Genomic DNA, 70,001 nt, shown 5'->3' on the forward strand with positions numbered 1-70,001 from the left:
GGAGGCTGGAAATGTTGTTGTGAGTCCTTCTGAAAACTGAGGAAACGGCGTCCCGACAAAGACTCGTCTGTCGGCGGCTGACGTTGTTTCTGAGAGGAATGAGCAGGACTGATGCTGCGGGAACACCTGATGTTAGATAACAATCATGGCTTCCTCTCTCCTCTGTAGATTTAACCTTTGCAGCCTTTATTTATCCACTGAGACGGTTTTGCATGTTGTTGATTGAGAGGAGCCTCGAACATCTGCTCAGACAGCGTTCAGTGGAAAACTGCTGGAGGAAAAGGAAACGAGATACATCCAACAATCAGCTCGCCTCTCGACACGGAAACGTGAACAGTTCCTCGCAGCTTTGAAAGGAAGCGTTGTTCCTGTGACAAGAGTCAACTGCATCAGTCGCTCCGTCACACCACGCACTGGCGCTCACTGACGCCGTTCGTACAGGTCGACCTCTAGTGGTCGGAGTAATTATGACAGCAGCAAAGCAGGAAGCGAGGTGATGTCGTGACAGAGACGCAGACCAGATAGCACTGTCCACTTCCTGTCTCTCACCAGCAGGCGACAACCATGTGACCAATCATCGTTCACTTACATTAACCAGCTGGTTATTGTTGTAACTATGACAACGCAGCTCCATGAACATGAATCGTGCTATTTTTAACCACGACGTCTCACTCTCGACGTCTTTCCTGGGGACAGACAGTCTGAACATTGTGAAGTTCTGAGAGCTGCAGGGTCGAAACAGTCTATGAAGAGTCCTCACACAGGTACGGAGACACCTGTACCCACACATCACGTGACCAAAGCCGCAGTCTGAAGAGCTGCTGTGTTGATCAGGAATAACTTGATCAGACTTATTGATCAACCTGATCAATCAAGAAAAATACAATCGAACATACAATCGAGTTCAAGTTTCTCTCTGTCTTCATCGTCCCCGGACTCAGAGTCCTGGTCGGAGCTGCTGGAAATCACGTCCATGCAGTTTTCCCCGTCCTCAGACTGGTCTCTGTTGGTCTGAGAGGCTGTGTCAGTCCTGATCCCTGGGAGGCTGCAGAACCTGGTTCTGTTGTATGTAAACACCAGGGGTCCAGGCAGTCAGCTAATTGAGCCATTAGCTGTATAGCTAGCTGAGCTAACTAGCTAATAGCAGCTAGTCTTCCTCTATCTGATGAGAGTTGTAAAGGTCATAGATCACCGCCGGTGTCCTCCCCTCAGATTCCAGCTCAGGTTTCTGCAGCCTGGTTGTTTTTCCTGCATGTAGAATATCCTGGCTGGCTTTGAATGCAGCACCGTGGGGTGAAACCAGATCCATCAGCTGGACCCCGGCGCCGCTTTCAAGTGACACTGCTGTGTTTGAGGAGGAGGGGGCTGCCGTCGTAATTATTTATTCAACAGGAAAGACCACGCGCATCACCCACACTTCCTTGGGTGCGGGGGGGTCAGATGTGCTGCTCCGTCAGCCTTCAACAGGACAGTGTGGGGGGGCTGCTCTGTGTGTGTATGTGTGAATGGGAAGTGCTCCATTGAAGACTTCACATGTTTGCACACCTGGACGTTACCTGGTCTGTGGCTCCACCTGCTGGAGAACAGCGGCGTAGAAATATTCAGATCTAAGAAGTAAAGAAAAGGTCCAGCCATAAAAATGTGACTGAAGTAAAAGTATGTGAGTATGATCAGTAAAATGTACTTCAGGTATTGCAGTAAAAGTACTGAGTGAAGTAAAACGTCCCTGTGACTGTTCTCCTGTTCTGCTGTTCTCCTGTTCTGCTGTTCTACTGTTATCCTGTTCTACTGTTCTGCTGTTCTACTGTTCTCCTGTTCTATCTGTTCTACTGTTCTCCTGTTCTACTGTTCTGCTGTTCTCCTGTTCTGCTGTTCTATCTGTTCTCCTGTTCTCCTGTTCTCCTGCTCTACTGTTCTCCTGTTCTGCTGTTCTATCTGTTCGACTGTTCTCCTGTTCTGCTGTTCTACTGATCTACTGTTCTCCTTTTCCACTGTTCTCCTGTTCTACTGTTCTCCTGTTCTCCTGCTCTCCTGTTCTCCTGTTCTGCTGTTCTATCTGTTCGACTGATCTCCTGTTCTATCTGTTCTCCTGTTCTGCTGTTCTCCTGTTCTACTGTTCTCCTGTTCCACTGTTCTCCTGTTCTCCTGTTCTGCTGTTCTCCTGTTCTATCTGTTCTCCTGTTCTGCTGTTCTACTGTTCTCCTGTTCTACTGTTCTGCTGTTCTACTGTTTTCCTGTTCTCCTGTTCTATCTGTTCAACTGTTCTCCTGTTCTACTGTTCTGCTGTTCTCCTGTTCTGCTGTTCTATCTGTTCTTCTGTTCTCCTGCTCTACTGTTCTCCTGTTCTGCTGTTCTACTGATCTACTGTTCTCCTTTTCCACTGTTCTCCTGTTCTCCTGCTCTCCTGTTCTCCTGTTCTGCTGTTCTATCTGTTCGACTGATCTCCTGTTCTATCTGTTCTACTGTTCTACTGTTCTCCTGTTCCACTGTTCTCCTGTTCTCCTGTTCTGCTGTTCTCCTGTTCTCCTGTTCTATCTGTTCTCCTGTTCTCCTGTTCTGCTGTTCTACTGTTCTCCTGTTCTATCTGTTCTCCTGTTCTCCTGCTCTACTGTTCTCCTGTTCTGTTGTTCTTCTGTTCTCCTGTTCTACTGTTCTCCTGTTCTCCTGCTCTCCTGTTCTCCTGTTCTGCTGTTCTATCTGTTCGACTGATCTCCTGTTCTATCTGTTCTCCTGTTCTGCTGTTCTACTGTTCTCCTTTTCCACTGTTCTCCTGTTCTACTGTTCTCCTGTTCTCCTGCTCTCCTGTTCTCCTGTTCTCCTGTTCTGCTGTTCTATCTGTTCGACTGTTCTCCTGTTCTGCTGTTCTACTGATCTACTGTTCTCCTTTTCCACTGTTCTCCTGTTCTCCTGTTCTGCTGTTCTATCTGTTCTACTGTTCTCCTTTTCCACTGTTCTACTGTTCTCCTGTTCTCCTGTTCTATCTGATCTCCTGTTCTATCTGTTCTCCTGTTCTCCTGTTCTGCTGTTCTCCTGTTCTATTTGTTCTCCTGTTCTCCTGTTCTCTCTGACCTCATCAGATTACTGTGACTCAGTCGTTCATGTCAAAGCAGGATTTTACTGTTGGAGCTGGTTGAGCTTCATTTGAACTGATGATTCTTTTCATTCTGGATCAATCAGCTGATCATTTCCTCCATTAATCGATCGATCGATTGGTTTGAAATGTGGTGACGATGAGGCCAAAGTTCACTTGTGTTGGAGTAATGGAGTATCTTTACTTTCACTCAAGTACTGCAGTCGAAGAAGAAAGTCACTCCATCACTGGTGGACACTGGTCTCCATGACAACACTCTCCCGTTGATGTGAGAAACCGTTTCAGCCTCTAGATGGCGTCATTACATCAGGACCGACTCCCACCATCCTCAGTCTGTGTGACTGCAGCTGGAGGAAGTACTCACAGTATACAAATACTCAGTTACTTGAGTCGCAGTACATTAGTACCATCAGTCTTGAATTTTATTGCATGAGATCAGCAGGAGGATGACGAGGGTGTTTGATTCATCAGCTTTCATGTTCACACCTTCAGGTAACACTCAAGGGCTCCTTACTGCCTTTTATTCCAGAGCTGTCTTTTAGTTTTCATTAGCGTTTATTAAGACTTCAAGATTATTTTAGTAGATGACACCTTTGATGACAACACAACATGATTTGTTTTATTACGATTATCAGTGTTTTTATATTGTCTGTTTTATCTTTAAGGTGTGAATTTATTTATTTATTTATTTAGGTTGGATTTCAGCGTGAACAACCCACAGCTCAGGATCTGTGGTGGGAACCAAACTGAAGCGCAGGTGAAGCACCTGGAGGCCAGTTTTCACACACACACACACACACACACACACTGTTTGTGACATTATGAGCCATGTAAAATGTAGAAAGGCATATTTATTGATCTCAGCTGTTCAAAATTATTCTATTTAACTTTAGAATATTCTAATAACAAGAGAAGTTTTCACCTTCTGCATATAAAAGGTCCTTATAATAACAATAAAATAACAATAATAATAATAATAATTGTCATTATTATTGTTATTATTATTATTATTATTATTATTATCAGAGTGGGTTCTAAAGCATTTACAACATGTTTATGTCTTGATTAGAAGAGGACGAAGATGAAGAGGAGGCTGCTGGCGCACCAGATGCTGATCATGATGTGTGTGTGGGGGGGGTGCCTTTCATCCCCCAACCTCAGTCCTCTGCTGCCTCCCCAGGAGAGGGGGCACAGTCCTGGAAGCTGCCAACAACCTACCAATCAGCCTCAGAGCTGCCGGTCCTGCTGCTCCACCAGCTGAGCCAGCGCGATGCCCCCGGGCCCCCGAGGGCCCCTCCAGCACTGCAGCTGTCCAGCTGCAACAGCTGCCCCTGAACACATCACACACACACACACACACACACACACACACACAGCAGAACAATAAAGAGACTGAATAAACACACAGTCACATAGACATACATACGCAGGCGCCACATCGAGTGCTGTGTTGTAAAGCGCCGTCGCCGCCATATTGGATGAGGCAAAATATTATTAATATAAATATTTCAATATTTATCATCACAATAACAGTGTTTCCTACATCGGTAGCAGCAAATCTCATACAATCAATAGAAAAATACAGATGTTGGTTTGGTGCTTCCCTATGACCTAAACATATAGTAAACATTTATAATCATCATATTAAAAGTTACAAACGTTGTTTTTGATGCATATTTGTCTCCCAAATACATTAGCGAGTGTGAATGGGTCGATAAAACTTTGTTATTAACTTTAATCACTTTGTAGAAAGGCTCTTTATAAAGTTATATTAGTTTACAGGCAGATCTGAATCATCCAATATGGCGGACACGCTGACGTATCGCAGCAACGGGCCGACCCGCTTGGTGAGGCGTCTACGTTTATTTGTCACTGCACAGTCAGTTCAAGGTCGGTCATAGCACAATGCTGCTTCCTGATTGGCTGTTGAAATCACATGTGCAGCTCAGAAGCAGCTGATTCCCTGAGATTCCTTTTCGTGTGTTTCTCTTCTCCTTCAGTCTGTGGTCCAACCAGAGGCCGACCAGAGACCAACCACAGACCAACCAGAGACCAACCAGAGACCAACCACAGACCAAACGCAGACTAAACAGAGACCAAACGCAGACTAAACAGAGACCAAACAGAGACCAACCTGAGACCAGAGACCAAACAGAGACCAACCAGAGACCAACCGCAGACCAACCACAGACCAACCACAGACCAAATGCAGACTAAACAGAGACCAAACAGAGACCAACCTGAGACCAGAGACCAACCACAGACCAACCAGAGACCAACCACAGACCAAACGCAGACTAAACAGAGACCAAACAGAGACCAACCTGAGACCAGAGACCAACCAGAGACCAACCAGAGACCAACCGCAGACCAACCACAGACCAAACAGAGACCAACCAGAGACCAGAGACCAACCAGAGACCAACCAGAGACCAAACAGAGACCAGACGTCTGTAATGTCTGTAATGTTTTTACTTATTTCTGGTTGAACAGATGAATGAAATGACTTTGGATGTTTGTTGATCAGTGTGAAGTCCTGTTGTCTCATTTGACTGCGCGTTGTCTGCAGGCGAAGCAGCTGTGACATTTGTTCAGCTGTAGAAAAACCGTAAAGATCCGCCCTCAGACTTTGCATCTTATCGTCGCTCGTGATCAGCGTCCGCCTGCAGCTCGGCAGGTCGCGGCTTCGCTCTGATCCACCAACACGCAGCTGGAACATGCAAAACACGGCCTGCAGCCGCCGCTGGCTAGCATTCAAATCCACGAAGCCACAGAGGGATTTTACTGTTAGGACTCACACAGACATTTTCATAACAGAAGAGCGTCTGCATGTGCAGCACGACAGGCTTCTGGTGTTTGTCCAGCTGCTCTCACCTGAACATGCTGAGCAGCTTCATGAACGGTTCACTCAAAGTGACCGCTCACCGTCTGCGTTTCAGTCAACTTTAAATTATTCTCTTTTTAAATGACTTTATACTATATATATATATTATCTACATGCTTGCTCTCACAATCATCTGATGATGATCAATCTGATGATGGATAGCATTATGTTTGCCAAACACACCAGTTACTCTTCCTCCTCCTCTTCATCCTGAAGGCCTAAATTTGTCTTTTTGTTGCAGTTCTGTGTGAAATCAAGTTTCATTTTCCCTCATCAGACTGAACTGTGACACAAGAGCTAACGAGCTCTGCATGGAAGCACAAGAACAATGTTTCTGTATTTACATGTCTCCTGCATGGATCATCACCTGGTGAGGACTGGAACCTGTTAGCTTTAGCCTCTGTCTGTTAGCATGATATCGTGACCTGGGACCTGTTAGCTTTAGCCTCTGTCTGTTAGCATGATATCATGACCTGGGACCTGTTAGCTTTAGCATCTGTCTGTTAGCATAATATTGTGACCTGGGACCTGTTAGCTTTAGCCTCTGTCTGTTAGCATGATATCATGACCTGGGACCTGTTAGCTTTAGCCTCTGTCTGTTAGCATAATATTGTGACCTGGGACCTGTTAGCTTTAGCCTCTGTCTGTTAGCATAATATTGTGACCTGGGACCTGTTAGCTTTAGCCTCAGTCTGTCAGCATGATATTGTGACCTGTTAGCTTTAGCCTGAGTCTGTTAGCATTATATCATGACCTGGGACCTGTTAGCTTTAGCCTCAGTCTGTCAGCATTATATCATGACCTGGGACCTGTTAGCTTTAGCCTCTGTCTGTTAGCATGATATTGTGACCTGTTAGCTTTAGCCTGAGTCTGTTAGCATTATATCATGACCTGGGACCTGTTAGCTTTAGCCTCAGTCTGTCAGCATTATATCATGACCTGGGACCTGTTAGCTTTAGCGTCAGTCTGTGAGCATGATATCATGAACTGGGACCTGTTAGCTTTAGCCTCTGTTTGTTAGCATGATATTGTGACCTGGGACCTGTTAGCTTTAGCCTGAGTCTGTTAGCATTACATCATGACCTGGGACCTGTTAGCTTTAGCCTCAGTCTGTGAGCATTATATCATGACCTGGGACCTGTTAGCTTTAGCCTCTGTCTGTTTGCATGATATTGTGACCTGGGACCTGTTAGCTTAAGCCTCAGTCTGTTTGCATGATATCATGACCTGGGACCTGTTAGCTTTAGCCTCTGTCTGTTAGCATGATATCATGACCTGGGACCTGTTAGCTTTAGCCTCAGTCTGTTAGCATTATATCATGACCTGGGACCTGTTAGCTTTAGCCTCAGTCTGTGAGCATTATATCATGACCTGGGACCTGTTAGCTTTAGCCTCTGTCTGTTTGCATGATATTGTGACCTGGGACCTGTTAGCTTAAGCCTCAGTCTGTTTGCATGATATCATGACCTGGGACCTGTTAGCTTAAGCCTCAGTCTGTTTGCATGATATCATGACCTGGGACCTGTTAGCTTTAGCCTCTGTCTGTTAGCATGATATCATGACCTGGGACCTGTTAGCTTTAGCCTCAGTCTGTTAGCATTATATCATGACCTGGGACCTGTTAGCTTTAGCCTCAGTCTGTGAGCATTATATCATGACCTGGGACCTGTTAGCTTTAGCCTCTGTCTGTTTGCATGATATTGTGACCTGGGACCTGTTAGCTTAAGCCTCAGTCTGTTTGCATGATATCATGACCTGGGACCTGTTAGCTTTAGCCTCAGTCTGTCAGCATTATATCATGACCTGGGACCTGTTAGCTTTAGCCTCTGTCTGTTAGCATGATATTGTGACCTGTTAGCTTTAGCCTGAGTCTGTTAGCATTATATCATGACCTGGGACCTGTTAGCTTTAGCCTCAGTCTGTGAGCATTATATCATGACCTGGGACCTGTTAGCTTTAGCCTCTGTCTGTTTGCATGATATTGTGACCTGGGACCTGTTAGCTTAAGCCTCAGTCTGTTTGCATGATATCATGACCTGGGACCTGTTAGCTTTAGCCTCAGTCTGTTAGCATGATATCATGACCTGAGACCTGTTAGCTTTAGCCTCAGTCTGTTAGCATGATAGCCCATTGTCTAGTCATCACTTTTCTTTTTTCGTGAGAGTCAGATTGTTGATTACATCTTTTCCATCCGTTATTGACGCAGATGTTGCTGATGCTGCTGAACTCAGCTGAATGATCGATTGATTGATTGATTGATCTTTTGAACATTTTACAATGAGGAGAGAGTGCTGACCACTGAGCTGCTCTTCAGTATGATTTAATAATAACAATAATAAGGTTTATTTATATAGAACAAAGTCACAAAGTGCTTCATATGGTTGAAGCAGGATTTAAACGTTTCAGTCTCATTTCTCTAAATGAAGTTCTGAACAAACTAAATGTGACTCACCTGGTTTAATTTTATAAATACCTGGTTTAAATCAGACAGAAGGATTTTATAAATACAGAAAAATATGTCTGTGGTCACGACATCTGCACAGGTGAAAAACACGTCGCCGAAGTTTGAAGCTGGCATGTTGCCACAGACGCTGCTGCACTGATTACAGTATCACACAGATCTGTGTGAAACATACAATTAACTCATTTACAGACGACCGTCTGACTGATGAAGTCCTCATAAAACACTCAGGAACGTCGCGTCCCTGCAGCTGCTGTCTGTTTTCAGACCAGCCGATGGTGAAATCCTGCAAACCTGCGACGATGTCAGGTCACTGTGTGAGCAGCAGTTAGTTTATCTGCAAAAACACTCAGACTGTTTTCAACAGGTTTTAAAATCATAACGATAATCCACATGTTCCAGAAATGTTCTTCTTCTAATAAAGTGACAAAAAACCTCCAAATCCAGATTCAAATCATCTTTTTTGAGCTTCCAGAGCCGCATTCACAACCATCAGCAGCTTCTGTTCTGAATGACCACTCTCTCTCTCTCTCTCTCACACACACACACACACACACACACACACACGCACACACCGACTGATCTACCTGCAGGCCAGGAATCAGTGAACAACTGCTGCAGCACCTGAACCACCGGTGTGTCAGCTGTGCAGGCCTGGAGACACTGTCCATTCACAGCTGTTTCAGTTAGCATTCAATGCTAACTTGTAGCTTCTTTCTTCTCCATAACAAACAGGTGAAGTTTAAGTTTAAGTTACAGGACAAACTTCCTGTTTTCATGATCCGTCATGAGGTTTTTAAGGAAAACTGGTGTATTTTTCTTTTTGTTTTTTCACTTCCTGTGTTGATTGCTGAGTGGAGGTCAGAGGTCATCTTCCTCCTGCTTTCATCATCACTTGTTCTGGATGTAAATCAGCTCGTCTCAACGACCGGATTTAATTATTGATTTTCATATGAATGATGATGAAAGCCAGCTTCAGTCTGAAGATCAGACCTCCTGACCCTGGATCAGCAGACCCTCCACCGAGTGTGTCTGAGAGTCCTTCAGCCGCACTGAATCGACCTCTCGGCGTCCAATCAGACGTCACGCTGACACTTACCTCCACAGGTCTGATGTCACCCTGCGTCCTGATGTGAAACTAGAAATAATCAACTTGTTTAATACAGAACCGTTTCAACTAAAGTGTGTGTGAGAGAGAGAGAGGAGGATTAAAATGTGTAATCATGTGTGTTTTGTTTGTTTTTGTTTGTTTATCTGTGTTTTGTTTTTGCGGTGTTTTGTTGTTGTTTGTTTTTTGTGTTTTTTGTGTTTTGTTTTTATTTGTTTGTTTTGTGTGTTTGTGTGTTTTGTTTTTGAGGTGTTTTGTTGTTTTTTGTTTTGTTTGTTTGTTGTGTGTTTTGTTTTGTTTTTTGTGTTTTTTGTTTTGTTTTTGTTTGTTTTGTGTGTTTTGTTTTGTGTGTTTTGTTTTGTTTGTTTTGTTTTTGTTTGTTTTGTGTGTTTTGTTTTGTTTGTTTTGTGTGTTTTGTTTTTGTTTGTTTTGTGTGTTTTGTTTTTGTTTGTTTTTTGTGTTTTGTTTTTGTTTGTTATGTTTTTGTTTGTTTTTGTGTTTTGTTTTGTTTGTTTTGTGTGTTTTGTTTGTTTTGTTTGTTTTGTTTTTGTTTGTTTTGTGTGTTTTGTTTGTTTTGTTTGTTTTTGTTTGTTTTGTTTTTGTTTGTTTTTTGTGTTTTGTTTTTGTTTGTTTTTTGTGTTTTGTTTTTGTTTGTTATGTTTTTGTTTGTTTTGTGTGTTTTGTTGTTGTTTGTTTAGTTTTTGTTTGTTTTGGGGCTGTTTTTTGTACTTGTCCTCATCAGTTGTCGCTGTGAGTCAGCCTCAGGAGGAAGCAGCTGAACTGAGCGACTGTCTCAACACGTTAATGTGAAACTTTTCAGTTTGACTGATTACAGCTTTGTTGTTTTGGTGTGAGGCGTTCAGGTGCTACACACACAGACCACCTTTCAATTAAAGCTAATTAAACTGAATTGATCTTCATTGAAACTGAGAGTAAACATCAGCAGTTTGGGTTGTAGCTGTTCATGTTATTGTGTGCACCCTCCTGTGGTTTCTGTGTTTAACTCTCATATTTGATGTTTTAGTCGCTGTTAAATATTAATTTCATCTGCTGCTCAAGCAAAACAATGAAGAAGACAGCATGAAGTGACGTGGAGCCGCGGGCAGGTAACAGGTGAGCTGCAGGACTCACAGACTGGTGGTTTGGGGACCAATCATCTCGCTCGGGATGATGACTGACTCAAGTGACAGCCAATGAGCGTCCAGCTGAGCCCTCAGCGGCTCTATAAGAAGCCCTTGTGAGTCCGGAGTGATTATTTTCTGTTTGAGGATGTTTTTCTGACATTAAAATATTTATTATTCTTCTTTGATTTTTCCTGCAGCCTCCGCTGGTCTGTCTGTCCGGTTCTCTCACCGCCGACAGGAGCCATGAGAACCGGCAGCCCGGTGCTGTCTGCGGGCAGGAGCAGGAGGAGCCGCCGGAGCCTCCGCTGCCCTCTGCGGGGCTTCTCCCGGAGCTTCTTCCCGTACAAGAATCCGGCGGCGGCGGAAGACTCCCCGCAGGTCCCGGTGCTCCTGCTGCAGGACATGAGCCTGTGCTACCGGCTGCTGAGGCAGCTGGTGCCGGGTCTGCCGCCCGGACGGGCCGCCAGCAGGATGGAGATCCTGCAGCGCGTCATCGACTACATCCTGGACCTGCAGACCGAGCTGGACGCGTCCTGTCCGGCCGGTGAGCCTCCAGAGAGCGCCGGTCCCAACAAACACACCTGCCAGGTAGGAGACATGATCGATGACCGGTCATTGATCAGGTACTGATTAGCTGATCAGCTCTGTGATTACGGGTGTTTTTGTGTCATCACTCTGTTCATGTTTGATTTATTTCCTACATGTTCACTGTATTGATCAGACTATCGATTATAGATCAGTCACGATGTGACTCAACTCTGAAACCGGATCCAGAAACAGATTCAAGTTTTTCAGCTCAAAGAGAAAAACAATAATTAAAAAAAAAGTTATTTGTTCATCACTTGAGTGAAATCATTAAAAGCTTGATTCAAAATCCAGTTTGTGAAACTTTTGTAATATTTGTGGAAAATCCTGAACTGGATCAACATGAGAGACTGAGATCCAGAGATCGTTTCCAGTCTCAGATTAATCTGGAACTGTTGGCATAGCAACAGGTCTTTGAAACTAAACCTACTGACTGTCAGACTTTTATTGTGGAAAACAAACAGGAATTCATTTCATACAAATGTCTGCGTGAGCTTTATAATCCAACAGTGTGGATGTGATCTGAAACGATCCCAGTGAACATTTTCATCATGTCAAGCTGAACTGACATGAAGGTATGCAACAGAAATATAAATAAACAACAACAATAATGTAAATAAACAACATCAATAACATAAACAACAGAAATATAAATGAATAAACGTCTGAATCGAGTTTGAAACTGCTTGAACTCAAAGTTTGTGACATCATAAAAATGGAAAAGGTGTGGGGGGGTGGAAACTGAAACTTCACCTGCAGAACAGGTGAAATCTGTTTGACGTTAGTCAGGTTTTATTTTCAGGTTAATGATCATCGGTGAAGACACTCGACCAATCACACACCAGCGTCACGGGTCAGCTGACCAGGAGTCTGTTGCCCCAGTGCATGCTGGGAGGTTTTCCCGACACATCTACCTCCTCCACCTGCAATCACATGATCAGTATTCAGCCAATCATATTAACACGATCCTGGTTTCAGCCGTGATGGTTTCATTCATCTGAGCGATGAACTGGAGCCACAAATACTACAGTAATACTGTGTACACAGTACACAGACGGTGTACTTTGTGTTCGCACCATGGACTGCAGACCATCATGGTTTACTGTGGTTTTGGTAATATTACCTTCAGTATTTAACTTATATTCAGTTTATTATCACCAGAGAAGAAGAAAACCTGAGAATCATGTTCAAAAAGCTGCATTTCTGCTTGAAAAATGAGACGATTGATCAATTAATGAACTGATTAATCTGCTTGTCACTGCAGCTCTCCCTTAGATCAATAACTTTAATGATAATAATAATGTTGAGCGAGGTTGTCATTCTAATATTCCTTCAGTCATGTACAGAAAACAATCAAATAAACTTTATTAACATGACAAGTTGTGGACAGACAGGATTTGACCTTTGACCTTTGGCCTCTGGGCTGTTCTTCGTGTCTCTGCAGTCCATCGAGTCCACAGAAACAGACTCTGAGGTCGAGGAGGGCCGGACACTGCAGCACTGAGGGTAAGGTGAGAACACACACACACACACACACACACACACACACACACAGAGTTACCTTAGCTACAATGCTAATGCAGCTAGCGGTAGACAGCTAGGCCACAAACTTTGTGGAATGAAGCTCGTAGCTGCATCGTGTTGATGTTTCTCTCAGTTCTGTCTGATCTGGTCTGAGGTCAGTCAGTTTTCCTCCGTCTCTCAGTTCAGGTGCTGCTCAACAGCAGCTGCTTTCCATCCTAACGTGTCGCACAGTTCAACCAAATTTCAAGAAAATCTGCAAAAGAAAATGCGAATGAATGCATGTTTTCCATCCACTACTGCTAACAAGCAGCAGGTGGCGCCAATTCTCCGGTCAGAAGCTGTTAAACTGTTGCAGAAGAAGAGACGACATAATGAAAAGAGCTTCAGTCGAGCCTCAAATGACAAAAACAAACGTAGAAAAAGTGAGATTTCTGTTAGTTTCATGTGTTAATGTGAAAAAGTTCCATCAGATCCTGCAGAGCGACGAGGAGACGCTTTAAAACTGCTTCTTCTTCTTCTTCTTCTTCTTCAGCTCATAAAGACTTAACTAAACTTATTTCCATCTTGTAAAAACTTCTTCATGAAATTGAGGAAGTTTTTTTTTTAATTTGTGATACTTCAAAAATCTCAAACGTTTGTTGATGGAAACTCGGCTTGTTTTTGGCAACAGCTCCACACGCACGACCTGCAGCAGCCCTGTCCTCTTTGTTCTCGTGTGGAAACTCATTCAGTCCTCATTCTGTCTCTTTCAGGTGTTTGAAACAGGACGACTGAACATGGACAGACTTCGTCCTCGGGAGCCTTTTTCTTGACTTTAGCACCTCGGAGGACTCAGCAGAGCGTCCTGCAGTCAGCAGGTCGTTCTGGGCTCTTCCTCTTCACTTCTGGTGACTTTGACAAGACAAAGTGGTGGAAGCTTCTTCATTGTGGGACAAGAAATCTGAATGTGTGACACAATAAAACAGGACCTTGTTGTTATTGATGACTTTTATTCTTATTTTGAAAATCCTGCAGGGTGTTTCATGCCTTCCACACTTATTTTGGATTCAGGACCCAGGATGATGCAGCCAGATGTTACAGGACTCTTATTCTGAAAACAAAGCACTTCCTTTATATTCCAGAACCTTTATTGTGAAAGGAGGAAGTCTGTGTTTCCTGTTCTGAATTCACTTTAAAAGTTTCTGTTCAACAGTTTCAAAATCTGATGTTTTGTTTTTGCTCATCCTCCAAAAACACTCAAATATTATGAGAACTGTAAACTTAATCAAGTTACTTTACTTTAATCAATAAATTAAGTATTTGAGCATCAAATCGAGTTATTCATCTAATTTAATCATCACTGCAGAAGTTTACAGGAAATAACACGACGGCAGGACTTCAGGACGTCTCAGCATAAAAAACTGTTTTCTTTCAAATATCTTTACATTTATTTTGACGTTACGGTTCATCCGGATCCATCAGATCCACCTCAAAATCCTCCTGTCGAGTGTCACACTGTGAACAAATGTCGCCCCCTGGTGGCGAAACTGGTACCTTTCATCTGAGGCACCTGAACATTTTCTCACAGGTGCAAAGAAATAAAGAACAATTGCTGGTTTTCTGGGGATAAAACACAAAGTACTGCACTTTTACAGGTATTTATACTGAAGTATTTCCACTGTCTTTATACCTCACTACAAGTATTGTTTGTCTACAGTCATCAGTTCATCACTGGAACAGTTTCATCAGTGCAGGTTAGAAAACTTTTCATGAACTCAAACATAAACGACTAAAAGTGATGAAAAAAAAGTCAGAAAGCATCAACATTCAACATCCAGATTTTATTTTTTAGTCGTCAACAGATTAAATTCACCTTCAGATGAGCAGTTAGAGAAGTGACGGGGCTGGAGAGCACTGAGACGACGACACTGTCAAACTACAGAACATCAACATGCAGCTTCACCTCACCTGAAAACACACGACACCTTAATCATCGGTCAAAATGTTGCTTTATTTCTTTTTGTTTTCGTCTTTCTCTAAACTGAAGTCGCTTCCTCAGATGGAAATAAAGGCCTGTGCAGACCTGCGCCTTCGCTTCCTGATTTATCTGCTGTTTGTTTTCTCATTTCATCAAAGAATCTTTTCAAACGTCACTAAACTGAGAAAAGCTCGTTAACAGCATCTCCAGTCCAACACATAAAACAGGGAAAAGCTGAAAATCCCCACGCTGAGAAGAAACATTCAAAGCATCTCAACCCAAACTTCAGAATAAAAGCCTCCAGTTCTCAGCCTGAATCACAGATTTGTTGGTTTGACTCAAATAAAACAACGTTTTGTCTCACACAGAAACACGAACACTGAAAACTGACACGAGTGAATACTGATCAACACTTTAACATTCAGGTAATATTGTTTCTATTCTAGTCAAAAAACGATCAAACTAACAGAAAAGCCGATGATGTGATGAGATTCACGACGACACTGACGTCCACTTTGCTGTTTCTCATTATTTCTCCTCCACAGTCTGCCGGGTCACATGTCGAGTCTTTAGCCTCGAATAAGCTTCAGACTGAGATTTACTTTGTGAAATAAATTTAAATCCTACAATAAGATAAAACTTTATTTATCCCCAGCCGGGGAAATCTGGGCCTGTAAAATCAACATTTGTAAACCTGTGAAAGAACTGATTCAGAGCCAGTGAACCGTCAGAGCCAGACCTGATCAAACATCTGATCTGACGTCAGGTTCAGGTTCAAAGCACCAACAGAAAGCTCCACTTTATTTCACTCTCATCATTATTAGATTTTTCAGCTGTCGGCGGCTCTGCAGCTCAGTATTAGAGGAGGAAAACTGTCTCAACCACAAGGGGGCGCCACTGCGCACATCTCCAGTGAGTCTGGTTTTATATCTAACTGCTCCCTGTGAACTGCATCATGTATGACAGGGAGGCCACGCACATTTCCACCTTCTTTAAACTGAATACAGATCAGCTGTCAAGGTTTCCTGCTGCAGTTCTTTCAAAGTAAAAGCTCAGAGAGATCGGAGTCAGCGATCTGTTCCTGAACGTTTTCGGCTTCTCTGTTAACAGTTTTCAAGAAATCCAATATTTTCCCTTCAGGGACAGAAATGTTTAGTCACTCTCTGCAGGGAACCAAAAGACTCGACCTTTGACCCTTTGCTCTCGGTGCAGCTTCAGCTGAGATCTGCATCAGGAACTCTGACCCCCTGATATGAGTCAGCTGACGTTTATTTTTCCAATGAAACTAACATTAAATAATGATGTGACAAATGATTTGTGACGCTCTCGTGTTGTTTCGAGGACACGGCGATCATCACATCACAACAACAACATGCAGCACCTACCGACTACAGCTGTGAGCATGCAGCAAACAACCACCGAAGCCCCGACAGATCAACGACAGGATAAACTACGAGTCCACCAGCAGCCGCTCTTCACTCCTCACAGCCTCTCCTGACCGACACCTGATCAGCAGCTCGTACGTCGAGCAGGTAGAAATCTACCTACAAGTTCTGATCGGTTCAGAGGGCTGAAGGGCGGCTCCTGGTTCGACCCTCAGTGCTCTCCTGATCTTCGTGGATCACCGGGAGGTCACAGGATGCTCTCCCGCTCCTCGCCGAATGTGACAGTGTCAGAAGACACGGTGCAGATCTCCGGCGGGTCTCCGGGTTTCAGGCCCCTCTTCAGGTGGACCACGCGGACGTTCTCGTTGTTCGGCCCCGGCCGGGTGGCGCTGGTGGTGCTGGAGGTGCCGGTGGTCCCGGAGCTTGGGGAGATGATGACATCACTGGAGGAGGAGGAGGTAGGGTTGGAGGAGGAGGTGGAGCCCTCTGCAGGCGGGCGGGCGCGGTTGCCCTGCTGGGCGTTGGTGTTGTTGTTGAGGGTCACGTTGCTCGGCGTGCGGTTCAGATTGTAGCTCTTGGACGAGGGCCAGCTCTCCTCGGGGCTGCTGGCCAGCAGGCTGCACTGGTCTTCTGAGCAGATGGACATGCGGGCGACAGCTGGGTCCTGTAGGCCGCTGAGGCTGCTGGGAAGGCCTCGCTTCCTGGCCAGGCTCTCCTCGTCCAGCTCAATCAGGTTGGCCCTCTCCAGCTGCGACAGGTCCGCCTCTTCGTCCTGCAGCGAGTGGTTGGGTGAACTCTCGTTGGAACGCACTCCTGAGTCCGACGAGTCCTTCTTGTCCAACATGGCGTCTGACAGGTAGTCTTTACCCTTCAGTGCCAGTGAGCCGCCAGGAAGTTTGGGGTCGGCCACCTTCTTGCCATCTTTCAGCAGGGGAGCATTATCGGACTCTTCGGACTCCTCGTCGTCACTGGTCAGCTTCTGGTAGCGCAGCCCGCCACCGGCCTTCAGCTTCAGGTCGGCGGCGCCCTGGAACAGCCCACCCCTTTCAGCCGAGGTCTTGCGGGTCAACAGGGACTTGGAGGATCCGTGGTCGCCCTTCTCGTCCTCCTCTGTGATGGGGTCCAGAGCGTCACTGTTGGCTGAGAAGTCGGTGTTGTCTGCCGCCGGTTTGCCGCCGCTCCTCTTATTGAAGGATTTGCGTCCATCCTGATCACTGCCATCTTTGCTCTTGTCCTCTGATGATGATGTCATGAACTGCCCCGGCTGTGGTTGGACGGGCCTCTCTCCACTGCCACCACCCATCTCAAGCTGGGCCATCTGGGCGATGTACTCCTGGTAGGCGTTGCGGTACTCGGCCTGCTGCTTGTCCGTCAGCTTGCCGATGTCGTTGGAGGACTCCTGCGAGTTCAGGCTGGTCATGCTGGCGGTTCGGTGAGCGCCACCCTGAGGACAGAAGGAGCACAGAAGAAGAGTTTGAACTATCTGTCAATTATCAGTGACCGATCGACTAAATGTTGCATCATTTAATCTGTGTTCACATCAGTGATCTTCGTCTTCACTGAATGTTCATTGAATCATCTTCAGGATATTCAGGTCATCAGTTCAGTTCTCGACACTGACTGTTGAAGAATAACCCTTATCACAAACCTCGACATTAAATAAATCTGTTTCCTGTCTAACAGACCAATCAGCACAGCTGCAGAAATCCTTCTTCCTGTGAGTGTGTCCGTGGTTTATAGATGAAGTATTCTGATGCTGGTTTACCATCCACGGCACGTTTCCGTGTCTCGCCGGATCGTCCAGTCCCACGGTGCTCAGCTCCTCGAAGCTCAGGTTGAAGCTGTACATCGGTGAAGCATCCGTGTTGTCTGCGCCCGCGTGAGGCGGAGCCACCCCTCGCCTTCCCACCTCGGTGTGACCGCCCACCACGCTGCCTTGCTCGCTGGCAGTTTCCTCATGCAGGACCTGACTCTCGATGTGACGCATGTCCACAACCTGCAGCCAGGTGAGAAGACAGGTGAAGTTTAGACCTGTTAGAAGTCGACATCTGGAGAGTCTGAGGCCAAAGGTCTGAAATAAACTCGATTTTTTGTTATTACAAATAAACAAACAGATCTCTACTCCAGTCATTTTATAATCAGGATGTGCAGCGTTCAATCTAATTAGTGACCTTGTAATCAGTACTTTCCTAATGTTCAGGATTTCCTGTAACAACTTAGCAATTTCCATTCAAGACCATGAGATGTAGGTGAAAGCTCAAAATAAGCCAGTAAGAAAACTCTGAGTTGTGATTTTTCAAACTAACTGCAACACATTCAGTTTTTTATTGCAGCATTTTGGTTGATCTTTACATAATTGTAAAAAGAACAAGACAGAATGTTGCACGATGCTTTTGTTTAAAAGCACCTTTCAACCAAATGCTTCACGTCTTACCTGTCTAACCTGGAAAATAACCTGAAAGGTTTATTTTTAACAAAAGAAAATAAAAACGTAAGTTTGACCCAACTATGAAACAACCAGTGCTATAATCCTAATATAATCAATCATAAATCATAAAATTATCATGCTAACATTAGCATGATAATGTTTGCATGCTATGGTAACATTATCACTTACATTTAAGGTTTGATTGTAAAAACAAAATGAAATACGTTAAAAATATAAAAACATAACCTGTGGCAGAATCTTTGACATTACCAGAATATAGTATGGTCCTTCAGGTTAGCATGCTAATGTTAACATGTTGACATGCTAACATTTGCTAAACCAGAACAACCACAGACCGTCACCACACAAACATTTCTCTATCTGAAATGGATCTTTGTCTTTATTCCTAAAAGTCAAATCAGCATCTTGAAAACAGTCACAGCTTCACAGAATTAATCTATATGCAGACGACAGTAGATTATATTTTACTAATCCCATAACATGTCATAATCTGATCAACGGTTACAGGAAAGTTTATTCTACCAACTGATCCCAGTCCGACTGTTAAACTGCTAACCAAACACAATATTTTCTACAATCCAGCCTTTCTGCCTGTCCAGTCAACTCAAACCAATTTCACCAGCAATCACAAACAGACAGCCGATTGGTCAACACTGAACTGAAACTCTTTGGGTTTTTTTATTTTTAATTGAACAAAACAAGATATTGAAATATGTCAGTTTGTCTTTGGGAAACTGGAATCAACAATACAACTGTCACATTTTATGACCCAAACAATTAATACAGAAAATAATTGACAGATTAAAAGTTATTTTGACTTCACAGCAACACAGTTTATGGTTCATGGGTCATGATCTTCAACATGCTAACATTTAGTGTATTAGCTCCTTAGCTCCAGCGTACTTGATGTTGACATACAATGGCCTGATTCAGTGTTCTGTGGACCTACCATGGCTCTGAAGAGCTGCCAGTCTCCAAAGTTCATGCTCATCTCCTTCTTCAACTCGTCAATGTTACACTGAGACAAAACTCTGCCGTTAACGTTGGCCTAAAAACAAGGTGGAAAAAACTAAAATGAATTCAACACACAGAAACTTTTAGTCATTTAGTCTCATTTAACAGCTCCAGCCTCACAGGTGAACTCCGTGTCCAAACCGGTGTGAGGGCAGACTTCTTCACTGTGTGAAGTCATGTCACTGACCTTCCTGATGGTGGCGCTGTACTGTCCCATCATGCTCTGGTCGATGCCGTCGATCTGCCTCACGCGCTCACAGACGGCCTCTGTCGTCATGGAGCTGAGGAGCATGGCCGGAGCGCCCGACACCACGGAGGCCGAACCCTGAACACAAACACACACGTTTGGTTCTCAGGAAACTCTGCGGGACTGCCGAGATAAACAGGGAACAACGCAGGCAGAAGTTCTACTGAACTATAACGATATTAGTGATGTTTCTACTCTACAACGAGCACACAGAAGAGAAACGGACCAAAGAGACTAAGCTGAACCGTGGACTTCATGAAAACAGGAAATCACACTGCAAATAATGTTAAATGTTCTTCATGTCCACATCATTTATCAGTAGTAGTATCAGTAAAAATCCTTTTTCTTTCGTTGTTTTCACGACTTCTTCAGAAAATAACGTAATGTTGAGTTAACGAAGAGCGGAAGCTGTCCATCACATCGAGCATCAGCACTAATCAGCATGATCAGTATCAAATACAGATCCAGATTTCAGTTCAGATTCTTTGGCTTGTTTCTACACCTTTGATCCTGAACTCAAACTGATGCACTGATTAACACACTTTGTTTAAAATCAAGGGTAAAGAAAAGGAGAAGTCAGGAAGAGTTAAAACATGTTCATACTTCCTGCAAGAAGAAAACTGTATTTTATATTTAGATATATCTGTAATAACAGTGACTGTTGTTTCATTTGTTATTAATTTTTAACAGCATTTTTTACAGTGTGCAGGAGGGGACAAGGTGGGACACCTGTGTGATGGGGGAGGATGGGGAAGCTGTAGGGTTTTTGGGAAGGGGTCAAAGGTCAAAGGTCACTCTGAGCAGATCAAACATGTCCAACTCTAGTGAGGCTACAGGCTAGTCCAGGCAAGGTGCATGCTGGGAGCATTTCAGAGGGAGGCAGACTGAAAGGAGGACAGCAGAGAGGGAAGGAAGGAAGGAAGGAAGGAAGGAAGGAAGGAAGGAAGGAGGTGATGTTAGGGAGAGTTCAATACCTGCTTCCTTTTCAAAGATGAACCCTTATACTGCAGACAGACATAAGGACAGACAGACAGACAGACAGACAGACAGGCAGGTGAGGAATGAAACACAGCTGGAGAGAAAACATCTGGAAAACACAATGACTGACGAGCAGGACGCAGAGTGGGAATGATGGCTGGCAACACAAACTTTCATACAATAAAAACAAGTTTCAAAGTTCAGCACGGCCCCAGAAACCACAGAAGAAGAGACGAGTGGAGGAAGCGTCAGATGTCACAGCAGAAGAAGAACAAGAAAGGCAGAGACTCAAAGCTGGGGATGACGGGAAGGTTTTAAATCTTACAGGACCACCGGAATCAACAATAATAAAGAATAAAATTCTCTGAAGGACAAAAATCAATTCACTCAACATGATGAGATACAAAAAAAAGCTTTGTTTTTGGCTCAAAATTCTACGATCATAACTTAAATTTTTACTGAACATTGATTCTTAAATGTGAATATTTCGGCATTTTTTTGACACACATTATAATAAACAGAATATTCTGGGGTTTTGGACTTCTGGTCACAGATGAATAAATGATCCTGTATTATCATCTTGATTCTATTACTATCATTCAGAGGGTTTTATTTCCATACATCTTATGCTCTGCATTGTCTTTATTCTATTTTCATCCTTACTATAATTATTATGACTTCAATTAATCATATTACTATTATCTTGTTTAACTTTCCCTGTTTTTGTGTTCGTTCTGTGTTTTTACGAGAGCTGCTTTAATTTGTCTGAAACGTGCGATAGAAATAAAGTTTATTATTGTTATTATTATTATTATTATTGTGATGAATCATTAGCTGGAGCCCCCAGTTTGACTTGACATCTCATAACTGTCACTTATTGTTATTAGTAAGTTTTTTTTTATTTTGATCAAAGTTTTCATTCTTTTTAAAATTTTGTCGTTAATGAGCTTCCATACAAACCTGACTAATAGAGAAACAAATACTAGAAATATTGTTCAAATAAAATGAGAAACAACTGTTTTATTATTATTTATTATTATTTATCCTTATTTTAGCAGAATTTAGGAATCAAAAGTTAAATCTAGTTCATGTGAAATAAATTTTAAAAAGGTAAAAACGAATCATGTGGAAAATATTTATTAAGAGCTTTATTTTCTTTATCTATTCATCTCGTTCATTTTTATATTTGCACATAAATCAGATTTGGTCGTCCACACGCTGCTCGTTCCTTTATTCACTCACTTCATGAATAATTCAGACGGATCAATAATAAGACAAAAACAATAAAAACATCACACGATGAGCTTCAATCATTAAACAGCTACTTTGAGTTCAACAGTTCTCAAACATTCAGGACAGGATGTGAAACACGTGCAGGTATTCAGGTGTTTGTTGTACTTACAGGTGCGGCTGAGACGTCCCGAATGAAGGAGGTTTTAGGTGGTGGGCGTAGGTGAAATTGTGATAGGTAGGAGGAGGCCATGAGTGGGCGTGGCAGCTGGTAAAGGTGATGGGGGAAATATGGCTGAGGGGGGGAAAATCAAAATAATGCTCATGGAGACGCTTCAACATCAAACAAGAAGGCGGCAACTTAAAGAAACAGCAAATCACTGCAGACAAACAGCCTGAACTTCCAGCAGCTTCCTGAACCCGTTTGTGACACGTCTGTGGTTTATTCTGCTCATCAAACACTGACGACCTAACGTCTGATCCTGAGCAAACCCACAGCAGACTGTCCATATTCTGCCTGGCTGCGAGGCTCCGCGTGGACCACCTGCGCTGACGTGAACATGTCTGAGTGCAGACACGCAAAGTTGTAGAAACAAAACTGCATGTATGTTCCCCGTCTGCATCCATGTTTGGAATATATCGACAAGGGCAGCAGTTTCCCCCTGCTTCCAGCCTTTGTGCTAAGCTAGGCTAAACACAGCCAGGATTTCTCAACAAAGTTGAGACCAGCTGATTGGTTCTCTGAAGACGGCAGAGATTCACTGTAAAACACAGACGGCTGTAAATTAAATCAAACTGAGTGTAAAATGACAGAAAACACAAATAATAAAAGAAACTGAACCAGGTGAGCAGCCATGTGATGGTGATGATGACATCACATCGTTACCTACCATTCAGCCAATCAGGTGAGACGACGGTGCTTCAGGGACTTGCTGAAAAGTTAGGACTAACAAAACCTGAAAGCTGAATCTCAGAACTCACCTGTCACCACGCCATTGAACTGACATCATCAGGTGTCTGTGGGCGGAGCCTGTACTCACCCTGTTGTAGAAGGGGTGCTGTGGTCCGGCCATGCCGCTGTAGTAGCTGCTGTGAGGCTGTGGGGAGACGATGCCCCCTGCTGGCTGGTTGAAGGGTCCACTGAAGGAGGCAGAGGGCGAGCACGCCGACGACACCTGAGAGTACACCGAGGTGGGGCGGGGCTGGGCCTCCTGCAGGGGGAGGGGCGGGTACGTAACCCCGCCCATATTCATTTGCTCCCGGGCAGCACGAACATCTGGATCAGAGAGAGAAACATCTGGATCAGAGAGAGGAAACATCTGGATCAACATCTGGATCAGAGAGACAACATCTGGATCAGAGAGGAAACATCTGGATCAGAGAGAGAGGGGAAACATCTGGATCAACATCTGGATCAGAGGGAGAAACATCTGGATCAGAGAGAGAGGAAACATCTGGATGAACATCTGGACCAGAGAGACAACATCTGGATCAGAGAGAGGAAACACCTGGATCAGAGAGGGGAAACATCTGGATCAGAGAGAGAGAGGAAACATCTGGATCAGAGAGATAGAGGAAACATCTGGATCAACATCTGGATCAGAGAGAGAAACATCTGGATCAACATCTGGACCAGAGAGAGAAACATCTGGATCAGAGAGACAACATCTGGATCAGAGAGGGGAAACAACTGGATCAGAGAGAGGAAACATCCGGATCAGAGAGGGGAAACATCTGAATCAGAGAGACAACATCTGGATCAGGGAGAGAAACATCTGGATCACACATTTGGATCAGAGAGACAACATCTGGTTTAGACAGAGACAACATCTGGATCAGAGAGGAAACATCTGGATCAGAGAGACAACATCTGGTTTAGACAGAGACAACATCTGGATCAGAGAGGGGAAACATCTGGATCAGAGAGGAAACATCTGGATCAGAGAGAGAAACATCTGGATAAGAGAGAGAAACATCTGGATCAACATCTGGACCAGAGAGACAACATCTGGATCAGAGAGGGGAAACATCTGGATGAGAGAGAGAGGAAACATCTGGATCAGAGAGAGCAAGACAACATCTGGATCAGAGAGAGAGAGGAAACATCTGGATCAAACATCTGGACCAGAGAGAGGAAACGTCTGGATCAACATCTGGATCAGAGAGACAACACCTGGATCAAGGAGAGCAGTATTATTATTAGCTACCTGCTATGATCTCCCTCAGTTTGGGGTCCAGGTTGACGGTGCAGGGCAGGAAGGTCCGGATGTCTCTGGCCGTCAGGACGGGCGTCCTTGACGACAGAAAGACCTCGAAGCTGCGAACGTCTCCGTCGATCTCCAGCAGAGGCTCCACGTCTTTAGTGGTCGGGATGTTCTTGGACACTCTGAGAGAGAAAACAGTGAAGTGTGACACTCATGTTGCTGGTTGAAGGAAATTCTGTGACATGTGATCAGATCTGGTCTGAATTCAGTTTGACTGAAGCTGGAGATAAAGCAGATTATGTTATCTCTGATATTTAAAGACACATCAGTCGGGATGACGTGATGGATGTGACCTCTGACCTCTCGTAGATGGTCTTGAGCATGGCCTGGTCTGGGACTCCGTCGGTCTCCTCCAGGTACAGGATGAGCCAGGATGTCCTGTAGGGCCACTGCTCCGTCAGGTTGATCCACGACGCCAGACGGTCCCAGTTAAAGCTGATCTGATTGGCTCGCAGAAGGCGGCCTGCACACATGAAGAGGAAGAGGAAGTTTCTCAGTTTATTCTGGTTCCACTTGTTGAACCGGTCGTTTGTAGAGATGCAGATCAGACAACGGCTGAGCCACGGACCTGTGACAGACACGATGTTCAGCAGCCTCCTCATTGTCTGCGGGCTGATGTCACTGAACCAATCCTCCGTCACCATCAGCTTCGTCAGGTCGAACGACATCTGACGCGTCACCGAGCGCTGCACCTGACGGCGCCGGTACGTGTCCTGAACACACACGGGTCGCACGATCAAACAGTCATCGGCAAATACTGAGACGGATCGATCGATCGATCGACTAAAACAAGCTGCTGCTTTCTGGTTTCTGCAGATTTGGTTTTCTCTACTTTCTCACAAAGATACGACAGATGTTAGAAACAAGCTGAGCGAGCGGCTCTGAACCAGCAGCTGGATTTAACTTCATCACAGCAAACATCAAAGAGTTTATAACAAAGTGATGAGCTGCTTTCATCTGGTCGAATTTAACAGGAAACAGCAGCTGTGACACACACACACACACACACACACACAGCCACACACACACACACACACACAGCCACACACACACACACACACACACACACACACACTCACACACACACACACACACACACACACTCACACACACACTCACACACACTCACACACACAGAACCACACACACACACACACACAGACACACACACACACACACTCACACACACACACACTCACAGAGCCACACACACACTCACACACACACACACAGAGCCACACACACACACACATACACACACAGAGACACACACACACACACACACACACAGAGACACACACACACACACACACATACACAGAGCCACACACACACAGAGACACACACACACACACACACACACAGAGACACACACACACACATACACAGAGCCACACACACACATACACACACACAGAGACACACACATACACACACACACATACACAGAGCCACATACACACACACACTCACACACACACACTCACACACACACACAGAGCCACACACACACACTCACACACACACAGACACACACACACAGAGCCACACACACACACACACACACACACACTCACACACACACACTCACACACACACACAGAGCCACACACACACACTCACACACACACAGACACACACACACACACACACACACACACTCACACACACTCACACACACACACAGAGCCACACACACACACTCACACACACACTCACACACACACACACACACACTCACACACACACACACACACACACACACTCACACACACACTCACACACACTCACACACACAGAGCCACACACACACACACACACACAGACACACACACACACACACACTCACACACACACACACTCACAGAGCCACACACACACTCACACACACACACACAGAGCCACACACACACACACATACACACACAGAGACACACACACACACACACACACACAGAGACACACACACACACACTCACCCTGCGGTTGAGCGTCGTCTTGCTGCCAAACTTGGTTAATTCTCCCAAACTGTGCTGAGACAGTTTCCTGTCCAACTCCTCATGCCAACCTGCAGACACACACACACACACACACACACACACACACACACACACACACACTCTGTTGTATGGATGGAAACACACACTCTGTCCAAAGATGATTAAACCGGACTCTGACGTGGTCTTCACTTCTTTTCAGAACAGAAGACTTGGTGAGACGGACATTTTTGACCCCTCACATTTATCTTGGGGTCCCTTCGGGGGTTCCTGCCCTCAGGTTGGGTACCCGTGTACCCTTTAACAGACACATCACTCCACTGGCTAACCCTATTGTGTAGTATTCACAGTGATGTTACCTATCGTCATGGTTACCTTCAGCGTTGGCGGCGTCCCCGTTAGCCGGCGCAGAGGCACACATCTTCTTGGCGCTGGAGAGTCCTCTGCTGTTGAGGAAGACGGGCAGATGGACGATGTTCCTCATGTAGTCGTGTCCGTTGATGTTGGAGTCTCTGAGGACGCTGTTCAGGTTCTGGTTGATGGCTTTGATGATGATGTGAGGGTCGCTGGCAAAGATGGAGATGAAGGGGCCTTTGGAGAACAAGACCCTCACCTGCAGGACAAACACCGATGAAGATCATCTCTGACTGCTGCTGAAAAACCAACAAACCACCCCTCTCTGCTGATTCATGCAGAGCAGGACTCAGACCAGGATGTGCAGGCGTCAGGTGGAAGGAGAACTGTGTGTGTGTCACGGCTGTGGCAGCAGTAAGAAATGAACTGGACATGGTTAGCACAAGCTAACGAGCTAACAAACAAACAGCACTGAGTCTATTTGTGACTGGTCCATGTACAGTCCAGTCCAGTCCAGCTGAGTCCAGTCAGGTTCAGTCCAGCTGAGTCCAGTCAGGTTCAGTCCAGCTGAGTCCAGTCAGGTTCAGTCCAGCTGAGTCCAGTGTGGGTTTGGTCTCTATGGGTCCACTGATGGTTAAATTACAGACTCTGCTCATGTAATAATGGACAGATGATGATCATCTTTTGTTTATCAGGTGAAATGATTCTGAAACAACGACCATCAGAGCGATCATACATATGATGCAGAGCAGCTTGGTGTGTCTGTTAACTTTGTCTGAAACTTTCCAAACACGTCTGTTTTTTACTCAGTTTGCGAGCTTTAGGGTTAGATTTGAGTGCTCAAGTGACCGTGATGTCATTTTTCAAAATAAAAGATTTTTCAACATAAAAGATCATTCAGACTCAGACGATAAATAAAACAGAAATTATTAATTGATCCACGGACCGGTACCAGTCCACGGCACAGGGATTGGGGATTGCTGTGTTAGAGACAGGTCTTTATCTGTAGTTTCCCCTGTTCTGACTTCCTGTTTCACATTAAAAGTCCTGCAGCACTCTTTCCTGGAGGGCTTTTACTTTGACTGTTCTGTCTCATTGATGGTGTAATGTTGATGGAGAGGATCAGCGAGTTATATCAGTTATCAGTGACTCCCTGTTAATCTATTTATTCTAACTTTATAAAGACTAAAAATGTGTTTTTCTCATTCATTGGTCGACCAGTTTTAAAACATAATTCCTTTTAAATCGACAAGAACTGGAATCTTTCCGTTCCAGTGAACATCGTCTCCTCACCGTGTCGAGCATCTGCAGAACCTTGTCCTGTTCACACGAGTCCAGGCCGTCGATGACGACCGCCAGCCTCGTCTGATGCTGCGTGAAGCTGTCGATGGTCTTCGCCATCCTCGCCATCAGCTCCACCTCGTTCTTCAGCACCTGCAGGACGACAGGGGGGTTCACATTGGACTGTTTCCTGTGTTTTGAACACATATCCTACGCCTGCTTCAAAATAAAAGCCTCGGGCTGCTTCACAGATCCAAAGCTTTTAATGTGAAGCAGCAGGAAATCAGCTGTTACATGACTGATCACCTCATTTCCTCTGTGTGACAGTTACTGCCCCCTGCAGGCAGACAGCAGTAACTACAGATGCAGTGAAGCTGAGAAAAAAGGCTGGGGGTCAGAAAAGTCTTCATGATTTCAGTTTGTATCTTTTTTGGTCGATGATTTCACCCCTAAAATCGACCAATGAACCCACACCAGCTGGGTCTGTGTTCAGTCCTGTCACAGCAGAATGTCCCTTTAAACCTCACCTTCATGAAGCCTTCGCTCTTCAGCTTGTGCATCCTGTTGGCGGCGCCGTGCAGCCGCTTCCTCTGGGAGTTCAGCACCGAGTCGGTCACCTGCCACCACGTCCTGCAGTTCAGCAGCAGAGCCAGACCCACCACGCTGCCGATGGCGATCAGAACGGCGTTCACCGTCCGGTTCTCGCCGTCCACCTTAAAGATGGCCAGCAGCGCCATGCCGGTGAGCAGGCAGGACAGCACCAGGACGAAGATGATGAAGGACGGGATGCAGCACGTCTTCTTCCACTTCCTCTTACCTGAGATGACGAGCAGAGAGGAAGAGCTCAACTGTTGAGTGAGTGTGTGTGTGTCTCTGTGTGAGTGTGTGTGTGTGTGTGTGAGTGTGTGTGTGTGTGTGAGTGTGTGTGTGTTTGTGTGTGTGTGTGTGTGTGTCTCTGTGTTAGTGTGTGTGTGTGTTACCCTGCGTCTCCTCGGTTTTAAACACTCTGAACAGACGTGTGGCGAGGAAACCGAACTCTCTCTCGCAGGCGTCGGACAGCGTGGCGATCATCTCTGCCATTGACGTTTCTCCGCCCACGCTCGACAGACGGTTGTAGTCCGTGAACAGGAACCTGCGGGAAGATGTGATGACATCAGCGTGACATCATATCCACTGAAGATGTGAAGGACTGAAGTGATTCATCACATGATGTGTTTTTCCCCCTGAATTGATCTTCCTCTGCGCTCTGATCACAGATCAGCAGCGTTACCTGACAGGTAGAGCTCTGGTGCTCTGCTCCGGCAGCTCCAGCGGGTTCACAAACATCAGCTTCAGCAGCAGCTCCAGATACCCGATGTGACGGGCCAGACGGGTGCTGAGCAGCCACGCCCAGTTCCAGCTCTCCCCCTCCCGACGGCCGCCGAAGTACACCACCACTGAGGGGACAGGAAAACTTTATTAACACACCATCTCTGACAGGGCAGGGAAACTTTATTAACACACCACTGAGGGGACAGGGAAACTTTATTGACACACCACTGAGGGGACAGAGAACAGACTCCTGCACCCCCTCAGTCTGAACGCTGTGTGAACTCACCGAAGAAGAGGTAGAGCAGAGCCAGCAGGCTGAGGGAGACTGCCATGGCGAGTTTGGGGTCGACGGTGAAGCCGAGGACGACGGCAATGGAGCCGCAGAGCAGCAGAGACAGGAAGACGACAAGCCAGGAGAACTGAAACAGCGGCTCGATCTGCTGACCGGCAAATGTCTTCATCTCATCTGAGGAGGAAGAGGAGGAGGAGCGTTAGCATGCGTGTGTTTATGTGTGTGTGAGTGTGTTTCTGTGTGTGTGTTTCTCTCTCTTTGTGTGTGTGTGTGTGTGTGTGTTTCTGTGTGTGTGTGTGTGTGTTTCTCTCTCTGTGTGTGTGTGTGTGTGTGTGTTTCTCTGTGTGTGTTTCTCTGTGTGTGTTTCTGTGTGTGTGTTTCTCTGTGTGTTTTTGTGTGTGTGTGTTTCTCTGTGTGTTTTTGTGTGTGTGTTTCTCTCTGTGTGTGTGTGTGTGTGTGTGTGTGTGTGTGTGTGTGTGTGTGTGTGTGTGTGTGTGTGTGTGTGGACTCACCCTCCAGCTTCTTGAGCAGGAAGGACTTGCCGCTGCCCCACTGAGCGTACAGACCCACACAGATGGGGGGCTGCATGGTGGGTTCACTCAGGATGTCAGCCAGTGCAGAGCTGTACAGATCGTAACCCAGCATGTCCCCGTCTGACTCTGTGGGGGACAGGTGACCTGCAGACACATCACAGGTGTGTGCTGTTACTCAGCTCACCTGGCTGAAACTCACACTGACATGAACATAAACATTGAGGACACGTATCATCTTCACGCCGCTCTGCAAGAACAGTCTGAAGAACCTACGAGCTCCAAAGATCTGCGTGAGGATGCTCTTCTGGTGGCTGCAGTCGATGTTGTACGGCGTCTCCCCGGCCTTGTTGGGGCGGTACAGCAGGCGGCCATCTTTGGGGTTTCTGAGGAGGAGCTCGGCCAGGCGGCGACTCCGCCCGCGGATGGCGATGTGGAGGGGCGTGTCTCCTTTCTGGAGAAACAGGAAGTGAGTATTTAAGTGAAATGTGATTCCTGCCAACGTGAGAGGTTAAATAATATGACTCCACCAACACAGAAGAAGAGACACAAGATGACTCCAGTTAGTCCAGTTAATTACGTCATCTCACCTTCTGCATGTAATTAGATTACTCTGACTTGAGTACCTGGACTGTATGAACTGATGAGTGTCATGGTGGAATAGAGTCCCTTCACGTCTGATCTCATTCTGTTCATCCTCACTCACCTGTCACTCAGCTGACCTGTCACTCAGCTGACCTGTCACTCAGCTGACCTGTCCAGGTCAAGGTCATGTGACTCTGGATACAGACTGTATCTTTGCCATCATCATTTAGACACGCTGTGATGTCTCTGTTGATCTGTTCATTTACTTCCTGTTTTGGGGGAACCTTTGATTCTGGGCCATAAACTAGACTTTACAGACTTTACACAAAGAAAGCTTTTATTTTGAAACTTCACAGTTTTAAGTCATATGAACTCTTTGAATGAGTCTTTATTGTTCTCACCTTGTCGACGGCCGACACTTTAGCTCCTTTATCGAGCAGCAGCTCCACGATCTCGATGTTCCTCATCTTGGTGGCTTTGATCAGAGGAGTCTCTCCGTCCTAAAACAGGAAGCATCACACACAATGTCACAACTTCTGCCCCCAAACATCTGTATGTGTAACATCTGGACCACAACAGCAGCTCCGAACACGACCAAACACTGATTCATAAATGACAGCGAGCAGGGGTGCAGACACCCCTGCTATCGTATCCCAACACTCCTGTATGACTCATATGAAACACTGCAGATGATGTCAGTCAATAAGCAGGTGTAATCTGCCAGGTGTGTCAGGTGTGGTGAGGTCTCACCTTGGTGCAGGTTTCAGTGTCAGGGTTACACTGCAGAATGTCTCTCACCATGGTGGCATTTCCTTTCTCCACAGCCCAGTACAGAGCTGTTTTATTCTCCTGGAAACACAGCAGAGTGAGACATCAGCTCATTCCTGTACTGTCACAGTGCTGCTCTGACCGCTGACGCTGAATATACTACTACTACTACTACTACTACTACTACAGTATTACTCTATAAGAGGGGACGAGGTCTGGTTGTTAGCAGGGCTGAAAATCAAAGAGGAAGAAAGAAGAAACCATCAATATCATTCAAGAAACCTGACATGAGCTAGCGTAGCTTAGCATCAGGACAGTCACTTCACGTCACGTTATCTTAAAATAAGTTATTATCTGATTTAATGAAGATGGAACTTGACTGGGGTTTGTGCTGCTCTGGATGCAACATTAAAGTCGTCCGTCGGTCACATGACTGTTTCGGCGGTTGTTTTTAGAGACGCTAACAGACCTTCAGCCTCTGCAGCACCTGAGCTACGTTCACAGTTAGCCTGCGGTCCTCACCTGTCCTCTGATGTCGATGTCGGCATACTTATGCAGCAGAGCCCTGACGATCTCCACGTGACCCCCCCTCACTGCTCCGATCAGCACTGTGTCGCCACTCTGTAACACACACACACACACACACACACACACACACACACACACAGAGGATGGTAGTGAGATTTCTGGTCTTCCTCAGGTGAAGGTGAGTGTGAGCACACCTGTATGTGAAGACGAGCTGTGACGTCACATCATCAGAGAGGAGGAAATGTCTGACTGTACATATTCTCCCCTCACAGGTGTCTGAACTACCTGCATGTTCAGTGTTTGTGTGAGCAGCGGCGCCCTCTGCTGGCTGTAAAGCTGCACTGACTAAAGCTTCAGCAGCAGATCATTTAAAAACACCTCTCCATCAGAAACTGTCACAGCTTTCTGTCACGTGATGTGAGATGTCTGAGGAACAGCGTCTCACCCGGTCGGGGATGTTGACGTAGGTCCCTGCGTCCAGCAGGTCCTGGACGATCTCAGTGTAACCCTCCTTGGCGGCGATCATCAGCGCCGTGTTTCCATCTTTGTCGGTCATGTTGACGTTCGGGTTTCTCTTCAGCAGCTCCTTCACGACGTCGGTGTAGCCGCCCTTCACCGCCACGATCAGCGCGGTCATCGAGTTCTGAACAGACCACACAGACAGCTTCAATTATACTGAAACTGATCCTGAGGTAACCACGGCGATGATAGCTGTGTGCTCATACCGCCCCCTCCTGGTCCACGTCGGCCCCGTTCTCCAGCAGGTGCATCACACAGTCAAAGTGTCCTTTCCTGGACGCCCAGATCAGAGGAGTGGTCCCATACTGCCACACAGACACACACACACACACACACACAGATACACACACACACACACACACACACACACACACACACAGAAACACACACACACACACACAGACACACAGAGAAACACACACAGACACACTCTTTAAGTTTAAGTTACAGTTCGGTATCGCTGTTAACATCCAGACTGGTTTTCAAAAGACAAAACAGATTTCAGGTTCAGTCTGATGATGAAACGACTCCAGCAACTTCCTACATTTATTCTTGTTGTTGTGTTGTTATTGTGTTGTAGTCGTCGTGTTGTCTCATTGTTTTGTTCTTGTTGTGTTGTCATGTTGTTGTTGTTGTGTTGTTGTTGGTTTGCTGTTGCTGTGTTGTGTCATTGTTTGGTTGTTGTTGTGTCGTCGTTGTGTTGTAGTTGTCGTGTTGTCTCATTGTTTTGTTCTCGTTGTGTTGTCATGTTGTTGTTGTTGTTGTGTTGTCATGTTGTTGTTGTGTTGTCATGTTGTTGTCATGTTTTTGTTGTTGTGTTGTCATGTTGTTGTTGTTGTTGTGTTGTCATGTTGTTGTCATGTTGTTGTTGTTGTGTTGTCATGTTCTCGTTGTGTTGTCACGTTGTTGTTGTTGTGTTGTCTCATTGTTTTGTTCTCATTGTGTTGTCATGTTGTTCTCGTTGTGTTGTCATGTTGTTGTTGTTGTGTTGTCATGTTGTTGTTGTGTTGTCATGTTGTTGTTGTTGTTGTGTTGTCATATTCTCGTTGTGTTGTCATGTTGTTGTTGTTGTGTTGTCTCATTGTTTTGTTCTCGTTGTGTTGTCATGTTGTTCTCGTTGTGTTGTCATGTTGTTGTTGTTGTGTTGTCTCATTGTTTTGTTCTCGTTGTGTTGTCATGTTGTTCTCGTTGTGTTGTCACGTTGTTTTTGTGTTGTTGTCATGTTGTTGTTGTTGTGTTGTCTCATTGTTTTGTTCTCATTGTGTTGTCATGTTGTTGTTGTTGTGTTGTCATGTTGTTGTTGTTGTTGTGTTGTCATATTCTCGTTGTGTTGTCATGTTGTTGTTGTTGTGTTGTCTCATTGTTTTGTTCTCGTTGTGTTGTCATGTTGTTCTCGTTATGTTGTCATGTTGTTGTTGTTGTTGTTGTTGTGTTGTTGTCATGTTGTTGTTGTTGTGTTGTCATGTTCTCGTTGTGTTGTCACGTTGTTGTTGTGTTGTTGTCATGTTGTTGTTGTTGTGTTGTCTCATTGTTTTGTTCTCGTTGTGTTGTCATGTTGTTGTTGTTGTGTTGTCATGTTGTTGTTGTTGTGTTGTCATGTTGTTGTTGTTGTGTTGTCATGTTCTCGTTGTGTTGTCATGTTGTTGTTGTTGTGTTGTCATGTTGTTGTTGTTGTGTTGTCATGTTGTTGTTGTTGTGTTGTCATGTTCTCGTTGTGTTGTCATGTTGTTGTTTTGTGGTGTTTCAGCTCTTCACCTTGTCAGAACAGTTGACTTTAGCTCCGTTGTGCAGCAGCAGTTTGACGATGTCGGCGTGTCCTCGACCTGCAGCCCAGATGATCGGATACACACTGTACTGCTGTGAGACAGACAAAATATTATTTATTATGTATTAATTGTGTTATAAACTATTTGTGTGCATTAATTCTTATTATTTTAACAATAACTGATAATACATTATGAATAATTATCACAATCTATCATATTAGAATCTTCTCTACCTGCTGGACTCCATAAGAGCACTTTATACAGAACGCTAGAAACAAACGTGCACATCGTGGTCACTGAGAGTGTGTGTGTGTTTGTGTGTGTGTGTGTGTGTGTGTGTGTGTGTTACCTGTCCTGTAGTGTTGGGGTTAGCTCCATGCTCCAGCAGCAGCTTGGTGACGTCCATACGGCCTTTGTAAGCGGCCCACATCAGAGCCGTCCAGCCTCCCTGAACCACACACACACACACACACGCACACACACACACACACACGCACACACACACACGCACACACACACGTTATGACATTGTGACAGGAAGCTCTTACAGCTGACACAACATGCACATAAAAACCAAACGTAGCTTCAAACAGGCTACACACAGAGAGCGAAGCCAACACTTCGACCTTCCTGTCTGAAGCGGCCGACCTATAACTGATCAACGATCAATGACTCAAACCAATGATCCAGACTGTCCCTGAGCCACACTGAAGTAAAAATACATTTACCATTGATTAATAAATCCAGATCACAAACAGCTTTAGTTCTGAGTCAAGCAGTTAAAGCTCCAGTGTGGAGAGTTAAAGGTTGGCTGATTATGATATCTGAATTTAATATCATACTTGTGATCAATCACCTGACAATAAGATTAGTGGTTTCTTTATATCGATATGATGAACGGGTTCGAGTGGAAACGTTTTGAACGAGCTGGTTTAGAACGCACACTGAACTATGAATGAATGTCTCTCTGCAGGACACTCGGGCTGAGCTGGAGACTCCGTGTGTGTCTGTCTGAAAGATCAGTCGTCAATACTCGGATCATCACCATGTCTCTGTGTTCGATGTAGGCGCTGTTCTCCAGCAGCTCCTTCACCACGTCCACGTGACCTTCTTTAGCTGCGCTGATCAGAGCCGACCAGCAGTCCTGACAAAGAGCAGAGAGAGACACGTTACCATGGAAACAAGCCGTCACCGAGAGACCCGACGATTAGCTCCGTCTGTCGCCTGGCAACCACAGCGTCAGAGGCGCAGAGGTTCAGAGAGAAGCGCGGAGAGGGAGGAGAGGGATCCACGTTCACGACGTGTTGAAATAAACACAACGGCGGCATGTTTTCAAGCTGTGAAGCAGAGAAGCAGGAGGGTCAACGCAGCAGCTGGCGCCTCAGCGCCTTTGATTTACTCACCACGTCGTCCAGGTTGACGTTGGCTCCTCTCCTGATGAGCTCCTGGACGATCTCCAGGCTGCCCTGCTCCGCCGCCAGCATGAGAGGGGTCTGACCGTTCTGCCAACAAGGCAACAGACCACAAAAACATGTGAGAACCGAATCAGGGAAGAAACAAACACTGAGAAGACGAACAGGACGAAACGCACAGATCTGTGCGGAATAAACCCAAAGAGAAAATGAATAATATGGACCTGACAGAAACACAAGAGTATAAATTCTATTTAACATAATAAAAGAAATAAATAAAAGGAAAAACACGACTAGAGGGACTAAAATAAAGATGGAACATCCAGAGTTTGATTCAACTAAAATCAGGAAGGACGGATTTGATTAAAAATGACTAAAATGAACTGAACTGGCGACTGTGAAAATGACGAGCACGGCTCAGTAAATCGATCAGAGAAGATCTGGAAACAAATGTAAGAACGATAAACGTTTGGAAACACGTACGTCGCTGCGTCCGTCCACCTCCTTGAAGCGGTCCAGGTGAGCTTTGAGAGCAGCCAGGTTCTCCTCCTCCACGTAGCTGAACAGGTTCTGGATAGCCAGAGTGGTCATCTTGATGGACGTGGTGGTGTCCATGTCTGCCGTCTGTCTCTACGCCCCCTAGTGACAGGAGACGGCAGGACAAGCTCACCCTTTACGAGCTGCAGCATTAAAGTGACGAACACGTGATCCTGTTACCTTCAAACATGAAATATATTCTGCTGTTTTTATACTTTTGTACTTCAGGAACATTTGAGTTACACGAGTATTTTCAGACTGCAGTACTTCTTCCAGTCCTGAGGTAAACACAGTCACAAACAACACACCACTGATGTCGTTTCTTCTTGTCTCTTGACATTTTAATGACCTTTCCTCTAGCACCACCCTCAGGACAAACCCCACATGTTCAGCTCCACTGCTGTCAGTCACGTTTCTGCGTTATTAATATGACAGTGAAGTGGTGGGTGCCGGGGGGGGGGCGGTTTAACTGCACATGATATTTAAATCCTCCTTCAGATGGCAGAGATCCAGACCGGCGGACTGAAGTCTGATCTTCAACAGCAGCTTCCTTTAATGTCACAGCCCTGAACTGACCTCAGATCAGCATGCACGCATTTCTCCGGGCTCTGCTGGACGACTGATATCACTTCAATAAACTGGGAGACGATGGAGGTGGTGGCGCGCCGCCTCAGACCGGTGTCGGATTTTCCTGTCGCTATGGAAACACTGCCAGCCAATCATCATCAGCTCCCCTCCAGAGACATTTAACGTCTAATCAGCAGCCTTGAGGAGAGGTTCACGGCACTACCCACAAGCCTCATGGAACCAATCAGAGGAGCAGCCGTCACCACGGAAACAGTCTCCTGCCAGTCACACTGCTGTTCATGAGCAAACTGTGTGACATCAGGCCAGCTGCACCAATCAGCCAGTCAATAATCAATCAGTATTTATTGGTTTTCATGGATCTTCCGATCATTAAGACCTGAGCAGAGTCTCATCAGACTTTCAGAATCTTCTAGTTTCATCATTTTCTGCTTGTGACTAATTCAAATAAATGAGTGAGAGTTGACAAAGAGCACAGCTGATCACAGCAGTGCAGGTTTTCTCTTTGAGTCTCTGTCTGGAAACTCTGCAGGAAAATTAAAAGACCATCAAATGAAAATGTTACCAACAGCAAACTGAAGCAGTCTGTCTGTGTGTGTGTGTGTGTGTGTGTGTGTGTCTCTGTGTGTGTGTGTCTCTGTGTGTGTGTGTCTCTCTGTGTGTGTGTGTGTGTGTGTGTGTGTGTGCAGTAAATAGAAACACATTCCTGCTCGGACAGAAACTCAACAGCTGACAATGAGAGTTCAGGAAGCAGATCTGAGATCAGCTGACTCTGATTCATACGTTAATTATTGGTTATTGATTAGTTGGACTCAGGTGTTTCTATTGACGGGCTGCAGGTGGAGGCTCTCAGGTGGATTCAGGTGTTTCTTCATTCATCAGTTTGAATTAACTGAGAATGATCTTCTTGTATTTTCTGTCCTGTTGTGTTTCGTCCTCGTTGGGTTTTATTGTGTGTTTCTAATGAGCCGAGTAGCGCAGTTATCTTCGTTATCTTCGTTATCTTCGTTATTGTTATCTGTTTCTCCTGTTCAGCAAACATTTTATAAAATGACCTGGAATATAACGGTGCAAAGATTGTCTTCATTATCACAGCTTTAGGCTTAAAATAAATTAAATTCATTATTTATTACTATTATGCTGAAGATATGTTGCGATTATTTTAGGTGTTTTAATACATATTAAACGGTATTAACAGTTGAATTAAAGTGACGGACATTTTCAGTGATATCAAAATAAACAGAACTGACGTTTGCAGCAGTTTCAGGTTAAATTCACTTTCACAGCTTCTCTCCAGCCTCTGAGACAGAACGAGGCCCCGCCCTGTGCGTTACCAACATGTTATTATTGACCCGTCATTATTAACATGTCATTATTAACCTGTTATTATTGACATAATATTATTAACATGTCATTACTAACATGTCATAATTAACGTGATATTAACATGTCATTATTAACATGTTATTATTAACATGTTATTATGAACATGTTATTATGAACATGTCAATATTAACATAATATTATTAACAGGTCATTATTAACACGTCATTATGTACAGGTCATTATTAACAGGTCATTAATTACATGATATTATGAACATTATATTATGAACATGTCATTATTAACATGATATTATTAACATGTCGTTATTAACATGTCATTATTAACACGTTGTTATTTAATGGACATTACTGACATGTCATTATGAACATGATATTATTAACAGGTCATTATTAACATGTCATTATGAACATGATATTATTAACAGGTCATTATTAACATGTCATTATTAACATGTCATTTTTAACACGTTGTTATTTAATGGATATTATTAACATGTCATCAGCAGCAGCTCTCACAGTCAGTCGGCTGTTAGCTTGTTGTTGGATAACCTTGGAGCTTCGAACAGGATTCAGTGATTTACAGCCTGCAGTCATTCAGCGAACACACAGACATCAAACTGACCCGACTCATCATCAAATTAACGCTTTTGTCGGCCATGACGTCACCGATATCAAACAAATAACCGATAGTTTGATTTATTCTGCTTGATTCCAGGACGGGACAAGTGTCAATCAAATATTCATCGATGACAGCAGAGGATGCTGACGGCAAAAACCGAAGAAAAAGAACCGATTTTACCTTCAGAAGAGAATCAGATCCGGTTTCCGCGCTTCGGGTTCGGGTGCAGCCAGGTCCCGGTGCCTGTTGTTCGGCGGGTTTATCTGCGTTTCCTCGGCCTGTTTTCGGATGGCAGCCTGAGCTTATTCTCCATCCGTGACAACAGCGGCCATCTTTGATTAGAACAACCGAGCAGACAGCCAGCCAACCACAGCCCTCCGCTGCGTCAAGCGCGCCAAAATCACTTCCGTTCACTGCGGTCAAAATAAAAGCATGCACAGCGACTGCTCAAGTTAGGTCAAGCAAATCAACGATTTTCCAGGAAAATTGCCATTTTGGATGATTAGTCTGCTAATCCTCATCTCCAACAAGAGCCTGACTATCACACCAAATTTACTGGACTTCATTCATACTCATATTTTGTTTTGCTTTCACCGAACCAATCAGCACAAGCTGCATGGTAACTTATTTTGTAGGTGTTGCGCCTGATGATCACTTTCCGGACTGCTACAAATGTTTTTTGTGTCAGTGTCAGAAAACACAGACGAAATGCCTCCACAGACCAAACCAAAAATATCCAACTTATAACTCAATAAGAGAAAGACAGAGAGTAATCATGGAAGGAAGCTGGGAGGAGGATTTTTTTTATAGGAATCCTGTAAATATTGTAAATACTGTCTAACACTATGCCACAGTTACTCTAAACACAACATGTGAGAATACTTTGTTTTTTAAACAAGTATTTGTCATCTTCTTGTTGGTTTTAATGATCTGCTTCTGTGTCACATCAGAATATTTGTTCCTTGAATCGAGCTGGCTTCAGTTCTTTGACCACATGTTCTGGAGAGTCAGCTTGTTGTCGGTGGAGTAAACACAATGACTTATTAACAGTGCAGCAGAGTGTGAGGAGGAACTATGTTCAGCCTGCTCCAGGATCAGTTTATTAGAGTTTAAAGTGCAGGGAGTGTATCATAGGCCAGCTCTTATCTTCCTGTCTCACCCAGCCAAAGTACAGGTCCACTGTGTCTCAGCTCCATATTACACCCAGGTGGAGTCCCGCCATGTGTGGAGAGTCAGTAGTCTCTGTGTTATTATTCCCAGCTAAACCGTCCCTCCATCGTCTTCTTCTTTCTCTTTGTTTCTTGCAAAGGCAGCAGACTCAGCAAAGCAGACCACATGTCCTCCTGCCTGTTTGCTTCCTCCTGCTTCTCCTGGGGGATCGCGAGGCCTGATGGGAAAATCCCTCCACTGTGTTCTGGGTCTGTCACATGTCCTCCAAACCGCCTCAGGAAGGCGTCCAGGTATCCTAATCAGACGATGATTCTTTTACCAGGAGAACATGTTGGACGTTCTCTCCAGATGTTTGAGTTTCCTTCATTTTCTCCATGATCTCGCCCTCTGGATCACTGAGCTCATGATCCTATGTGATGAGCTTCACCATGGCGATGAAGTTACACAGCTGAGCATACAAATCTCATTAAAAGATGATCAATAACCACAGAACACACTCCTGATGTCAAGTGTCAAAAAATGCAAGTTTTAATCACATAATTTACAAAAAACAAACAAACATATTGTCCATATCAAACCTACAGATGGGCGGCTGGTTCGCTGCGAGAACATCGACGTGTATCATCTCAAATAATCATCAGCAAAGTTCAAGGAACACGCAGGAAAACTAAGAAATGTGCTTTCCTGATTAACAAAGTCGCTGTGGTGGAAAGTGATGTTGAATCCAAATTATAGTGTGTCTCGAACATCATCAAGAAAAGAAGGATAAAAGAAATGATGGAGCGTTAGGAAAAGATAATGTAGCCTAACTGAGCTAACGCTGGGCTAACATGGCATGATGCCCCATTTCAAAGAAACATCAATGGAGGAAAACAACTTTTACAGCAGCTGGAGAAGCTGCTGTTTAGATAATGAGCTGAACCATTAGGAAAACTGAACCCTCTGGGTTCCACTGTGTCCTGTTAGCTAACCCACAGCAACGGTTTTTAGCTAAGATGAACCATTAGCTAGCTTTAACTGGTTTAGCGTCTGCACTGAGAGCTCAGTCAACACAACAAACTTTTTAGCTGGAATGAATCACTTGTGAACCTGTGGCTTCACGTCTTTGATGAAGTTTCAGCTAATCTGAAGCAAACTTTCCTGCTAAGCTGCCCATTAGCTAAACTAAACCAAACTGTTTAGGTTAAGCTTTCTCAGCGTGCTGTTAGCTAAGATGGTCTCTTTTCTCTGTTAAAGTTAAATAACTTGTACTAAACATTTTTAGCTTTTACACTGAACTGTTATAGTGTTAGCTAACCTCAACCAAACTGTTTTAGCTTCAAACCAAAAGCTTTAGCTGAACCAAACCAGATAACCGCTAACCTGAGCCTTTAGCTAACCTCAACGAGTGTTACGTGCTACACGGACATGTCGGCTACCGTGACCCAGATTATCTTAGCCGCTATGTTAAAGGTTAGCTAACGTGTTTAGGCTTCTAAATTAAAACGAGCGAACCCCTTCAGGTGAATTGTTGGGTTTAATTCCTGCTGTTGTGTGATTTTATGGAAGGGGAACCTGATCTGAGTGTTTCCTCCATCTGAATCTGTCTGGAATGACATAAATTACATAAATAACAACTTGACAGAACGCGACATTTACAAATGTAAACACAACATCTTCCTCACGCACACATCCGGAGTACAGTCAGGACTGATCCTGAAGCAGCACTTTCCAACACTTCTCTGAAAAAACAGAACAACTAAGGCGACTGAGTGGAATAATTATTGGCACTTTCTCCAAACTCATATGGACAGTGTGGCGTAGTGGTTTAATACATCATGATGATGGTCTGCGAGGAATGTGGAGGATCATCTTCACCCTTTTCTGCCTCTTTGTTCATCGTTTAATGCACTAACTGGCCTGCTCACTCATTCTTTCATCCACTCGCTCTTTAAGTCTTCTCATATAATGGACTTTTCTTTAACGTGCTTTCATTCGTTCATGTACTCGTTTCATCACCCGGTCAGTCATTTTCCTATTAATCCTTTCATTTATTCCTCCCTTAATTCATTCATCTCTGCAGATGGATAGTCAGCAGGTTTCTGGCTGGAAAGAAAAGTGAGCCTGTTCAGCAGTACAGGGGTGGCCGTGACGGTTCAGGGCAGGCTGTGTTGTTCCATACTCACTGCTCCACATGAAGTTACAGTATATATATATACATATATATATGTATTTATATCCTCCAGCGTTGCAGACTCATCTTAACCTGCCACCTGACCCAAAAAGTGTTCCTTCTGTTGGTTATTGGAGATTTAGTCCTGGCACCTCATCAAGTACATCACAGGCGTTCAAAATTCAGTCCTGTGAGTTCAAATAATACAGTATTTTAACTTGGTGTCACGACCATTGTTTGTGTAGCCCAGACAGGAGGAAGGTCTGTTTGATATGGCTCACCTCCGTGTCTTTCTATACAAGTTAACAGAAAGATAATGTACACGATTGTCCTCTGTCTCATGTGGTCTTTTCCTTCTGGCTGCAGTTGCTGTCTGTAGCTCCCAGGTGGTGCTGGACCGGCTCCTGGAGAAGGTTCCTCTGCTGGTCTTTGAGGCGGAGATGTTTCGGTTTGACCGGCAACGCCACTGCCAACAGAATGCAGCCAATATGAAGGCTGAAGTACCAGGACCTGTGGGAGGATGGAGGAGATGAAGGTGAAGGTGAGGAGGGTGATCTAATACCACACTGAAATCAAGAAGCAGCGAACTAAAAGATTCTGTGGCAACAACTTCAAGCCATCAAACAGCTAAAGAGTTTGTGATTGTTGTCGGTGTGAAGGTGAAAATGATTAAACAGCATTTTATTTATGTTTCCTTAATGAGGGACTTAATGAGACGGCCATGTTTGTTTGCGTTCCAGGCACGAGTCGGACGTATTGGAGCTTTAAGAACCAAAAATATTCAATAATAATTACCACTACGATGTGTTTGTAAGATAAGAGATAAGTGATAAAGCTTTGTCAATTCAGATGTTACAGGCGGCAGGCAGTAGTAGCAGGAAAAATGTCAGAGTTAAACCTGACTTGCTGACCTGTAAAACTTGATGGATGGACCCACAGACAGCAGGACAAAAGGCACCACTGTGTAGCAGATGGCGATCTGAGTGGCCGCCCATGTGATGACATCATAGATCAGTTTGTGGGTGGGTGACTGCAGGAAGTATGGCCGGACGTTGTGTCTGACCTGAGGAGACAAAATGCTTCTTCAAATAGCTGCAAACAGAAAAACTACAGTATTATTTAACACAATGCTATGCTAAGAGCATAGCAAGAGACAACTATACTTTTTTGTATTATCAATTGTCAATCAGTGTTTCCAAAAATGCTACCACCACTTAGCATCAACTAACATAGCATGCTAAAGTGTTTGCCCATGATCCCTGAACAAGGTGTATGCGTACATCTTAGCATAAGGCCTCCTCCATCTCATCACAATGAAGGCCGAAGCGTTAGCATGTAGCATCATTCTAATTGCTAATGCTTCAGTGGGCTCATCATCTAACAGTTAGTAGCAGGTTCATCAGCTAACAGTTTGCAGGTTCGCACTTAGTTAGTAGTTTCCTAAGCTAACAGCTAAGAGTTAGCAAGGACGGCTCACCGCTCTGGCAGCCAGTGTAACGACAATGCCGGTGAGGAAGGTGAGGTAGTAGCCTGGATAAGCTCCGTGCCACATGGCCGACAGGATGAAGGTGGCTGCTGTTGGGTGGTAGGGACATCTCTCGTAACACACCCTGAGGTCAGAGGTCAGACGTACAAACAGCAGCACAGGAAAACCAAAGAGCACCTTTAACATTTGATAGATTTTTACGTTGTATTTACAGCACCTACACCACTTGCTGCTGTCTGATGATGATAGAAGCTGAACATGATGCTTCATGTTCTTTATTTCAGCAGGTGTGATCTCTGAACACTTCTTTGAGTTTTCAGTCTGTGAAGTTGAATTGTTTACTTGAGGAACCTGCTGGTGAGGAAACTGATTCTTATTTCATGCTGGATGTGTTGGTTTGGATCAAAACTCCACTGAAACGGTTTGAAGACGTCTCACTGTGACGTCTTCATGCATTAGCCAGAGCAGCAGCTAAAGCTAAAGTTAGCTGCTACGGCATTGTTCAAACCCACAGAGCTTTGTTTTAAATTCGGATCTGTCTGGATGAATTTGTGGAGATGTCTGTAAATTTACGTTGCAGAAACGTAGAATAATTCTGTCGGATATAACCATAAAAATCATGTTGGGTTTCATAGTTTTATTCTGTATAAACATCAGCTCGGATCAGTAATCTGCAACAGATACTCACTGTAAATATACTGTCAAAGTACAACAACTTTCGAATGCAATAGGAGATCTTGAAAGGGAAATTTAAAGGACATGGGTTAATGTCGTCTTGATGTTCACCATCTAACTGATACTGTGTGAAACACAATGAAAACAGAGTCAATGTGTTCAAACCTTTTGAGCCAGTGTGCCGTCTGAATGTTCCAGTTGTCCAGGAACACTTTGAAACTGGTGGCTAACTGAAACAAAGCAGAGAAAATCTGACTTGGATTTGTTAAGTCAATATTGTACAGGCATATATTTACAGCCATACAAAACTGTACTCAGGTGTCAGCTAACAGTCAGTGCGCTCATCACCTAACAGCTAGCAGACAGCTAACAGCTAACAGTCCATATGTGGGTTCATCAGCTAACAGCTAACAGTCAGCTAACAGCTAACAGTCCATATGTGGGTTCATCAGCTAACAGCTAACAGTCAGCTAACAGTCCATATGTGGATTCATCAGCTAACAGCTAACAGTCCATACGTGGGTTCATCAGCTAACAGCTAACAGTCAGCTAACAGCTAACAGTCCATATGTGGGTTCATCAGCTAACAGCTAACAGTCAGTTAGCGGGGATAGACTGATTCCAGAACTCTTCTCATAAATGTGGTATGTAATTCACACACCCAATGTGTTATTTATTGACTTAAGTCCAGACCCCTGACACCCCTGACCTCGATGTTGAGGATCCTCAGGTTGGAGATGAGGTCCCAGCGAGGAGAACCGTCATCGTTGTAACCGTTGAAGCCGAAGCCGGCGGCATTGTTGATGGCATCAGCTGTGTTTAAAATGAGATTAGAAGAAGACATGTTAGACAGTTGAGACAGGTCCTGTCTTACACACTCCAGACTCTGGACTAATGTTTCTGGACATTGTGGCCATTGGGAGGTGGTGATTAGAAGTGTGTTCTGGTGCACCTGTAACCACACCTGACAGCTATGTCACAGTGTCCTGGGGTACACCTGTAGATCACTGCAGCACAGTGAGAAATTAAACCCCTGAAAAAGACTGTCAGGAGGTGTTACGTTACTATGGAAGCAATATTGAGGACAGTTATTATATTTAGTTGTTTCTGTGCCACATGTTTATTTCATCTGCATGGAAACATGAAATGGAAACACAAGTAGAGGAAAGACTGAACAAACAGAGAACACGTAAGAGAACCGCAGTCCAACCCACCGAGCGTCCAGACAAAGTAGTACTTAGGCCTGGTGGTCAGCATGGACAGGTACAGGTAGACCACCTGAGCATAGAATGGCATGTTGGCGATGAAGTCATCGTCAATGTTTCGTTCCACAGGGAAAACTTTACACACGGACAGAAAAACCAGGAGGCAGAAGAAGGAGGTGGCCACTTTCCGGACGACCTCCATCTGAGGAAACACAGAGACATTTATTCTAGTGTAGCTTATTTAAGTTCTCCACAGACTTTGTTCCTACGTTTGGCTCCTGAAAGCATCACAAACAGACCTGTGGGTTTAACAGAGAGCCTCGTCACTGAGTGGACATCTTGTCAACGTCACATAGACCTGCTCTGGTTTCACAACAAGAGGAAGAGCTTTAAAACAGCCTGAGAGCAGGCCTGGACTACCAAAGACACTCTGAGGATGCTGGAGGAATCATTTCCTAGCTCTGTTTGGATTCAAACATTGAGGGCCGACAGAGATGAAGACTTCGTCAACACAACTGTCTTTCTGCACGAGGCAGAGTGAAACATCAGCACCATCAACACCAACACTCTCTCCAGTCCAAAGTCCTTCCTGTGTTTTAGTTTTCTGCTTGATTGTGCGACAGATTCAGTCAAAAACTCTTCTCATATTAAAGTTGGGAATCATTAATTAATTGAATTACAGGAGCAGGCAGGTTCTCTCTCCTTCTCACTGAAGATATTTACTGAACTGATGGATCACATCACAGATATGAAGACAGTCATCATCAGTCATTATGCAGATGATGTGTTACTGTTCCGACAGGAGATCATCATGATCCGGCCATCGTTTAATGGATAGACACTTCCTTTCCTGAACTCTACGGTGTTTCATTCACATGAACCTGCTCGTGCTGCAGAGCAGCGTCTCACTACAGTTTTGACATCCAGATTGGCAGAACACTGTTTGCTGCTAGCTCCACTGCGAACTACTCTGTTTCTAGCGTTGATCTTTCCTCTTTTTATCAGGAAAGCTCAGTGCTGAAGACATTCAGGAAGCAGCTTCTCATTTCAGGCCAGCAGAACTCGACCAAAGATCATGTGTGAGGGGGACACTCCGCTCACCGCTGTGGAACCAGCGTGGACGAGTGTTTCTCAGATGTCTTGTCTCTAACTGATAGTGTTCTAACATTCTCCAGTTAAACTTTCATTCCTATCAGATCAATCATTTTAACTGATCAGCTTTACTGTTTTGAACATTTCATTCTGTAGTGGGTGTAATTTTTCTGTGGAAGCCTTTGGAACTTTCTCTGATCTTATTTGTAGTTTGCAGTTTTGTAGCTGTGTCATTTACAGAAATGTCAGGATCGGATCAGACGTGGAATCAGCAGGTATCTAATATTTCAGGACTGACGCTCGTGTTGCGCAGTGTTTGTGGTCTTGTGTCGTACATTTGGCGACGGCTCCATTTGCCTCAGCTTGCTGTTGGACTTCCTGTCGGCCTCCTGGTCCCTATGGCGACGGGGGTCTCCCTCGATGAAGGCAATGTAGTCACTGAAGGAGCTGGTGGGTCCAGCCAAGATCCCCATGAAGTTACAGTTGTAGCTGAAGTACTCCAGCAGACTTGGCATCCTCCTGAACACACACACACACACACACACTCTGAATACTTCACCTCTGAACCAGTAAGGCTCTGGTTTCTACACTGGTAAGTGTGGTACCAGTACAGAGTCATGCTGTGTCACAGACTAATAAACTGAGCTACAGTTTATTACTGACTGGATGAAAATGTACCAATTAGCACTGAACCTTTCCAAAGCTAAATGTGCTGTATTTTGGAAGGAGGAATGAAAAATACATTTAGGTACAAAGGTACAAGTACAATATATTTGTACTTCGACTTGAGTGTTAAGTTGTAAATGACTACACAGAATAATGAACTGTTAAATGTCAGTCTAAAAGAAGCCCTGGAGCGAGACGCTAATGGAACAGTTCGAGCTGGACTCGTGACCTTAAAGCCTCACAGTGACACAAACCTGATGGCTAAAATCTTCTGTCCTGGAGTCAGGTGTTCTTCTTTTCGTGCCATTCCTGTACGAGAAAAATCAAATCTGATATCACACCTGCAAAATTCCACCTTCCAACAATTCCAGCACAGTTTCAGATGCTGTTTGCTCACCATCGTGGATTTCAAATGCCAGGCTGGTGATTTTTTGTGTTATCACCATCATGGGGCTTGAGACAGAATGAGAGCAGTCAGGGTTAAAGCTGAGGCATGACTGTAGACCTTCAGGCAAGTCAAACTTAGACTTCAATAACAGCGAACCAGAGAAGCCGTCTGAAACCAGGTCTTACCCTGTGAAGTCAGCAGAGTACATGCCGTAGTCGAAGACGTAGACTCGAGTGATCTGACACAGACTCAGATAGCTGAGAGCCACCAGGAGGCAGTACCTGAAACAGCACCGATGGGATCAGACAACCCAAACAGAGAGACTGGTTTTATGTGAGGAACCCGGCATTGAAGGACTTCCTGATCTTACTTGTGCATGTGTTCGACTCCGGTCAGGATCATGATGCCGTAGGTGAGTCCACTCTGGACCAGGAAGTGAAGGGCGTACCTGGAAGACAAAGATTTCCACTTCCTGTCAGAGACTTTCATGTCCAGAAGCAGCATTTTCAAATCTTTGAAGAAGGAAATTCATTCAGTTTGAACTCTTTGAATGAATGAGTGAAATATTTGATTGTAATGACTTCAGAGATCCTCTGACGTTGCTTCTAGCGCCATCATCAGGTCAAAATTTTAATGGAACACCTACAGAACTAATGACACAAGGTATCATGTAACTATGCTGAACAAGCTAACATAGCAACCAACACGCTAAAGCTCCTAAATGTTCCCACAAGAACAAGCTATCTGCGTTTTCTTCTTAAATCAAATGAGAGCGGTTCAGAGGTGACCGACAGCGTCCATCTTACCAGCCGAAGCAGAAGAGGGCGAAGTAGAGTCCCAGCAAAGTCGCCACCACATGTCTGATGAAGGGACTGGTTTTACTGGGATGAAGGAAGAGACGAAACCAAAAGGCCGACAGCAAAGCGCAGAGCTGACACACCACAAAGTTTACCTGCAGACAGAGAGAGATGAAGACACACCTGGAGGTGAACGCTTGCAGGTTAGATCATGTGACTAACAGTCAGGATTCAGCAGAGCTTCAGAAGTCTGTCGGAGGTTTTTCACTGTCGTCATCTCTCTGACGTCTCCGGTGATAAAATTAGACCTTCAGCAGATATTTATAGTCTCTGCTGTCCATTAGACGGATCACCTCACACAAAAGCACGGCTGCAAAAATATCCACTTCTACAAAGTCCAGAGGGCTCGAGTGTCGTCTCCGGCCTCTGAGCTGCAGTCACACTCCTCACAGTCACGTCCTTTCAAACATGTTCAACAGCTGAACACATGGCCGCATTAAAGTCTGCATGTTAACGTGTTCTGACCGCACACCTGCAGAGCTGCTGACGTTCCCATGAGCCTCAGCTGCATTAGCTAGCATGCTAACACTTGTACTCTCTGGTCTCATCTTCTGTTTCATATCACAGTAAACTGTTTTTGGGTTTTGTTCAGTTGGTCACATTTGATCACATTTCATCCATTGTCCCTGTCGATGAGTTGATGGTTTCTTCGAATGAACGGGTGAGGGATGTGAGCTCTTCATCTGCTTTAGTTCAGTTCTTCATCCTCGAGCTCAGAATGTCCCAGAATACCTGAACACTGTGCAACCACTCAGTGAAGAATCCATGATAAAACTGAGCTCTTTATCATTGATCCTGACAGTCTGCATCCAGTCTGCTGTCCTCTCTGGGTCCTCCATCAGTCAGGAACCTGGAAGTGCTCTCTGACTCCAACACTAACAATGTTCCTTCCATCTGAGGAAAACTGCCAGAATGCAATCAACACTCAAACTGTCATTCCACCTGCTAACAGGTAGAAATCATAGTTCACAGACACTGAAGAGAACACATCTCTCCTCTTAGAGTGACCTCGCACCAACTCAGCATTTGTTTTAGGACTCTTCTTCGATTTAAAGCCTTTAAAGGGGGTCGAGTGTTTGCTGCTGGGACGACCTCCACCTTCTTCCATCAGCATCTTCCTTCCTCACATTTTTTTCTTTATATGCGAACAGGTGAGTTTGGTTTGAACAGGTGAGTTCAGTCTGAACAGCTGAGTTTGGTTTGAACAGGTGAGTTCAGTCTGAACAGGTGAGTTCGGTTTGAACAGGTGCAGTGTTTCTGCAGCCCTGATGGGACCAGGACAGGAAACAGTCTGGATCTTGTTGAGTGGCAGCTAGTCCCCCTGGTAGTGAGGCAGTAGCAGAGCATAGTGGACTGTCTGGGTGTTTGTTTGACCAGGCTCTGGATGTACGCTGGACCTGTGGCCTAGACCTGGACCAGTCTCTTCAGTCTGATCTGAGCAGCCAGTGCAGGGGTGGAGGACTGGAGCAGGGTGGATTAGCTGCAGAGGTCTGATGGGCCATGCAGGAGCACCAGGAGATGATAGAAGCCTGGACCAGAACCTGTACCACATCCTGATGATGGCAGCGAAGGGCGGCTGGTCGTCCAGAGTACCACCCAGGTCCCATTCAGCCCGACAGTCCCAGCACAGGTCTTACATGTAGATTCTGTACATATGGGAAATATAGTTTCTAATTCACTGCTGTGATGAATAAAACATATAATGAAGAGAACTGATCAGCAGGTCTGCAGCAGCGGTGATGAAGAATTACAGTGATTCTTCTTCTCGTTATCTGAGCGTCCGGCGGTGATCAGAGGTCACCGAGTTAAAGGAGTAAATGAAGAGTGAAGAGGAGACGACCTCCAACATGATGGAGTGTTCCTCTGAACCACCAGAAGGAGATGGATAAGGAGGAGGAGGAGGAGGAGGAGGAGGAGGAGGAGGAGGAGGAGGGCCTGCATTAAACCAGCTGCAGTTTATCAGACCACAGCGTTTCTGGAGGACAAACGTCTTCTTATCTAACTCAGTTCTTCATGTTGAATCAGTCTCAGTCCTCTCAGGTCTGTGCTGATGTCTGTTCATTCTGATGCTCAGCTGCTTTAAATTCAGTCAAAACTAAACGTTCATTTCAATAAAATTCATCTCTGCACTCGTCTGTGTCTTCAGACTGTTCACTCTGAGTCTGTGATTGTTCTTCAGCCTGAACCTGAAGGCTGAGTCCTGCAGGTGTCTGTCTGTGCTGTCGCCGAGCAACTGACCCAGAGACCACATGAACCCTTTAACCCGCCAGCTGTGGAGGAACATCTGGCCCTGACCTGCAGCCGCAGACAGAGAGGAAATCTGATGTACTGTATCAGGATCTCGTTTTCAAGAGGGTCCTCTTAAACCATGAATGTGCAATACACACACACACACGCACACACACAAACACACACATGCACACACGCACACACACACACACGCACACACACAAACACAAACACACACACATGCACACACACACACACAAACACACACACACAATCAGCTTGTAAATGTGGTTTCTGGTGGATCTCATTCATCCTGGTCTCAGTTTACACACCAGCTCCTGGTCTCAAACACTCTGGGTGGTTCAGACTCTGTATCTGTTCTGGACTCAGAACCAGAACCAGGACTCTGAGTCACACCTGACTGGATTTGAGGTGTTCCTCAATCTCAGAAAAGCAAAAATCACATGTTTGTTATGTTGCAGTATCAAAGCGATGAACATGAAAGTTTAATCGAGCTCCATTAGAGCCGAAACAATTAACCAATGAATCGATCGGCTCATCAGCAGAAACTGTTCAGATGAATAATTCAAGTAAAAATGTCAGAACAATCTCTTTTCCCATCTTCTGATCTGTAATCTGCTGTAATCAGTCCTGAGTGTGAGCCCTGAGTTTGTTCTGTCAGGCAGAGCCCACACATGGATCAGGTCTGAGCTGGTTCAGCTCTAACAGTTGCAGCTGGTTTGGGTTGTCTGGGACTCTCACAGTGACACCACAGAGGAGTGTTCGCAGCGTAACATCTGATCAGCTGCAGAGTGAAACAGGCGACGCTTGTCGATGTGTTCTTCATTAATAATGAACGCTCTGTAAACTGAGCGATTACAGTCCGACGCTCTGCCGCCGCTCAGCTCCGCCAAGGAGAAAAATCACTCCTGGTGGTTCCTCCTCCTCCGTCTGCTCTGCAGCATCGACAGCCTTCGTTAAATTACAGAGGAGACGCTCTGAGTTAATTAGAAACTCGGCTGTGACTAATGAGTTCAGGACAAGATGATGGAGGAGAAAATCTCAAACATTTGGTCCAAAACGTCCTCAGAAAGACTAAACCTCTTGTTTTCGTCTCTTTGCTCAGAACAGCAACAAGCAGACTGACGGAAGGTCGACAAAGACAGAAAACATCTGGACTTTAAAATATTTAATTCACTCAGTATAGTGAACAATCCTCCATGTTTTCATCAGTTCAAGCTTAGCCTCATGCTAACGTCAGCGTCCACTGACTTTAGTTTGATCTTCACTTAATCAAAACAGGCTGCAGCCCATAAGCTAGCTCTACTAGCTGTTGTGGAGCTAAATGACAAAGCTAGCGTTAGCATGCTAGTGTCTGACCCGTTCACAGTGAAACCTGTAATCTGGAGTACAGTCGACATATCTGACCTGAAACTTGATTAATGCTCATATTCATTTCAATTGACTAAATGAGTACCTCACGTCAGTTAGCTTAGCATGATCAGATATTTCCCTCTCATTATAAACTGTATGAATATGTGTCAAAATGTGAAACACGCAGATTTCTCCATGTATACAGACAGAAATAAAGCAGATACATTTACACAGATTTAGTTTTGAGCCTCTAAAACTGTCATTTTTCGAAGTTCTGATAGCTTGTGATGCTACAGGGACTTCCTGTTTATGTAGCTGATGGTTTTTGATTGGACAGAGTGAGAGATGTTTCCTAGCAACAGATTAACACTTCAGTGAAGTCTTTCCCAGCTGAGACATTAGTTCAGTTTACTGGTGAAACCTGACTGAGCGAATCACTGGTTTGAAACCAGTTTGTTCCTGAGAACTGAGGAAGGACTTTGTGGTGGGGCACTGTGGTGGTTTTATCAGCCTCTCCACAGATGATGAGATCAGTCTGAGCTCAGAGTTACAGCCACCTCTAACCTCACTCACTCATTCTTCTTCTGATTCAGTCCAAATCTAACATGTTCATCACTTAAAGGACCACTGTGGAGAATTTAGTGCCATCTAGTGGTGAGGCTGTAGACTGCAACAGCCGAATACCCCCCCTCTCACCCTCCCTGACCGTGGCTGCTAAAAACATGAAAGTCTCTCTCTAGAGTCAGAGTTTGGTTTGTCCTTTCTGGGCTACTGTAGACACACGGTGCAACATGGTGGACTCTGAGGACGAGGACCTGCCCCCCCTGCAGACATAAAGACTCATTCTCAGGTAACAGAAACACAGTGATTCTCATTTTCAGGTGATTCTTCATTGATGAAGACATAACGATGAAGATCATATTATATTTCCACCAGTTGATCCTTTAAATCCTCCACACTGGAGCTTTAAGAACTTTGATTCATGGATTAAATTAAAGAAAGTTTAACATCTAATGTTCATCTTCTCTAATAAAGTCAAAAGCAGCCTCATATCTGACCCCCTGTTCAATGTGAAGCAGTATTCAAATCATTTACTGCAGTAAAGGTACTAATATCTTAATGTAACAATAAGTACAAGTCCTGCATTCATAATCCTACTGAGTATTTTCAGCTTCGTGTAGTAACTGCACAGTAGTATTATCAGCCTCATGCAGTAAAAGTACAGCAGTATTGTTAGCTTCATGCAGTAAAAGTACAGCAGCATTGTTAGCCTCATGTAGTTAAGGTACAGCAGTACTGTCAGCTTCATGCAGTAAAAGTACAGCAGTATTGTTAGCCTCATTCAGTAAGGTACAGCAGTACTGTCAGCCTCATGCAGTAAAAGTACAGCAGTATTGTTAGCCTCATTCAGTAAGGTACAGCAGTACTGTCAGCTTCATGCAGTAAAAGTACAGCTGTATTGTCAGCCTCATGCAGTGAAAGTACAGCAGTACTGTCAGCTTCATGCAGTAAGGTACAGCAGTACTGTCAGCCTCATGCAGTAAAAGTACAGCAGTATTGTTAGCCTCATTCAGTAAGGTACAGCTGTATTGTTAGCCTCATGCAATAAAAGTACAGCAGTATTGTTAGCCTCATTCAGTAAAAGTACAGCAGTACTGTCAGACTTATGCAGTGAAAGTACAGCAGTATTTTTAGCCTCATGCAGTAAAAGTACAGCTGCATTGTTAGCCTCATGCTATAAAAGTACAGCAGTATTGTTAGCCTCATGCGGTAAAAGTACAGCTGTATTGTTAGCCTCATGCAGTAAAAGTACAGCTGTATTGTTAGCCTCATGCAATAAAAGTACAGCAGTATTGTTCGCCTCATGCAGTAAAAGTACAGCAGCATTGTTAGCCTCATGCAACAAAAGTACAGCAGCATTGTAAGCCTCATGCAGTAATAGTACAGCAGTGCTGTCAGACTTATGCAGTGAAAGTACAGCAGTATTGTTAGCCTCATGCAGTGAAAGTACAGCAGTACTGTCAGACTTATGCAGTAAAAGTACAGCTGTATTGTCAGACTTATGCAGTGAAAGTACAGCAGCATTGTCAGACTTATGCAGTAAAAGTACAGCTGTATTGTCAGACTTGTGCAGTAAAAGTACAGCAGTATTGTCAGACTTACGCAGTGAAAGTACAGCAGCATTGTCAGACTTATGCAGTAAAAGTACAGCTGTATTGTCAGACTTGTGCAGTAAAAGTACAGCAGTATTGTCAGACTTATGCAGTAAAAGTACAGCTGTATTGTTAGCCTCATGCAGTAAAAGTACAGCAGTATTGTCAGACTTATGCAGTAAAAGTACAGCTGTATTGTTAGCCTCATGCAGTAAAAGTACAGCAGTATTGTCAGACTTATGCAGTGAAAGTACAGCAGTATTGTCAGACTTATGCAGTAAAAGTACTGTCTGTGCAGTAAAATGTCTCTGATCTCTGATTATTAGATTGTTGATACTGAAGCATCAATGTTAGAGCAGCATGTTACTGCTGGAGCTGCTGCAGGTGGAGCTGCTGCAGGTGAAGCTGCTGCAGGTAGAGCTGCTTTAAACTACGTCATATACCGTTAGTTAGTTTAGTCCAGTCTGGGGGTCTGGCCCCTCTTGAGGGTCACCACATCAATCTGAGGGGCCGTCAGATGTAGTTCTGACACACAAACCTGTTTCCAGCTTCTGGACTGAACATCTTTGATTTGAGTGAATATTGATCATTGATCCGTTATTGATCAGAAATATTTGAGAAAAGTCTCTGTAAAGACTGTGGATGATGATGATGAGGAGGAGGAGCAGACTGGATCCAGACGTCCTGCTGATCATCATGAAGCAGAAGAAGCGGAGCGCGGCCCGCTGTGAGCACAAAGAGTGAACACATGAGGACTCAGCAGGAGCCTCCACAGGCTGAAAACCTGAACCCGGACTGTGTTCGAATCTGCCTCAGGATCTCAGATGCTGGACTCTGTGCGCCGATACGAGGCCTCCATCCATTTTGGACAAGCCGTCGTGCACCGCCTGTCTGATCCGCTCGCGCTGTGCATCGTTTCTGCACCGTCCGGCCGAACGTGTCGCATTTATCGCCGACAATCTGAGAGCCAGCAGCCGGTCTCCGCCCCGGGGCTCCGGACTCCAGAGCTCCGGGCTCGGGTGTCGTGTAGGAGATGTGTGTCTTACCTGGTCCAGCGGCAGGTTGGTGATCTCGCTGACCGGCTGCAGGAGGCTGGAGCCGGTGCAGGCCGTGGATCGGATGTCTTCAGCGGCCATGGCTCCGTGTCTGCGGCCGGGTCTGCTGCGTCTGTGTCCGGCTGCAGCAGCTCAGAGGCGGCGGCGGAGGCTCCGTGATCCGCCGACAGTCCGTCCCTCTGTCTGTCTGTCTGTCTGTGTCTGTGTCCTGCTGCTGATGCTCCTTCCTCCTCTTCTTCCTGTTCCTCCTCCTCCTCCTCCTCCTCCTCCTCCTCAGTCTGACTGGCTCCCCCCTCCTCCACCTCATACCCCCTCTTTCTTCTCCCCTCCGCATCCATCTCTCTCGGCTCTGACTCTTATTTCTTCTTTACTTTCTCCATCCTGTTTCCATCTGTTCTTATTTCGCTCACCTTTGTTTCTTCTTCTCTCTCCTCCTATCTGCTTGATGTTTGTCTATAATCAATCAAACTGGCTATTGACTGGCTGATTGCTGAATGTTCTTGTTTTTGCTTTTGACTCCTCGTGTTAGTTGTTGGGTCTTTCTTTCCACATTGAAGCATTATATATTATTATACATCTCTGATGTGAACAAATCAATGTAATTATCTGCAGATTAAAGCAGTTAATACAAGTTGATCAGTTGGAAAACAAAGAACAATAGAAAGTGTTCAGTGTCACTTCTTATTCATTCATTCTGTCCTGTGTGCTCTGACTTGTGCTTTGCACAGTTGTAATTTATTGTTCTTATTGTTCTTATTTTGCACCTTTATTGTTCTTATTGTTCTTATTTTGCACCTCCATTTGCTTGTGTGTTTTGAAGTGTTCTGAAGAGCTTCTGTAAGAGTAAATTTCTCCCTTGTGAGATTAATAAAGTCTTATCCATCTATCTATTCCAAGGAGAAGAGAGTTTTGTGGCAGTTTTGTGAGGAAATTCCAATTTTCCTTATCATTAGTGCCAAATTATTTGATTTTTCTAAGGAAATTATTTATTATGATGTAAAGAAATTACAAACTTTAAAGGGAAATGATGAACAGCTTCTTGAGGACCAAACTAATGTTTGCAGCACCACCGTAATGCCAAACATTATCATTATTCAGTTAAACAGTTCATTAAGAAAATAACTCCGTCCAGAAGATGGCGTAAGTCCGCTTTAAAGCTGCGTGTGAGCCGCCATTAAACCACAACGTAATAGTAGTAGAAGAAGAAGAAGAAGAAGAAAAAGAAGGGCCATTTCCGTGTGGTTTGTTTTGGTTTGTTGTCCAGACACCGGTTAGCTTCCGTTAGCTTCAGATAACATGTCTGCCACAGAGGATGACACCGAGCTGAGGGATCTGCTGATCCAAAACCTGGAGAACAACGGAGTCCTCAACAAGCTCAAGGTCCGGAACACTGGTTTTAATGTCAGAACTTATCCGTTCAACTAGCTCGCCGGCTCCGAATGCTAGGCTAGGCTAATATTAGCTAAACAATTGGTTGGAAAACAGCAGTCGTAAAGTTACAGTTCTATACGTACATTCACGTACGTTTTTGTTGTAACTTTACTGCTGTTACTGTTTTTTAAAGACAGGTGAAACTACACAAACGACTGGAGTCGTTTACTGTTAGCTAGCAGTCAAATGTAGCCGTGAGCGATAGCTAGCTGTGCTAACCCGGCTAATGTTATAGTTTTCAGCTCCGCTACTGTTTGTCAATGGTGGACAGCAAGCACTTTCATTTTTATCACAGATTAAACCCCGCAGTAAATAAATTCAGCAACCTGAACCTCATTTTGCCACCTCCAACTTTAACGTGATGAACACAGTGATTAAATGATGTGATTCTGAAGTGGGTCATTTAACTCCACCAGCGGCTCCTCTTATGTGTCATCACGTCTGAATGAAGAATTTTCTTTTCTTTGAAAAAGACTGAAGGTCGTTTAACAACACGATCCTGCTGCTGTTTTCACTGTTTCCAGATTGTAAAGATTTGTTTGACCATCCGGAGTAAATATTAAGTAATCTGCACCATGAAAAGATTTTGAATAAACACCCAACACAAGCAAACCTGTTTGATATTGATCTTGATAAATGTGGCTATTGAAGAACAGTGACAAAACTTTGCATCAAAGGTGTTTATTGTTGAGGTGATACTGAAGGACCTGAGCTGTTACATGATGTACCAGAGATGCACTCAGCTGATCTAACATGAAGAATGAGGTCTGTGTTTGTCTGTTTCGAGTCTGAAGGGTCCTTGAATGTTCTCTGTCATTCAGGAACAGCTGTAGGGAGGAACACACTGTAAAAGTCTTTTGGTGATGATGGTTATGTGTATTGAGACCATGTGTTTGTTTGTTTGTCATTGAAGTAAATTGAACTGCTAAACGTTGAGTGAGTGCCTGTTTCTACCCGTCTGACTCCTGCAGGCAGAAATGAGGGCTGCTGTCTTCCTGGCGATGGAGGAGCAGGACAAACTGGAGGTGGCGGTCAACATTAACTTTAGATTATGGTAGCTGCTGTTTCATTGACGCTCATGTTAAACTGGTTCTTCTGTTTCCTCAGAACAAAACTCCTCTGATCAATGAAAACCTGAAGAAATGTCTCAACACTAAAGATGGTGAGTGATCCATAAATATATAATCACACCTTATTTATCATCTGACTTTTCTTCCTACAGGCATTTTTTTCTTTGTGAATAAACAGTACTGTGGATTCACTGAGATGAGTTTGTTGTAGTTCATGGACGTCTCCACACGGTGGAGCTGTGGTGCCTTCAAAGCAGCAGTGTGAAAGTTAGAGGGGGGGATGCAGACTGTTTTATCCTCTCCTGTTGTTAAAAAGTTACCGATTAAGAAGGTTCTTTGAGTTGTAATGTAGAACCACACCCTGTAGAACAAGCAGCTGCACACAGCAGGTCATTTAAAGTTATCCCTGTGAGGCTGAAGAAGGAAAAAATGAAACTGTGCAAGAGGAATTCAGCTCACCAAGACAGCAGCGACACAGTGATGTGATTATTAGCAGTGAAGAGTGCAACATGGAAACAGCACAGAAAAATACAGCATCATCAATCTGTCTGTATTAATATAGAAATCCAATACTAGAAACAACATGTCCTGAGCCGGTTTTGTCTCCTCGCAGGACGCCTGGTGACCAGCCTCATCCTGGACTTCCTGCAGGTCTTTAATCTAGACTTCACCCTGGCTGTGTTCCAGCCGGAGATCAACTCGGTGAGTCTCGGTGGTCCGACCACAGCGTGACTGTGTGTGACCTCTGTGGTTTGTGGGTGTCAAACTTAGATCGCACGTTGTCGTAACATCCATCCTGTCTCCTGTTTCCTGGTTTCTGTTGTGTCATAGAAGCACAAACAGACTCACAAACATGTTTCCTTGTTCTCGACTCGACACTCCTGCTTGTCAGGGGTGGACAACGTGTCCCTAAAATAGTCCCACGATGTTTCAGGGTCTGTCTCAGATACTGATATTAACGACAGCACAGCTTGTCACAGATTGGGAGCTGCTGTGCTGAGCTGCTGCTGTTCGTCTCCTTGGTTCAGATCTCACACTAACTGTTGACATCGACTCGTGTTCAGCTGCTTCTTGAGGTGGTGAAACTCGGTCGTTGTGTTGCTGCTTTTGTCGTTCTGCTCTTTTCGCTCTTCTTTCTTGTTTGTTGCACATCTGATCGTCTGTAACCAAACCACATCCACATGAACCAAGTCCCCCGCTGTCGAGCAGAAAGATACGTGACTTCAGCTGTCAGCCATGTTTGTTGTCGCTGTGTGTAACGTCATGACGCCGAGTCAGAATATTAAAAATATACTGTCATAAGATCGGATAAAGTGAAGCTTTTTTAATTAAACACTGGGGAAATTAAATCATCCTTAAATCATTTCATGCTCAGTTATATATGTGTATTATGTTGTACATGAAAGTCGTTCTTCAGGGTCTCTGGTTTCCTGCTCTGTCCTCGTGTTTGTTCGTCCTTCACTCGTCTGTCTCGACTGGTTTTGTGTCTGCAGCTGAACGGTCTGGACGGTCGGGACCTGGTCTGCAGAGAACTGGGTCTGTCAGAGTCTGAGGTGAACGGGAACTCTCCTCTGCTGCTGGAGCTCGTCAGAAGAGGACGACACAAGGACAAACAGGCCGTCTCCGCCGAGGTGAGAAAGATGAACTTTATCACCTCTGACGACTGACCAACCCGCCGTGAGGTCTGCAGGTCCTCGAACACACCGACCGCACGCTGCTGCGATCAAACACGAGAGACTGAACCGAAGGAAACGCTGCCGTCACTCACGAACAGCAGCTGAAACAACGAAGAGAATCAACATGACGTTAACGAGTCAGTCACAGTAATGTTTGTCTGATTTCTGTCCTTTGTTTCTGAACAGGGAGACAACAGAGGACACATCTCCAAGGTGAGAGGTGTGTGTGTGTGTGTGTGTGTGCGTGTGTGTGCGTGTGCGTGTGCGTGTGCGTGTGCGTGTGTGTGTGTGTGTGTGTGTGTGTGTGTGTGTGTGTGTGTGCGTGTGCGTTCCTGTGTGTGTGTGTGCGTGTGCGTTCCTGTGTGTGTGTGCGTGTGTGCGTGTGCGTGTGTGTGCGCGTGTGTGTGCGCGCGTGTGTGTGAGTGAGTGTGCGTGTGCGCGTGTGCGTGCCTGTGTGCAGACTGTTTTATCCTGTTTTATCGTGCCTGTGTGCGTGTGTGTGTGTGCGTGTGTGTGTGCGCGCGCGTGTGTGTGTGCGTGTGTGTGTGTGTGCGTGTGTGTGTGCGTGTGTGTGCGTGTGTGTGTGCGTGCGTGTGTGTGTGCGTGTGTGTGTGCGTGTGTGTGTGCGTGTGTGTGGTGAACTGGGTCTTGGTCTCGGTGTTGTGATCTGGGTCGTCGGGTGGAGGACTGACAGTAGACATGGAGGAGGTGCAGCTCTGGTTTCCTGTTGATCTCAGTGTGTCCTGGTTTCTACTGTTGAAGCTCAGACTCACACACTCACACACACACAGTAACACTACTATTAATACTACGACTACTACTGTCAGTACTGCTACTGTCAGTACTGCTGCTGCTGCTCTGGATTAACATTAATATTCATTAATATTCTCTCTGCAGAGACGATTTACACTATCACTTCTGTATTTATACTGCTACTAGTACTACTACTACTGCCAGTACTACTATAACTGAAAAATAATCCTGCTTAATGGTGCTTTTCAATGAAATGATTTAATATCAGTTCTTATATATGGAAGCAAATAAGACTCATGAATATTTGAGCCTGCAGCTGCAGTGCATCATTGAACTGTGTACATGTATCTGAATGTGTGGATTTGTATTACAGTTTTTCAGCTGTAGAAGCATTTTGTGCATGTATAACACAGGTATAATTTACACCTGTGGAATTAAAATTAGTCCTGGAATATTTGGAACAGCGAGGTTTCACAAAGTCTGAGAGACGGACACACAAACGTCCTACTTCTGTTTGTGACCCTGAAGTTACCACCTTGAATTATGACCCTGACGAGCCAATCAGAGGAAGCCAAACGGTTTGTTGTGGTTATGTTTTCCTTCTGCTGGCATGCTGGGAAATGATCTGTGAACATTTCACAAGCTCAAAATATTCATGACTCTTATTTGGTTCCATTCTCCAAATCCCAGAGTGACACGTCAGCTGAACACGAGAACATCTGGACTGAGTCAGAGCATCAGATTATGATTTGTTGTGTTGTCACCTTCCTCACAGAGTGAGGCTGTAAAACGATTCAAACAAGAAGTTAAACAATACAACCAGTAAAACAGAGGCAATAAGAGGAAATAAAGACTTTATAAAACATTAATGTAATAAAATAAAGCATTCGGACCAATCACCAGGAAGAGAAACAGAAGACAGACGTGTCACCTGACCTGTTCCAGGTTTCCTGTTAGAAGTAAAGAGGTTTTATTTCCTTCGTTTCCTGTTTTGAGCAAAGTTTGACAGAAAGTTCTCAGTCTGAGTTCAGACATGTGATTTCACATTAATACAGTAACTTTAAGTGATGTTTGACTGAAGCAGTGCCTGGACTGCACATGTGTCTGCTGCGAGTTGTAATCAGAGTAGTTCTGTCGGTGTTGACCGCAGCAGCAGCAGCAGCAGCAGCAGCTCATCTTCATCCTCATCCTCAGCGTCAGTAAATGATGAGCTCAGCAGTTTGTGGTTTGCTGTGATGCAGCAGCTCTCACCTGCCTGTCGTGACCCAGCTGCAGGTTTTGTATCTTTACGTGGAGTCAGACTGTCTCGCTGTGTGGACCCGAGGAGAAATATGGACGTTTGGTTTATTATTGGGGGCCGTGCAGATAACGGTGCTCCACATGAGCTGCAGACGAGCTGCTGCAGGACGTCCAGCTGTGGAAACAAACGAATGAACAGAAACTGCTCAGCAGAGATATCTATAAAAGCTTCATTTAGATTTTTAAATGTTGAACTTTGCATTTTATTTCGATGAATGTAAGAGATGAGTCAGATAAACCGCGTGGACCAGCTGCAGGTCGAGGAGAGACCTGAATAAAACGTCACAGATGTAAAACCGTATAATTCTCATGAAACTTCTCGTGTCTTGTTGTCTTGCAGGAACCGTCTCAGAAACAGGTCGCACACGCTCGGAAGAAATTTGACTCTTACGACAAGGTGACTGTCCAGAACCTGCACGTGACCTCATCAGTCCACGGCCAATCACAGCCTGCGTCGCTGAGGCTGATCGTTGTTGTTTCTCCCCCCGCAGGACGGCAGCGGCTCCGTTCTAAAAGAAGATCTGCAGAGAGTCTTCGCTGATCTGTTCCCCAGTTTGAACAAGTGGGTGAAGGACACTGTCCATGATCTGACCTCTGCTGCGTGGCTGTGCTGATCTCTGGTCAGCTGCTGAGACGTCTGATCATCCAGACTGATGTTTTAAATGTTTGTGTTTGACCTGCAGGAACATGTTGGAGACGTTCATCAGCGACGAGCTCAGAGCTGCAGACAAAACCTTCCTGAAAGGTAAGATTGTAACAGCGACACCTCAGTGGACAAAAGTATGTGGACAGCTGCCGGATCAGGCCCGTCCACAGTCAGCGCTCCAGCTCGTCCCCCAGCTGTTCAGTTCTTCCTCATCAAACTGGGCAGACTCTTTCTTGTTGGAGCTGCTTCGTTCTGTGTTGAACCAGCAAACACAAACTGTCTGAAATGTGACGGGAACACAGAGACCCAAACCAGGAAGAGCAGTCCAAACGGACGCTCGCATTGACCGAGGGTGACCACATACTTTTGGCCATGTGATAAAAAAAGACATCAGCTGACACCGCTGGTTTGTTTATTCTTTTCTGTCTGTTGTTCTCACAGCCGTCGACTTCCAGATGTTTCTGGGATTTTACCAGCGTCTGTTTGCCGAGTGCAGGCGTGTGGTGAGATTTTATTATTATTTTATTATTCTTCATCATTTAAAGGAGCATCAGATGACACATGTAGAGATGTTCAGAAGGAGGACACTCTCTCCAGTGTTTGTGCTAAGCTAGGCTACATGAAGAGGATTTCATGTTTGACTGCTCCTTCAGTTCTCAGTGTAACTCCTGATGTTTATTTTGGAAAAAAATGTCTTGATGAGTTTTATTCCAAATCAAATGAAATTGATCTTATTGATCAGTCTGTGCAGCACTGAAACATCTGAATAAAAATAAAAACACCTGCAGAACTCAGCTGGTCTTTGTGTTTGCTGATGATTAGCTAATGTTAGCATGCTAACATGCTCAGCTGAGATGGTGAACATTGTAAACAGCAGCGTCTTAGCGGTTAGCCTGTGGGGTGTGTTCATGAACTGAAAGTGTTTCCTGTCGTCTTCCTTCAGGTCGTTCAGGACTCAGATGGGGGTGAACCTCCTGAGGAGAGAGTCTGCTCTCCACCTGTCAGTAAGGTGGGTTTGGTGACTGTCAGCTGTGTGTTTGGCTTTAAAACACGGCGGCTGACCTCAGACTGAGTTTAACGAGCTCTCAGACGCTGTGATTGGTCACAGCTGAGCTCTTCTTATTTTTAAGACTTTGTGACGAGACTTTTATTAAAATGTTTCATATACGTTTGGCTCAAAATCAGGTTTTTTAAATCCTTCGACTCCGATGAGGAAACATTCCTTTAAACAGTAACTCCACACGATCCAGTATGAACACCGTCAGTAAAAACAACAAGTCAGCCAGAACTGAACGGCATCGTTTATCTTTAAAGATGATTTTAAGTCAGAACTATCGATACTATCAAACTACCTGGACTGCAGGTGTACCTAATGAAATGGCCGAGTGTAATGTCAGGTGACTGACAGCCTGTCAGGAAGCTGACAGTGTTCCTGTCCTGTCGATCACAGATCCCCAGATATAAAGGCCAGAGTCTGAGAGGACAGACAGCGGCGAAGGTAACGAGGTGAAGAGCTGATCTGTGATCAGCTTCATGCTAACACTCACTCTCATGATGAACAGCACCTCTGCGCACTAACTCTGTCATCCACGTGTTGCTTTGAGTACTTTCTACACCATCAGAAACTCTTTAACCCCCTCAGCCCCAGCTGAAGGCGGCGGCCGCTCATACGTGAGCTGATTGGTCCGTCTCGCTGTCAGGAGACACCTCAGCAGCTCTTGTCCTCATGAACAAATTGAACTGTCCTGATTGGCTGTAAATCCTCTGTGTGTGTTATTATAATGATCAATTAATCAAAGTTAATGATGTCCGCGGCTGCCTGTCATTGATGATGCTTTCGTGGACTCCGCCCCTTCCAGGTGTTGACCTTTGACCCCGCAGAGTCAGACAGATCAGAGACGTGTTTGATTTGACTCAGTCTTTGTCGTGTTACCTCCCAGACATCACTCATCTGTTCTGGTCTGGAATCAGATTCAGTTCTTTTCCTCTGGGCTCCATCTGATTGGTTGTTACGTTCAGGTGCATTAAAGGTGTGTGCAGTGCAGCTAAGACATGAATCAATGAAGCTTTGTTTGTATTACACCTGTAATGTAGACGAGTACAGTTCAAAGTGAGTCACAGCTGATGAGCTGATCAGAAACGCGTCAGAGGAATCAGAAGATAAAAAGATGAGACGACAGAACCAATAAGAGAAAAGATCAGAAGAAGAACGAGAGAAAACAGCTGAACACGTGTTTAAATAGATAAATAAAACATCCAGATGTGAAGCCAGTTTAAACGCTCAGACGTTCAGCCGCCGTCATGACCTGAATCAAAGCTTCGTGGTTACTGATGACTTCAGGGGAGGAAAAGTGGGCGGAGAGAAAACGCTGTGACTTAAAACACACGAGAGCTGCAGTTTCACGTTAAATGAATGACTTCTGAAGCTCGTTTATCTCCCAGAAGCAGGTTTCCAAACCCTCGCCGACTCGTCGTTTTGAAGCCGGTGCAACTGAGGCCAGACAGGAAGTGACGTCACGATTTTTGACTCGCTGCGCTCGTTTCATTGGGCGAGCTCTGCCGTCAGAGCTTTCACTCTGACGTCTCTGCCAGTTAAAGTAGGAGTGAAAACATGACTGTGCTTCCAGAAACTGAGCCTTAAAAGAAAAACGTAGTTTGATTCAGCAGAAGAAATGACGAAGATAAAGAGGGTGAGAGAGTTTTCTGCAGCTGCAGCTCGCCGGTACTTCAGTCTTCATGAATCCTCCAGCGCCAACATGACGTTCATCCTCAGTTCTCAGTGATTAAAGGATAACTTTGTTTTTTACAACCTGGACCTTATTTGTAGCATTAAATACGACCATTTACTCCCCCAGACAACTTTGGTGGCATTTGGAGTCGTTTTGAAGAAATTAGCCCCAGAGGAGCGGCGCGTATATCCGTATAATGCGAGTACTCGGGGCATCCATGCGCAGCCTCTATATAACGCATAATCTGCAGAAACTCGTTCATATTCCAATATTTAGTTCTGATATGCTGGTGCTATTCCCCTCTGAGCCCGTGGTGGCATGTTATCAACATCCGGCGTCTCTAGGCAACTACCTCTGACGTGGATGATGTCATTACCGAACGCCGGGCGCTGCGAGCAGCCGGCCACAACACGGTTGACTCTGCGGCGGTCGGCTACGAATACGCAATAACGAACCACAGCTGTGCCAAACTACAGCTAAACTAGCCGACCACCGGCTCAGAGGGGAACAGCACCAGCATATCATAACTAAATATTGGAATATGAACGAGTTTCTGCAGATTATGTGTTATATAGAGGCTGCGCATGGATGCCCCGAGTACTCGCATTATACGGATATACGCGCCGCTCCTCTGGGGCTAATTTCTTCAAAACGACTCCAAATGCCACCAAAGTTGTCTGAGGGAGTAAATGGTCATATTTAATGCTACAAATAAAGTCCAGGTTGTAAAAAACGAGTTATCCTTTAACTGATTTCAGACCAGTGATTCACTAAACCAGGTTTAGAACTAGTGTCTCAGCTTAACTGATGTGTTCATCTGTTGCTAGGAAACACCTCTCTCTGTAAACAGGAAGTCACTGTAGCATCACAAGCTAGCAGAGTTTTAGAGGCACAAAGTTAGAGTTGCCACCCAGTTTTTTATTTTCTCCAGCGGTCCCGGGGACAAAAACCTCTCTTGATTTCCTTCGCTGTGTCGTGTAGAGACGTCCCCCGTGCCGATGAGTCGGTCAGATTAACTGGAGTGTTATCTTCAGTCCGTTCTGTGATGATGATCGTGATGCTGAGTCGCTGTCGCTGTCTCACCTGGCTGTGGAATGTTTTGATTGGTCGTCCAGCGTCGCGCTCCGTCTGTCTGCTCCTCTGTCTCCGTCTCTCTTATTTTCAATGACCCTCCCTGCCTGTCGTCTCCTGCTGTCCACCTGCCGTCCACCTGCCGTCCACCTGTGTGCCAGACAGACAGCTACCTGCAGTACACAGTACAAATGCAGTACAGATACAATACACTGTATCTGAACTGCAGTACACTGTATCTGAACTGCAGTACACTGTATCTGTACTGCAGTACACTGTATCTATACTGTAGTACACTGTATCTGTACTGCAGTACATATCTGAACTGCAGTACACTGTATCTGTACTGCAGTACACAGTATCTGTACTGCAGTACACTGTATCTGTACTGTAGTACACTGTATCTGAACTGCAGTACACTGTATCTGAACTGCAGTACACTGTGCCTGTACTGCAGTTCAGATACAGTGTACTGTGTTGTAGTCACAGCTGATTGGACAGCAGTGGATCAATCAAGCGTTCGTTCTCATTTCCTGAAGATTCTTTTCAGATTTGAGTGAAATTTAAATGAAAACTTTGATGTTTGATTGAAGCGATAATAAAAAGAATAAAAAGGCAGTTTAACAAGCTTCTGCTTTAACGGGGAACATGAAACATGCACGCTGCAGCAGTCGTGGATCTGTGTTGACCTGATGGAGGTGAAGGCAGTGACTCAGCGTTTCCCTCTTTACTCTGGGCCTCCTGAACCGGAGGCCGGGTGTGGTTTTCACAGCTGAAGCTGAAGCTGAAGCTGAAGCTGCTGTGTGTCTGTCGTCTGTACTGTTCTCGTCCGTCAGGACTCGGAGAGCGTGGCGTCTCTGGGTAAAGCAGACTTCCAGCAGCAGGCGTCCAACAACAGGACCCCCTCCTCCGGTCTGAAGAGGGAGCATCCGGACCTGGACCCGGAGGACGAGCCCGACGACGGAGATTCGTTCTTTGACGACCCGCTGCCCAAACCGCAGAAGACCTACGGCTGGTGAGCACGCCTGACCTTTGACCTCTGAATGAATGTGTGTTTTCATGTTCCTTTGAAAGGAGACGCACGTCGGTAGATACAGAAGTATAAACCAGACTAAAGTCATGTGTCTCGTGGCCCCGCCCCCCCCCTCAGCCGCCACATTGATGCAGTGTACAGTGAACAGTGTGAACACGGCGTCACGTTTAAAGGTTTGATGTCGAGTGAAACTCTTCCTCTCTGAGGGTTCGTGTTCAGATTGAGACCGCTGTCGTGTCTGAATGGTAAATGTGAAGCTGCTTAGCTTAGCATAAAGCTTAGCATAAAGCTTAGCATAAAGTAGCAGCTAGCCTGGCGGTCCATGACACCACTTAGCTTCTTCATATGAAACAAACCAGAGCGAACACGGTGATCAGAGTGCTGACGGCTGGTGGACTCTGGTGTCTCTGGACTGTTTCCTGTCTTCATGCTGCTGGACGGAGCTTCAGACTGTGCGGACAGGACAGTGGACTGAACCCGAGCCTCAGACCGTCAGAGAGGACCGTCCAAACAAGCTTCAGATCTGCTGTCTGCTCTCTGTGTCTCTGCTGCTCTGACGTTCTGTGTTTGGAGAAAAGGACTCATCAGAACGGACGAACAGTCAGAGAGAGTCAGTGTCACGATGTGCACTCGCTAAGTCACAGCTCAGAGAGAAACGGTCTCTGCATGAGAGTCGAAGGAGGTCATCACTCGTTCAACTGTCGGGGGGGCTTTAAAATCTCCTCGGCAGAGACGCAGTGTGTGTGATGAAAATCCTGGACATCATGTCCTCTTACAGACGTCCACCCCGAGCTGCGACCACGTCACACTCGCCTCAGGATGAACTGGAGAGACCAGCGGCCAATCAGGGCCATGAAACGTGTGAAGTGTGAGAGCGTGGCATTGACACGTCTGTGAACACACACGCTGACCGACACGCTTCAGAGGTACGAAAGGTTGTGGATCCAGTAGATCACCTCAGCCAGCAGCTGCAAAACAGGCCGCCATGGCTGCAGCATCATCCTTTGGATCAACAGTACGATCCGGACAGACAGAGACCACCAGACTCTCTTCACACAAACAGGACTTTTATCAGAATGTAAGAACGTAAAAGTCTCTAAACCCGTCGTGGTTCATCTTTTTCTGCTCCAGCAGTGATCGCTGACTCTGCTTTGGCTGAAATAAACTCTGGATGCACAGATCGATGTGACTCTACCTGCTGTTTCACCTGTTCTTTGATGGAAAGAATAGATTTAATCTGTTACAAAAGACATCCAGCTGAGTGGAGGTTGATGATGAACATCAGAGCAACAGAAGAAGAAAGTGATAAAGTAAAGACTTCATCATCTTTGCATTTAAAATGAAGCTTGCAGAGTTGACGCCTGCACCCGTCTTAAAGATGACTGAAGGAGAGTCTAATGTTGTGTTGAACTTCCTGTGGAGTTCGTAGTTGTTTTTGTCTTCTCTCGTCCTGAACTCAGAGTTCTGCTTTGACCCCGGTGTGACAGAACCACAAAGTCCTGAAACAGACACGAGATATGAAGAGATGTGTCGCATAAACCTGAAGGTAAACAATCACGTCGATCTACTGTAGGTGTGCTTTTTACCTGAAGGATGCTGCAGGTGAGACATCGCCTCCTCCAGGTGAGACATCACCTCCTCCAGTTGAGACATCGCCTCCTCCAGGTGAGACATCGCCTCCTTCAGGTGAGACATCGCCTCCTCCAGGTGAGACATCGCCTCCTCCAGGTGAGACATCGCCTCCTTCAGGTGAGACATCGCCTCCTCCAGTTGAGACATCGCCTCCTCCAGGTGAGACATCGCCTCCTCCAGGTACAGACTGGACAGTTGAAACTGTCCAGTTTTATTTTGATAAAATCGTCTTTCCTGTGTTAGAAAATGACATCTGGTCATGTCTTTGTCAGCACTTCACAATAAAGGCCAGACACTGCCTTCAGTTTAACATGCTTTTATTGTGAAGTATATGCAGGAAGTGATTATTCTCACTTAGAACGTGACACTCTTAAATACTCAATTCTGATTGGTCGATCAGAACCACACTGGCATGGCTGTCTTTTCATGTTCCTGCTCTGTCTTCAATGTCCTTGTATGTCTGTTGTGCTTTCTGTTGTCTCTTTATGTCCTCTCCTGCTTCCTTACCCCGTCCTCCCTGTCCTTCTGTCTTTACTGTCCTTCTCTGCCTGTCCTCCCTGCATTCCTTCCTCCCGTACGTCCCCCTCCTCACCCTGCAGTGTTGTCCCTCTGACGGAGGAGTGTCTCTCCGGGCCGGTCGCGTCCCCCATGAGACGAGGCAAAAGCCTCAATGAGTGAGTGTGCACGGCGCCCACGTCGGCCGTCCCGCAGCCGAAGAATGAGCCCATCTGTGTTTGTTGTGTCCGAGGCCTCGTTCACACAGAGACCCCGAACACCTGAAACATTAAAATGTGTAAGCGATGAGTGACGAGGTCCAGCTGCTGTCCCCTTTGAGACAAACTGTGTTTCTCTGTCTGAACGGTCCTGAGGCGACGTCCACATGAGACCAAACAAACAGAAAGACCTGAAAACTCCAAGTCTGAATATTCATGGAGGACTGAGTGAACACCTGCAGAGGTGGAGGAAGTATTCACAGCCTTTACTTCAGTAAAAGTACTGTGAAAATACTCCACTGCCAGTAAAGATCCTGCAGGGAAAATTCCAAGTAGAGTAAAATCAGGAAAATGTACTGAAGGTGCAGACAAAGCGCAGTACTTCCCTCTGGAGTTAAAGTACTGCATGAAGTATCAGAGGTTGTCCTTGAGGACAGGACTAAGATGTGTCCAGGTGAGATGAACTGTGGTAATGATGAAACTGAACCAGGTGAATCAGTCCCAGTTTGAGCTGAAAACCAGTTACTGACACCAGTCTGAAGCTCGCAGGATGTCGTCAGTCGCTCACGTGAGCGTCGCCGAACTGACCGACCACAGAAGAAGATGTTTGTGTGTCTGTGTCGTGGCTGATGTTGATTTCCCAGCATGCAACAGTGAGACTGTAGAGGAAGTGACCAGGAGGTGTGAGCTGCAGTGTGATGTCATCAGGAGGCTG

The 70,001-nt window shown here is 45.1% G+C and overlaps 4 protein-coding genes across 16 annotated transcripts in view; 2 read left to right on the plus strand and 2 right to left on the minus strand.

Moving 5' to 3' along the window:
- Positions 1-10,639: 10,639 nt before the first annotated feature.
- On the plus strand, positions 10,640-14,046 carry id2b (inhibitor of DNA binding 2b). 2 transcript variants are annotated; one of them, XM_041959225.1, is made up of 4 exons: positions 10,640-10,781; positions 10,866-11,256; positions 12,698-12,764; positions 13,530-14,046. In XM_041959225.1, the coding sequence occupies exons 1-3, from the start codon at positions 10,738-10,740 to the stop codon at positions 12,755-12,757; spliced, it is 495 nt and encodes a 164-aa protein (XP_041815159.1). In that variant the 5' UTR covers positions 10,640-10,737; the 3' UTR covers positions 12,758-12,764; positions 13,530-14,046. The 2 variants fall into 2 exon arrangements, with proteins under 2 accessions (XP_041815159.1, XP_041815160.1); XM_041959226.1 differs by having other exon boundaries at positions 12,698-12,759.
- A 538-nt stretch (positions 14,047-14,584) lies between these two features.
- kidins220b (kinase D-interacting substrate 220b) lies at positions 14,585-39,053 on the minus strand. Of its 5 annotated transcripts, XM_041958100.1 has the most exons (30): positions 38,912-39,053; positions 36,128-36,283; positions 35,636-35,734; positions 35,278-35,376; positions 34,582-34,680; positions 34,222-34,323; positions 32,673-32,771; positions 32,393-32,590; positions 31,942-32,040; positions 31,402-31,500; positions 31,053-31,151; positions 30,343-30,520; positions 30,049-30,213; positions 29,531-29,710; positions 29,204-29,369; positions 28,914-29,065; positions 28,461-28,750; positions 27,946-28,086; positions 26,674-26,911; positions 26,281-26,369; positions 24,870-25,014; positions 24,602-24,764; positions 24,245-24,423; positions 23,078-23,313; positions 22,215-22,332; positions 20,804-20,841; positions 19,770-19,907; positions 19,518-19,616; positions 17,885-18,115; positions 14,585-17,563 (listed from the first exon to the last, which is right to left on the minus strand). In XM_041958100.1, the coding sequence occupies exons 2-30, from the start codon at positions 36,257-36,259 to the stop codon at positions 16,367-16,369; spliced, it is 5,268 nt and encodes a 1,755-aa protein (XP_041814034.1). In that variant the 5' UTR covers positions 36,260-36,283; positions 38,912-39,053; the 3' UTR covers positions 14,585-16,366. The 5 variants fall into 5 exon arrangements, with proteins under 5 accessions (XP_041814034.1, XP_041814031.1, XP_041814030.1 ...); XM_041958097.1 differs by lacking the exon at positions 20,804-20,841 and having other exon boundaries at positions 22,210-22,305; XM_041958096.1 differs by lacking the exon at positions 20,804-20,841 and having other exon boundaries at positions 22,210-22,332.
- Positions 39,054-40,477: 1,424 nt separating this feature from the next.
- Positions 40,478-55,379, minus strand: mboat2b (membrane bound O-acyltransferase domain containing 2b). Its single transcript, XM_041958101.1, has 13 exons — positions 55,225-55,379; positions 48,372-48,517; positions 47,936-48,013; positions 47,751-47,846; positions 47,575-47,630; positions 47,432-47,486; positions 46,847-47,030; positions 45,429-45,621; positions 44,924-45,027; positions 44,380-44,444; positions 43,531-43,663; positions 42,965-43,116; positions 40,478-42,563 (listed from the first exon to the last, which is right to left on the minus strand). Exons 1-13 carry the CDS (start codon positions 55,312-55,314, stop codon positions 42,392-42,394), a joined length of 1,524 nt encoding a protein of 507 aa, XP_041814035.1. The 5' UTR covers positions 55,315-55,379; the 3' UTR covers positions 40,478-42,391.
- Positions 55,380-56,464: 1,085 nt separating this feature from the next.
- Positions 56,465-70,001, plus strand: part of cep43 (centrosomal protein 43) — a 16,168-nt gene continuing 2,631 nt past the window's right edge. For 2 of the 8 annotated variants that reach the window (XR_006007658.1, XR_006007659.1), the window contains exons 1-14: positions 56,465-56,613; positions 57,636-57,689; positions 57,772-57,826; positions 58,348-58,436; positions 59,228-59,365; positions 59,597-59,623; positions 61,803-61,859; positions 61,954-62,024; positions 62,146-62,207; positions 62,550-62,611; positions 63,052-63,117; positions 63,559-63,606; positions 66,745-66,923; positions 68,515-69,366. Coding sequence is in view for 6 of the 8 variants with exons in the window: in XM_041958159.1 (XP_041814093.1) it covers positions 56,530-56,613; positions 57,636-57,689; positions 57,772-57,826; positions 58,348-58,436; positions 59,228-59,365; positions 59,597-59,623; positions 61,803-61,859; positions 61,954-62,024; positions 62,146-62,207; positions 62,550-62,611; positions 63,052-63,117; positions 63,559-63,606; positions 66,745-66,923; positions 68,515-68,899 (1,377 nt within the window). In the remaining 2 variants the exon portion in view is untranslated. Of the gene's footprint in view, positions 56,614-57,635; positions 57,690-57,771; positions 57,827-58,347; positions 58,437-59,227; positions 59,366-59,596; positions 59,624-61,802; positions 61,860-61,953; positions 62,025-62,145; positions 62,208-62,549; positions 62,612-63,051; positions 63,118-63,558; positions 63,607-66,744; positions 66,924-68,514 lie in introns of all 8 variants that reach the window. The other 6 variants (XM_041958156.1, XM_041958158.1, XM_041958161.1 and 3 more) reach the window with 5 other exon arrangements.

The sequence above is a fragment of the Chelmon rostratus genome, chromosome 18 (genome assembly GCF_017976325.1).
Source record: "Chelmon rostratus isolate fCheRos1 chromosome 18, fCheRos1.pri, whole genome shotgun sequence".
Lineage (NCBI taxonomy): Eukaryota > Metazoa > Chordata > Actinopteri > Chaetodontiformes > Chaetodontidae > Chelmon > Chelmon rostratus.

Bases quoted from the DNA above. Each gene is read 5' to 3' on its own strand.
- id2b (XM_041959225.1), top strand. From the start codon at position 10,738: ATGAGCGTCCAGCTGAGCCCTCAGCGGCTCTATAAGAAGCCCTT. The intron at 10,782-10,865 runs GTGAGTCCGGAG...TTTTTCCTGCAG, and splicing joins CGGCTCTATAAGAAGCCCTT to CCTCCGCTGGTCTGTCTGTC. The intron at 11,257-12,697 runs GTAGGAGACATG...GTGTCTCTGCAG, and splicing joins CCAACAAACACACCTGCCAG to TCCATCGAGTCCACAGAAAC.
- mboat2b (XM_041958101.1), bottom strand. From the start codon at position 55,314: ATGGCCGCTGAAGACATCCGATCCACGGCCTGCACCGGCTCCAGCCTC. The intron at 44,445-44,923 runs GTCAGGGGTGTC...GCTTTGTTTCAG, and splicing joins TGAGGATCCTCAACATCGAG to TTAGCCACCAGTTTCAAAGT. The intron at 43,117-43,530 runs GTGAGCCGTCCT...TTGTCTCCTCAG, and splicing joins TTACACTGGCTGCCAGAGCG to GTCAGACACAACGTCCGGCC.
- kidins220b (XM_041958100.1), bottom strand. From the start codon at position 36,259: ATGGACACCACCACGTCCATCAAGATGACCACTCTGGCTATCCAGAAC. The intron at 28,087-28,460 runs GTGAGGTTTAAA...GTCGTCCTGCAG, and splicing joins AGAGCGAAGGCTTCATGAAG to GTGCTGAAGAACGAGGTGGA. The intron at 20,842-22,214 runs CACCTGTAAGTA...GTCCTTATGTCT, and splicing joins CATTCGGGACGTCTCAGCCG to GTCTGCAGTATAAGGGTTCA.